This window comes from Gavia stellata, chromosome 32 (genome assembly GCF_030936135.1).
Source record: "Gavia stellata isolate bGavSte3 chromosome 32, bGavSte3.hap2, whole genome shotgun sequence".
Classification (NCBI taxonomy): domain Eukaryota; kingdom Metazoa; phylum Chordata; class Aves; order Gaviiformes; family Gaviidae; genus Gavia; species Gavia stellata.
The window spans coordinates 823,838-887,204 of record NC_082625.1 but is presented as its reverse complement, the minus strand read 5'-3'; the positions used below and the strand labels follow the sequence as shown (position 1 = coordinate 887,204).

Sequence of the window (63,367 nt, the reverse complement as noted above, 5' to 3'; positions counted from 1 at the left end):
CGAGCAGCACAGTGCAGCGGCAGGGTCTGGGATTCCCACGTCCCGTCCCCGTTCTCCCCAGCCTGCAAGTGGCTTTCCCCATCTGTGCCTCAGTTTCCCCAAGAGAGAACCTGCCCCGGGCCAAGGGTTTGCTGTGCTTGCCAGCACAGCGCTCCGAGGCTGTTGGCCCGGGAGCTGCATGACAAGCACCGTCGTGCTGGCTACAACACCCGCCCTCTGCAACACCCGTCGGCACTCGCTTCCGCACCCGGATTTTGGGGGGTGAGGCCGGGGAGGCTGTCGGGGCGACGTCTCCCCACGGCTCCACCGCCATCTGCCGGCAAATCACCCCAGAAACGGGCTGGGACCGAGGAGCCACGGCCGGGCCAGATCCTGCCCGCTGCTGTGCCCCGAGCCCGGGTCCCCTGCCCCTGCCCGCGGGGATTTTCCCCGAGCTCTGCCACGCTCCCACCACAGGGGCCACGCGTGTGGGAGGTCGGCGGAAGAGGAGCATTTTCCAGTGCTGGAAACCGAGAGGAAAAAGGTTGCAGGACGGAACGATTAACGCAGCGCGGGTTAATCATTACAGCAGCGCTCCCCCCGGAGAAGGAAGTTGCGAGGATACAGCCTTCGAGCCACCCAAGGGCAACGTGGCCCAAGGACACGGCCGGGCTCGTGCAGAGCCACTGGTGACCTTCCCACGCCAGGACCGGGGCCGCAGGCAACAGCCCATGGCCACGGGGGCCGGGGAGGGGTCCTGGCCAGCCCCAGGTCTGCACCCAGGTGCCACAAAGCCTTGGCAGCGACAAGGCAGGGTGCCGCCCGGCACCGAGGCTCCCCAAGCTCCCGGGGGGCTGTGAGCGGGGCGGCCTTCCACCTCCCGCAGCCCCCCGGGCAGCGGGTGCCCCTGGCAGGGACGAGGGGTGGGGGACAGCCCCCGCCCCGATGTCACAACGTGGGCACCGGGGACGCGGGGCAATAGCAGGGCGGCTGCGAGAGGCCAGGCAGGATCCCGAGCACCGAGGGTTTGGGCAGGGAAAGGGGTGGCTCTGCCAGATGAGTCAGTCCAGCCGGGAGCCGGGGGAATCCTGGGGCTGCGGTGGGGTTTGGGGTTTTTTTCCTGCAGAGAGACGAGAGCTCGAACCTTTCCCCTGCATTCGGGATCTGGGTGGGACGGTGGAAACGCCATGTGGCCAAGCACGGGGAGGGGACGTCAGCGCCCGGAGATTTGGCCCGGCGGAGCCCGGCCCCTCTCGGAAACCATCCCCAAGAGAAGAGACGCCGCCGGCAGAAACGGTGATGCTTCACTTTCCAAGCGCTCCCGGCCTGGCTCCCCACCCTCCATCTGGCAGCAGAAGATGCAAGTCATGGGCGAAAGCCCTCAGTGGAAAGGAAGGAGGAGGGCGACGCACTGGCCCCCCGCCCCGCTCACGCCATTTTCCAGGCAGCCCTTCCCTCCTGCGCATTAACGTTTCCCTCTCACGCCCACCCCGCCCCGCGGCGGCCGAAAGCCGGAGACAAACAGATCCCAGGCTCCCTGTAACAACTCCGCTGCGCTGCGCTGATGCTCCCGGCCACCATAGCCCCGTGTCCCCCCGCCCAAAGTACCCCAGCACCCGCTGCCCCAAAAAAATGTCGGGGAAAGGCCTTTTGCTCCAGCCATGGTTGGAGGCTGCGGTCCCCAAGGGCACGTGCCAGCGTTCCAGGGACAGCCGAGTGCTGCACTGGTGCTGCCGCCAGCCAGGACGGCCCTTGCGCCTCCCCGAGCCAGGCCGGTTTGGGGAGGAGAGGAAGGAGGATTCACCCGCTGAATCACATCAGTGGTACGGGCACGGTCCACACCGGGGCTGTGACCCCCACTTCCCCGCCTGCCCCCCTGGCCGGGTCCGTCCTCGCAGCACCGACGCCGAGCCGGGAGCAGGGAAGGGCTTCGCCTCCGGTTCAGCCGCAGCCGCACGTCTCCGGCGCCAAGCAGAGAGTCAGAGACCATTTTCGTGGCATCCAGCGGGACGTGACTGATCGCGGCTCCCGGCGTGGGCAGAGGGAGCCGAGAGCTCAGCGCGGCGAGCCGGGGGAGGAGGAGAACGCTGCTCTCGACAGAACCAGATAATTAGCGGTGATGGGAAAGGACAGAAGCAGGTGAGGGGCTCAGAGCCGAGGCCGCAGCGGGGGGACCCTGCAGGGACCAGGCTGGGCTGCAAGGGGGAGCAGGGAGAGCCTGGGAATGCCCCCCCCATCGCCCTGCACCCCCAAACTGTGGGGCAGCGTGAGCGGGGCTGCAGTGCCGTCAGCCGGGGTGCAGGCAGCCCCTGCCCAGCCCTGCTCCGGTCCTGCCTGGCGATGGCGGGGGGGCTGGCAGGGCAGGGTTTAGGAAAAAGCCCTTTCCCCCCACCCAGGAGGGCAGGACAGCCCCTGCCCAGAGGGAGAGCTGCCTCTCGCGGCACGGTGGGGGCACGGCCGTCCCCAGGGTCCCTCGGCCACCCCGGATGCGGGGCGAGCCGGAGGTGCCCTCGCTGCTCCCCCCAAACACAGACTACAAGTCCCAGCAGGCGTCACGCCGCGGAGAGCCCGGCCGAGGGCACCCTGCGAGGGGGCAGGGCCGGATCCCTGCGGGCCCCCCCGTCCCCCCCAGTGCCGGCGGGAGGCAGTGGGAAGAGCTGGTGAGAGGACGCTGACGGAGACACTTTTTTCCCATCCTAAAAATAGCAGCTGGCCGTTTCCCCAGCTTCCCGGCCTCGCCAACGCTCTTCCATTAGATGAAAAAAAAACCCCAACCCAGCCACCTTCCGTCAGAAAGAGAGGGGCTGCGTGTGTCGAGAGAGGCACACGCACGCCGCAAATAGAAACCGGGGACAGAGGAGAGCGAGCGGGAGCGGAAGAGGGAGCGAAGCCGTCCGTCCCCAGTTATTCCCGAGACGTTTTAATTAGCACTCGCTCTGACTTTGAGGCTTTGCTTATGCACGGCGCAACGTATGACCTTTTAAAAAAAAAGGAAAGAGAGGGGAAGGGAAGAAAAAGGCACTGGAGCAGCTCAGAAACTGGGAAGTCGGCTGAGCTTCAAATAGGCTCAGCGTCAGGCACTCAGAGGCTTTTAATAAGCTACAGAGTGAGAAATTTAACACCATAGGCACTATTTTTGATCGCTTGTGGAGGGGGGGAGAGAAAGACAGAGCGAGCGAGAGGAGGGGGAGGAGGTGGTGGTGAGAAGAAGAGGAGGCAGCCAAGATTACATCCTGGGTGGCAGCACCGAAAATAGCCGTGCCCCACTCCGGCTGCGGAGCCACGGGGAGCCAAGCTCGCGGGGAGGGCAGGCAGGAGGCCGAACCTGCTGTCCGCTGACCTTTGCTGGAGCAGCTGCCCACACAGGCGAGCCAATTCGCATTCCCAGGCTGGAAGACTGCAGGGAAAAGGGGATTAGAGCAAGGCAGAGGGACTGCAGCCCCACGCACCCAGGGGCCAGCGGCTGCCCCGGCCTCCCCCGGCCGGCAAGCCCGCGCTGGGGGCGTTTGCGCAGCGGAGGGAAGCTGAAATCCCTCTGGGGAGGCGTGGGGAGGAGGGCATGGAGCGAGGAGTGTGGCAGCAGATGGTGCCTTTGGCAAGACGCGCATACTCGGGCGTCTGGCACAGGCAGAACTGGCCCCTCGCTCAAACCCACTCCTTCCCAGCGGCGCTGCCGTTGCGCAAGGCGCGTGGGGACTGGCGAGCTCGCTGCGGACACACGCACACCTCCGGCTTTATCCCGGCTGCGAGGACCCCAGGGCAGCCTCCTCGGAGAGGGCTGCCTGCCAGCAAGGCCCCAGGCAAGCCACAGCTCCAGCAAAGCAACACCATCAGCCACCCCCACCACACATGGATTCAGGAAAGACTACAGCATCTGCTTCCCTCTCCACACCAAGCCCATCTTCAAGGAGCAGGGGAGATTTCCCCTGCTCTGCGTGCCACACGCGCAGTGGAAACGCAGCAGCAGGGGAATGGGTCAAAGCCTGGGCAGCTGCTGTCCAGCTGCAAAAAGTACCGTGAAGAAACAGCCCAGCCGACGAAGTGAATTCCTGCGGAAGCGGAGCCGGGAGGCTGAGCAAAAGCCAGTGCTGGATGGGGCAGGGGAGTCAGGACAGGAAGCCTCCGGTACAGACCTGTGCTTCCCCGTGGATGCCTCCTCCCGTGCTGCCGTAATCCTGCTGTCCAGGTGGATTATTGGAGGTGGAGGTGGCTGACAGCACAGGGAAGGGGTTATAAAATCTGCCTGATAAGCCTCCCGTAGGTGAATCTCCCACAGGAATCCCCAGCCGAACCTTCCCTAAGCGACTGCAGCCGGCAGACCCCGGCGTGGGGGCAGGAGCCTGCCCCCAGGCACCCAGCCACCGGCGCAGCACAAGCTGCAATTTGCTGCCTCAGAAGAAGGTGACACGCTACGAGACGGGATTACATTTCCTTTTAATTGATCAGAGCGCTTTCTCCGCCTCCATTTGTCCCGCACCATCTGTACAATCGGGGAAGCCAGGACAAGTAGGACAGTCTGGGGTTTCTCTACATCGACAGTGGGATTCCTGCAACACACAGAAGCGGAGTTGGTTTTAACACGGGGTGGGCTTGGCAGAGCGGTGAATTCTGATCCGAGGGCTTGGCCCTGGCTCGGGCTGTTAAACCGCCGCGAGTAAACAAGAGCCACCGGCTCTCTCAGACCTGACCTCACGGGCCAAAGAGCACAGGGACCAGAGATCAGGGAGATAGCGGAGGAGCCGCTGCCCTGCTGTACCTGCTCCAGGGAGAGGCTGTCGGAGAGGCTTTCGGTGACTCACCTGCCAGGCACAGCACACGCGCTGCCGCAGCGTGTCTCCCAAGTCTCCCAACTGCCAGCACGTGGGAAGAAAGGGATGAGGCACAGTCTTAGCAGGGTAGAGGGAAAAGGGGCCAGGAGGTGAGCAGCCCGGCCTTGCCTCCCCTGAGACTGAAGCTGGTTGTTTTTAGTGGAAGGGAGCGCACACGGAGCAGAGGCCACACATCGCTCTCCCTCCGGGGCCCCAGGCATCCCGCCTGCTCCCGAGCTGCCCGCTGGCGTGGCCTGTCCCAGCGGGGACCCGGAGGCAGCAGCGAGGCCCCACCAGTGACTGCAGGCTCCCAGCCTGTCCCGGCATCAGGCTGAACCCCGCAGCACCGTGGCACGGCACGGCACGGCACGGCACGGCACGGCACGGCACGGCACGGCACGGCACGGCACGGCACGGCACCGGGCCCTGCTGCCATCTAGCGGCTCCGGGTCGGCTTCGGGCAGGGGCCCCCCACGAGCCCCCCAGAACTGACGCCCGACCACTGAAAGGGACAGCTCTCGTGTCACTGCTCCCCAAAACCCAGGCACAAACCCTCGTCAATCCCAGGCAGCCCAGCAGGCCTGGCTGCTGCGAGGGGAAGCTCCCTGCGGGCAGCACGGAGCAGGGACTCGTCTCCAGAGCAGGTCTGGAAATCTCAGCCAGGATGTAAGTGGCATTTACCTTCATTACTCCAGGGCTTTTACAAGGGCTTCATTAGCTTCTACTTTAATCTGAGCTTCTGCCTTAGCTGCTTCATCGGATGCTGCAGCCATTTCTGAAACAGCCTTCTCCAGGTTTGATTTTGCAGTCTGAACACGAGAGCACAAGGAATGCGTCATCGAGAGACCACCGCAGGACAGCTGACTTATCCTACAGCCCTTGAGTCACCCCTCTCTCTCCCCTCCCTTCACTGCAGTCGACAGCCCTGCGCACGGGGCCCCACGGACCCTCTTACACGGCTGCGTTGGCAGCAGACGCCTTATCAACCGGCCATGCTGGGGAAGAGCTGTTCCCGAGACTAAGAGGGGCGGGAAGGGGCAAGATCGGCATCTGTCTGAGGGGAGGGAAGTGGCCTGGAGGAGGGTTAACGACTGCGTGGCTTCCTCTCCCCACAGCCTGTGGGGAGTTCACTGCGCAGGAGCTCCGAGCCTTTGATCCCCATCAGTGGGCGGTGGGGAAGCTCGGGGTGAAGGCACAGCCCTTGGTCTGGGCATGCTTTCTGCAGCCACAGGAAGCTCCCGAGACAACCACCCCACAGGAGAGCGGCAGGGAGCAAATCCCCCCTCCGGGAGGGAGCCCGGCTGCCAGGGCCTGCCCGAGGGAGGCAGGGCGCAGCCCGGCCCACGGGGACCGGGGTACTCACAGCCAGATCCAGCATGTCCATCGTCACCGCCTCCTCCGCCAGCACCTGCACGGTGGAGTCCGCGTGGACCGTGACAGAGCCACTGCTCACTGCAAAGGCACAACGGCGGGGGCCGAGTCAGGCAGCGCAGGCAGGGCTGCCAGATGGGCCTCGTTTGGGGGTCCACGCGCAGGACAGTGCTGGCAAGCTCATCCCCAGAACCTCCACGATCCCTTTGCGAAAACAAAACCTCGACGCCCTCCCGTAACATTTCCCAGGTCCTGCAGGGACTCGTTTCCTACCAAAAGGGAAGCTAAAGCAGGGGATGCTCCCAGAGAGTCTGAGCAGAACCAAGAGCACCTGACCTCACACCATGGCCTCACACAGAGCCCCATCTTCCAGGGCAGGTCCCCGGCCCCGCAGGGCAGCCTCCAGCAGCCCCGGGAAAGCAGAAATCCCTGGAAGTGCACCAGGGCACGCCTCGATCGGCAGAGCCTCCCTCGTGAAAGCCCTGAGAACGTCCCCCCACGCACACTTTCCTCCCTCCCCAGCTCCGCCTCCTTTATTTACCGAAGTACTTGGTGGCCGTGCCATCCTCAGCATAGACCGTCACGACTCCCGGTTTGAGGACCTGCAGGGTGGGGACGTGAGAGGCCAGGATACCGAAGGAGCCGGTCAGCGTGGGCACGTCCACCTGCTTCACGTTGGCACCATTGTAAAACACCTGGATGGGGGTGGCAGAGCAGAGGGAAACGGTCTGTCACCAGGAGCAGAGGGGAAGGAGAGAGGTGCGTCCCCCGACTCTGGAGAGCCGAGGGACATGGTGGGCAGCCTGCTCCCACCCCGAGGGAGCAGCCCTGCTCCCAGCAGCTGGCAGGCCGCGGGGTTTAACAGACAGCAAGGTGTGACCAGGACAGCCTGAATCTTCACAGGGTGGGAGCAGGGCCGGGCTCTGGAGGAGGGGTCCTGGCAAAGGGAGTGGGAAAGCGCTCCGAGCCTCCCGAGAGGCGGTGGCAGGGAGGCGGCACGCGGAGACATGAAGTCGGGAGTGGGCGAGAGGCGGAGGGTGCAGCTGGGAAAAGCCTGAGAAGAGCGTAGGGAGACCTTGACGCCAACCGTCACCGCTCTGATGGGAGTCAGCGATGCAGCCTCCGTGCGAGCGTCCCACACGGCTCTGCCAATGCAGCACAAATCCTGCCTTGCAACACCGCGGCCCTGTCCCGAGCGCCCTGCCAGCGCCCTGCCCCGGGAGAGCGGCAAGCCCCGCTGCCCCCGCAGCCCTGGGCAGCTCGGGGGCAGACAGAGGCCGTGCCCCACACCCGGGAGCGGTGCCAGGGAACGGCTCCGGGGCGGCAGCGCTGGCAGCGGGGCCGGGCCCCGACAGCCACAGCGGCTGCAGCAGAAGGGCCGGGGCTGGAAGAGCAAGCACGTCACCCCGCGGGCCCCGGCGGAGCTGCAGCGGGAGCCGAGCGCCCGCAGGGGCGGGGAGGGGCGGGCGGCGGGGGACAGGGGCGGCCGGCCGGGGAGGGGGGCTCCGGGCCGAGGTCAGGGCCAAGGTCAGGCCCGGCGCCGCCGCTGACAGCACGGCAGCAGCCGCAGGGACCGCAGCGCACCCCCGCCATCCCCGGCCCTGCTCCCGGCCGGGCCCGTCCGCTCGTCCCCGGCCCCGGGCGCCGTCCCCCCCGCCCCGCCGCTCCCCCCCGCGCGGCCCCCGGGCCCGCTCCGGGCCGCCCCCCCCCCCACCCCGGCGCTCGCTCCCGTCCCAGCCCCGGGCGGGGGGCGGCAGCACAGGCCTCGGCCCGCCCGCCCCGGGGGCCGCAGCGGGCACCCGGGCGAAGCGGCGGCGGCCGAGGGGGCCGGGCCCGGGCCCGCGGCCTACCTGCGTGGGCGAGGCGAAGGTGAAGGCCATGGCGGCCGGCCCGGCGGCGGGCTCGGCATAGCCGCGGGCGCGGGGCGGCGGCAGCGCCGGGCGGGCGGAGAGGCGCTGGAGGAGGCGGCGGGCGCGGAACATGGCGGCAGCGGCGGCGGGCCGGGGCGGCGGCAAGGGCGAGCGGGCGGCGCGGGGCAGGGCGGGACGGCGGCGGGACTACAGCTCCCGGCATGCCCCGCGCCGCGCGACTACGCGGCCCATGGGGCGCCGGGCGCCGGGCGGAAGTGACGCCACAGGGCGGGGCCGCGGGGGAGCATGGGAGTTGTAGTGCCCGCCGTTGGCCCCGCTGGTCGTCGGGGGGGGAGCGCGGGCCCGGCCCGGCCCCCCCCCCCTGCGGGGCGATGGGGCCCGGGGGACAGCCCCCCCTCCGCCCCGCCGCTCCGGCCGTGCCCCGCCGGCTCGGGGGGCCGGTCCCGCCCCGCCGCGGGGGGGCTCGGGGGGGGCCCAACCTGCCCCCTCCCCTGGGGCAGCTGGGGCGGGAGGGGCTGGGGGCTGCGCTGGCCCGGGGGCGGGCAGGGAGGCGTGGGGCAGGTAGCGCTGGGGCAGGCGGGGCCGTGGGGCAGGCAGGGCCGTGGGGCAGGCGGGGCCGTGGGGCAGGTGGGGCCGTGGGGTGGGCAGGGCCGTGGGGCAGGCAGCGCTAGGGCAGGCAGGGCCGTGGGGCAGGCGGGGCCGTGGGGCAGGCAGCGCTGGGGCAGGTAGAGCCGTGGGGCAGGCAGGGCCGTGGGGCAGGCGGGGCCGTGGGGCAGGCGGGGCCGTGGGGCAGGCAGGGCCGGGGCAGCCCCTGTCCCCACGTGACGCCCGCGCCGCGCGGGGGCGGCTCCGGTTCATTCATAAATCCCGGGGCCGCCCCGCCGCACCGAGCGCAGCGGCGGCGATGGAGCCCCGGTCCCAGTTGTAGGTGAGTGTCTGGCCCCGCCGCCTCGCGACAGCCCCTATCGCGACAGCGGGGCCGAGGGGAGCCCGTCACGCCTCGCCGCGCGTGGAGCTCCCGGGGGCTCCTGCCTCGCTGTCACCACCCCGGCCTCCATCCCTGCCCCACGGCCCTGCCTCCATCCCTGCCCCACGGCCCTGCCTCCATCCCTGCCCCACGGCCTCCATCCCTGCCCCACGGCCTCGCCCACATCCCCGCCCCACATCCCTGCCTCCATCCCTGCCTTCCTCCCGCATCCCTGCCCGCATCCCCCATCCCGGGCTGGGGCCGGGGGCGCCGCTGCAGCGGGGGGAGCGGAGCAGGTCCCGCCCCCCCCCGGCCCAGCCGGGCCCCGCGGGGCGCACACACGCGTGGGGCGCAGACCCGCCCCGGCTCCCCCCCGCGCCCGCTGCCCCGGGCGCGCACGTGCAGGAGCGCGGCAGCAGCGGGGGCCCCCGGCCCCGACCCCCCCGCCCCGGGCACCGGCAGCGGGCAGGAGCGCGGCCCCGTGCCCCCGCCCGCGGGGACAGCCCGGGGACCGCGGGGACCGGCCCCCTCCTCCAGACAATGGCCGTCCTGTTCCCGCCGGGTCGCCATGGAGACGGGATTCCTCCATGATGGGGAACAGGAGGGACATTCTTCCCGCTCACCCCGCGCCCCCCGCCCCGGGCCGGAGGGTGCCCCGCCGGGGCCCTGCCCAGCCCACCCCCCCGCTCCCCCGGGCCTGGGGTCCCCCCGCGCCCCCGGCTCTGCTGGGGTCAGGGAGGGCCCCCCTGCCCCGGGGGGTCGCGGGGTGCGTCGTGTCACCCCGCTCGCCCCGGCAGCTCAGAGGTGCCCGAAGGTGGGTGCTGGTGGGGGGTGCCTGACCCCGGTGGTCCTCAGCACCCCGATATCCCCCCGAGGGCTTCGCACCCCGAACCGCGGCAGGGCTGCCCCCAGCCCGCGGGGCTCTCGCCGCCGGCCGCGACACGGCGTGTCCCCCCCCGCTGTCCCCGCCAGCGGCTTTTCCCACCCGGCCTCCGGCTCCATTCACATCTTTCGCTGACCTGATTTTGAGCAGTTTCCGAGCACCCCGGCCGGCGCAACGCCCACCCCTGCCCGCCACCCCGGGGGCTCCCCCCAACACCAGCATCGCCCACCCCAGCTCAGCCCCAGACCCCTCCAGCAGCCCGGGACCCACGGACGGGGACCCACGGACCCGCAGCGGGAGCCGGAGCTCGGCAGCCCCTGGGAAGAGCCCTCCTGGGGCCTTGCTGGGCGGTGTGGGAGGGCGAGGAGGTCTCGGTGCCCGAAGACCGTGGGCTCTACGCCGTGGTGGGGATGTGGAGGCGTTCATCTGTCTGTCTGTCTGTCTGTCTATCCTCCGGCCTCGGTGGCTCTCGCTCCTCAGGAGCTCGGCCGTTCTCCATCACCCACGGGCCCCTCGGCAGCCCCGCTGCCGGCTGAGGCCCCGTCCCCTCGGCGGCCCCGTCCCCTCGGTGGCCCTGTCCCCTCCTGTGCGGGGACAGTCCGGTGACAGAGCCGCTGTCGGGCTGACTCAGAAGCGTCACCCGCCGCACTCCGGCGACACCCACACCAGCTCCGTTCACACGAGGCCATCTGCCGCCCTTCCCCGCCGAGGTGCCCCCCGCGCTGCTCCCCCCGAGCTGCTGCGGGCGGGGGCCACCCAGCCCGGACCCCCCGGCAGCCCCGGACCCCCCGGCAGCCGTGTGCGGGCGCTGGGGGCTGCGTTTTGGCCCCGTGGCTCCCTGGGGACGGCAATGCTGGGGCAGCGCCATGTCACCCCCCTTCCCTGGGAGCCGTCCCGGGGGGGGCCCAGGGCAGGGTCAGCCCCCCCGGGCCAGTTCTGGCCCCCAGGAGCGGCCACCAGCGGGGAGCTCCGGCTCCCAGCGCGGCCCGGGAGCGTGGCCCCCCTCCCCCGGCTGCCGGCGCGGGGCTCCGCGGGCGCGGGGGGGTCTGTGCCTGTCCCGCCCCAGGGGCTGTGCCCGGCTGGGGGCGAGGGGGCTCTCCCGGCGGGGCAGCGGTCCTGCCTCCTCCTCCCCACCCCGGACCCCACCTGCCTCCGCATCCCCGCATCCCTCCCTCCCTCGGGAGCCACCTTCCCTCCATCCCTCCTGACCACACCCTCCGCCCCTCCCGCCGTGCCTCCATCCTCCCTCCTGACCACACCCTCCCTCCATCCCTCCATCCCGGTCCCTCCCTCCCTCCATCCCTCCATCCCGGTCCCTCCCTCCCTCCATCCCTCCATCCCGGTCCCTCCCTCCCTCCAGCTCTCCATCCCGGTCCCTCCCTCCCGGTCCCTCCCGGCAGCTCCGCACCGCGGTGCCGGGCAGGGCCCGGGGCCGGGCAGGAGCTGCCGCCGCCCCGGCCGGTGCCTCCCTCTGTCCCCCCCCCGCCGCAGGACGCGCTTGGGCCGGGACGGACCATGAGCGATGACCCGACACCGTGGGACAACGCGACGGAGAGCGCCACGGTGAGCGGGGCCCCCCCCGGGGCGGGGCGGGGGGGGAGAGGCGCGTCCCGGCGTGGGGCAGCGCCGGGGGGGCGCGGGGCCAGCGCTGCCGTGGGGCTGGGGTCTGCGCCCGGGCGGGGACGGCGGCGGCCACCCAGCCCCGCTGTCACCCGCCCCGCTCCGCCAGTCCCGGGGGTGGGTGACACCTCTCCGTGCCCTGCGCAGCCCCCCGAGCTGCTCTGCGGCCCCCCAAGGGGTCCCGGGCGTCCGGGGGGTCCCGGGTGCTGCTGCCGGATCAGCCCCATGCCACAGCCGGGGCTGCCGGCGGGGGGGCGGGAGCTCGGACCCCCACGCTGGGGCAGGGCTGGGGTCCCGTCCCCGCTCCCGCTCGGCGTGGGGGCCGCTGGCGGCTGTGCCCCCCAGCTGCGGTTGCCTTGGTGAAGGCAGGTCCCCGCAGCCGGCAGCAGGCCCGGGGGTGGCGGGGGAGCGCGAGCGTCTCCGGGGAGCTGCGCTCGGCATGGGAGGGGGCGGCCCCGGCACCCCGGTAAGGCAGGGTTTGGGCCTGGGCCGTGTGCCCCCCGGCGCGTCCCCACCGGCTCAGCCCCTGCCGCCCCGTGCAGGCGGTGCCCGGCGAGGTGTCCCCCCAGGATGGCTACGTGCTGCTGCTGGCCTTGCTCTCCATCTTCATCGGGGGCACCCTGGTCCTGCTCTCCGGCATCCTGATCATCTGCCGCCGGTGCTGTGAGGCCGACCGCCGGCACTCCAGGTGGGGATGGGGCCACGGGGACAGGCGATGCTGCGGTCCCCGGGGTGTGTGGCGCCGCGAAGGGGGCTGGGGTGCCGGCACCGGGCACTGCTGACCCTCTTCCCCCGCAGAGCCAGCGATGACCCCGAGAAAACCAACACCACCTACCTGGACGACTCGCAGCCAGCCCAGGGTGAGTGCCACGGCGGGGCCGCCACGGTGACCCCCCAACTGCACCCCTAGCTGCACCCCCAGCTCCCTGGGGGGGTAAAGCAGCTCCTGGGCGCTCCCCTCTCCTGGGTGCAGCCCCCGGCCCCGGGGCAGGGATGCCACACACCCCCTGCGCCCTCCATCATCCATCCCAGCTGTGCCCTGGCTGTGCGAGCAGGACTGGCAGCCGGGAGCAGGGATTGCCGGGCTGGCATCGAGGCCCCGGGTGCAGCACGTTTGCCAGGCCTCAGCTGGGGAAGCTGGCATGCACCAGGGCAGGGGGGGCCCTGGTCGCTGACCCCCTTCTCCACAGATATCACCATCAAAGTGGAGGACCCCGACTGCCTGTCGTCCTCCAGCTACCGGGATGTGGAGGGCGAGCGGTTCCTGTCCTCCAGCTCCTCCACCGCCCGCCGCGTCTCCTTCAACGAGGCCGCGCTCTTCGACCAGGGCAAGAAGACCCAGGAGAAGGGGAGGAGGTGAAGCTCTGGGCTGGGCTGGGGGGGCCGGGGGGCCGGGGCCGCCCCTCCTAACCCGGCGTGCCCGGCAGGTACACGCTGACGGAGGGGGACTTCCACCACCTGAAGAACGCCCGCCTGACCCACCTGCACCTCCCGCCGCCCGCCCTCAAGATCGTCACCATCCACGAGTGCGAGTCCAGCGAGAACAGCCTGGCCATGACCCCCCGCCTGCCCCCGCCCAAGCCCGGCCTCGCCATCTTCCAGGTGAGCCCCCAGCACCCCGGGGGGGCGGGGGTCCGGGCATCCTGCAGCACCCCAGGGAGGCACCGCTGGACCTGGGGTGGGAGTCTCAGGGCAATGCTGGATGCGGGGACGGGGGGTCCCGGGGCGCGGGGGTCCCCTCCTGGTCCCCAACCCTCCTGCAAAGCCCCCTGAGCGCGCTCTGCCTTGCAGCCCCCCGCGGGGGCCCTGCCCCGGCCAGCGCTCCCCAGCCACGCCGTGTGCCCCAGCTCTGCCCTGCCCGGGGACACCTACAACTCCACCGTGGACACCAGCTTCACCGAGGCCAGCCCGTCCGCCTCCTCCGACTCCGGGGAGGGCCCCTCAGTGAGTGCCAGGGCGGGGGGGGGGGGCGCAGGGCCGGGACTGGGCAGGGGAAGGGGCTCTCCAGCCTCCGCAGCCTGTGCAGCTCCAGGGATCCTGTCCCTGCCCTGATCCCCCAGCACAGGGCCGGCCCCGCGCCTCGGGGGGCTGCCTGCCCCCCCTGCTCCGTGCCAGGGCGCTGGGGAGAGATGTGGGCATCCAGCTAGAAACAGGCTCTGCCCCCCCGCCCCGTCCCCTGCCCTGGGGGACACTTGTGCATCTGCTGCAGCCGAGCTTGGCAGGAGCCGGACAAAGGAGCCGATGTGGGGCGGGGGGCTGGGGGGCCATGCCTGGAGCCGAGCGGACACTCACGGTCCCCCCCGCTCCCCCCAGTTCGCAGCAGCTCCCAGGAGCGGGAAGGCGGCTGGGGCGAGCAGTGCTGGCACCGGGGAGCCCCCCCCGGCGCCCGCGCAGGGCACCGTCCTGCAGTTCTTCACCCGCCTGCGCCGCCACGCCAGCCTGGATGGGGCCAGCCCCTACTTCAGGATCAAGAAGTGGAAGCTGGAGAGCACCCAGCGGGCGTCCAGCCTGGACACGAGAGGTGGGAGCCGCCGCGCCGGGGACAGCGGGGGGGCCCGGGCCATGGCCCCGTGGGGCTATGCCGGGCGGGTGGAGATGCATGGGCAGGGGGGCTTGCCGTGCCGGGATGCGACGTCCCCCCAGCCCTGCCCTGCGCCCCCCCAGGGTCCCCCAAGCGGCGGCAGTTCCAGCGTCAGCGGGCAGCCAGCGAGAGCATGGACCAGGAGGACCGGGACCCTCACCAGACCGACATCATCCAGTACATCGCCCGCACGGACGACGTGGCCTTCCACCGCGCGGGCGGCCCCTTCCTGCCCTCCCCCGCCAGCCCCCCACCCTCTCTCGGCAGGTATTTTTCAGTAGATAGAGGGGACGGGGACGGGCGAGCCGGGCACTGGGAAGGCGCCAAGGGACCCCGCACTGCCCTGTGCGTGGGGGGCTCCCCGCTTTGTACAGCTTTGGTGGGGCAGCTGGGGGGCGAGGGTCTTGGGCGAGGGGTCCGGGGAGAGTCGGTGATGGGGAGGGTGGATCGGGCATGGGCGGGGTGCTGGGCACAGCGTGGGGGACCGTGTGGCACCATGGCACTGCCGCAAAGCCTGCAGGCGCTGGGCTGGCATCCCCCCTGTCCGCTGCTCGGCCGTGACGCTGGGGTGGTGCCCGCAGGCTAGAGCCGGGCGAGGGCGGCGCAGGCAGCCCCGGCGAGGCCGGTGTCCTGGAGCAGCCCAGCGCCTACCACGACATCTGGAGCCTGCGTGCCTCGCTGGAGCTGTACGCTTCCTCCGAGCGGAGCAACGACCAGGACTCGGTGCGCAGTGACGGCGGGGACAGCGTCTCCTCGGCCGGTGGCATGCCCCCCTGCCCCTCCTCCTCCCTGGACGAGGCCGAAGGCCCCGAGGAGAAGCTCTGGGGCCGGCCCAAGCCGGAGGAATCGGAGCCCGGCACGCGCAAGCTGCTGCAGATGGACAGTGGCTATGCCTCCATCGAGGCGCCCAGTCGGGGGGGCGAGGAGGGGCCCCCCAAGGACCAGACGGCCTCCGAGAAGCGCATTTGCTTCACCAGCGCGGGGCGGAAAGGCACCATCTTCGAGAGCTTTGAGGGCCGGGAGCCAGAGGAGGAGGAAGAAGAGGAGGAGGAGGAAGAGGAGGAGGAGGAGAGCGTGGCCCGGGGCGCGGCAGGCGGGGGACCCCCCCGTCCCCACAGCCCCCTGGCCTGGTCCCCGTACGGGCAGATGTTCCCGGGGCGGGACGCGCTGCCTCGGCGGGACTACAGCATCGACGAGAAGACGGACGCCCTGTTCAACGCCTTCGTGCGCCACGACCCCCAGTTTGACGAGTCGCCGCTGCGGGGGAAGCACCGCTCCCGCACCCACCTCCGCAAGCAGTGGCAGCACGCCAAGCAGTACAGCGACCCCGGCGTGCGCTACCCAGCGCTGGAGCGGCACCGCACGCCCCTGCGCCGCGGGGACAGCGCCAACTACCCCCTGGACGCCCGCTTCCACAGCCCCCTGCCCCGCATCGTCAGCGCCGGCGACGAGGAGGCGGCGGAGGCGGCCGACGGGGTCCCCCCTGCCCCGGCACTGCCCGACCCCGAGATCCAGGTGATCGTGGAGGAGCCCGGAGAGGTGGCCCCCGAGCCCAAGACTGGCTCCGAGCCCCCCGGGGATGATGACTGCCCCGGCCCCGGGAGATGCCTGGTGCTGGGCTCCGGCTCGGAGCTGATGGACAAGATCGCCGGCAGCCTCGAGGAGCGGCTCTACGGGCACTTGAGGAAAGCGGGAGAGAGCACCGAGTGCACAGTGGCCGTGACGGCCAGCGATGCCCCCCCTGACCACAGCCCTGTCTAGGCCCAGCGCGAGGGGGAGAGACCCCGGCACAGTGGGGCCCCCACCGGGGTTCGGGGCTCCATCCCCTTCTGCTGCCAGCGCGGGGACCAGCCCGGTGCCCGGAGCGCCGCGGTAAGGGTGGCCCCGGCACGGGAAGGCCAGGAGGGCATGTGGGGTCCCCTGGCCGCACCCCCCCCACCGTGGGGGTCTGGTAGCGTGGGGTGGCCGAGCCCCCTCGCTCCCGGGAGCGAGGTGCCGGGTGGCGGCAGAGGGCCCGGGCTGGGGGTGCCCGGGGGGGTCTGGGTGCAGAGGTGGAGCAGAGCGTTGGCCGGGAGGTCAGCGAGGAGGGACTTTGCTAATAAACCCCCCAAACCCAGCTGAGGCCTAATCCTTACCTCACGGCAGAGCTGTGTAGCAGATACGCTCTCTCCCCTCTCTCCGGTTCTTTACAAGCAATAATGCCTCCCGTCCGGCCGGGGAATGTCCTCGTGAGGAAGGGGCTGGAGCCGGGTGTCCCCCCACCCGGCTGGGGGATGCCACAGTGCCGCCCTGGCACAGGGGGCAGTTATTTGGGGAGGGGGAGTCTCCTCCTTGTGCCCACAAACCCCCAGTGCCGCAGGGAGCCTGGGATCTAAACTGGAAGCGGGGGCCTGGGGCTGCCGTGCCAGGACAGGAGGATGCTCGAGGGGCTCGTGCATCCCTGCTGGGGGCACGGACGAGCCATGGGCCCTGCGGCAGCGTCCCGAGGGCTGGGGAGGCAGGACCAGCCCCGGGCCCCCCTGTAAACACCCCCATAGGGGTGGGGGCTGCCCATTGCCTGCCCCCGGTGCTGTCCCCTCTGCCCGGGAGTGCAGGGCGAGAGCAGAGCGTGGGGCCAGGCCAGCATGTGCCGTGGGTGACCCCCGAGTGCTCCGCACGCCCCGGGAGCTCAGCACCGGGCTCCAGGCGTTCAGAGGATATTTATTGATTTTTACAGAGGTGGATGCTGCTGCTCGAGGGGAGGGGTTAGCTTTTTACTGGGTTTTTATTTGCGTTTCAAAGGATGGATGAAAAAAAGGAAAAAGAAAAAAGCCCACGATGTGGTACCTGGGAGACTCGGCAGCGGGGCAGGCGGGGGGCAGGCAGGGCTCGGCCGAGGGCCCCCGCGCCCCTCCACGGCACCCCAATTGCATGCGAGTAAAGAGGCCGGGTCGCTCCTTCCCTCTGCAAAGTCTCTGTCCAAAGCACTAACTCGATCTACAACTCAGCGTTTTTAAGTCTATAAACAAAGGAGAAAAAAAAAAAACCAACTGTGACTTTTCTGAGCTTGCTTCTTCCCTTCCACCCCGCGGGGACGGCGTCCTCCCCGGCCCGGGAGCTGCTGGGGAGGGCAGGGGCCCGCTCCTGCCCCAGCATCACTCCCACGGCTGCTCCCAGAAGAGCAGGGTGTGCCTGGGGGGGCCTGCACCCACCCCAAAGGAGAGCAGCCCCCAGGAAGAGGGGCTGGACCGAGACCCAGCCCACACCCCCCACCCTGCTTGCTGCAGGAGGAAGGACATGAAACCCACCTCGCTGTTTTCACTTTATTTTTTCTTTAAAAAAAAAAAAAAAAAGAGAAAAGAAAAAAGACGACGAACGCACCCATTCCCTTTTCCGAGCCCTTTTACAGCATGCAGGTTTAATAGAGTTTTGCTTTGTCTTAATACCTGTTTTTTTTTTCCTCATCTGGTTTATTTTAAACACATCACGATGTGTAGGAATCTCTAAATATACCGCAAATATAAACAAAAAAAAAGAGGAAAATATATAATATATAACAGTAGTCTAAAACATAAAGTGCACGGCAATGGCTTTGCACGACTTCTACACAGCCAGGGTGGGCCCGGCCGGGCTCGGCGGGGAGAGGGGCGCAGGTCCCACCGCACCCCGGCCCCGCTCATCCCACCCTTCCCATCGCAAAATTAAAAACAGAATCAGTGTCTTGATTGGCAAAGAGTGATTGGGGAGGAGGGGCAGCATCTTCGCAGCCGGAGATTTCATCTTCCGAGGTGGTAAGTGGGGTCCGGCCACCATCAGCTTCTGGTTCCTGGCGCTGTCCGGAGCGGGGGGCCGCAGGGAAGGTGGGGGGCGGGTTCCTTGGTTGGTTTCCTCTGGTTTCGTTTTGGATCGCAAGCACAGTCCACTCCCAGGAGAGAGGCAGAGATGGGGCGAGGATGGGGGACGCGGGCTGGCCCGGGCCCCAGGACGCTGTTTGGGGAGAATGGAGAGGGGGGGGGTGAGGCAGGGCTGGTGCCAAAGCAGGGGTGCAGCCCCTGCTCTGCTCCAGGCCTCCCTCTCGCGCCAGTGCCGTGGGGAGGGGGCCACGAGGGGGGCTGGGGTCCCTGCTCTGTCCCTGGGAGGGGTGGGCGCGCTGCGGGGAGGTAACCCCGGCCCTGCCCTGGAAGCCGGGAAGCAAAAACCCGAGGGGGAAACGCAGTCAAGGACCTTCACCAACGCCAAGGAAAGGGGAGCGCTTTTTTGCTCTCAAAGGCTTTAAGGTGCTGACTAAAGGGGGGCAGTGCAAGAGCAGACCATTTCCAAGCCGGCCATCCCTGCAATGCACGCGGGAGGAGAGCGGAGGCTGTGACCGAACCAGGCTCTGGCAGCTGGCACGGACCTTCTCCTTCCCGAAACTGCCGGGCAGCTGCCACGGAGCCCCCGCGCCAGGTAGCCGAGCGGGAAGGGGCGAGAGGAGCAGCAGATCCCCGGGGAGACCCAGATCCAAGGCATTTGCTTGCCGATCCAGTAACTCCCCATGCAGGTGACTCACTGCCAGCCATGAATTAAAGATGAAAGCTGCCACAGGGGCTGAGCGCGGGTCTGACAGCTGCAGGGGGAGGAACAGGCTTTTATTTCTGGCTTTTTTCACACCACAAAGCTGGTCGTGATCCAAACAGATAACAGAGCCTCAGCCCCACAGAGCGCCGGTGACGAGCACAAGCGTGAGGCCGGGGGTGGATGAGCGCTGAACATGAGTCATTGCTGGCTCACTTATGAATGAGGGGTGGGAAGAAGAGGACAGGGCTGCGGAGCCGAGGAGGAGAGAGCCGGAAGGAGGAGGGGGAAGCAGGGAGGGCACTCAGCGTCCCCCAGGAGAGGAAGGGGCTTGGGCATGGCAGTGGCCCGGCCACGCCACGGGTGACACGGCCACCCCCCAGACCAGGGGGGAGGTCCGCTCTTAGGGACACCTCTGGAAACATCCCGGTGCTCAGCATCCCGCTGCAGCACAGCTCCTTCGCATGCCGGAGGCTTTGTGCCCCCCCGAGCTGGGAGCAGCAGGGAGCAGAGCAGGGGAGAAAGCGGGGGGACTCTGGTGCCAGGGAAAGGGGTTGTCACGACACAGCCTGACTGCAGCCCAGGAGGGGAGAAAGGATTACGACAGCAGCTCTCCCCCGATGCGGCAGCAGCTTGCAAGGACAGGGCAGAGCAGAGCCAGGCAGGCTGCAGAGCAGGGCACAGGGAGGAAGAAGCATGGGGGGTCTCCACTGAGCTCTGCACCCCCCTGGCACCGCAGGGGATCCAGGATCTGGGTGCCGGGACATCCACAGAGGGATGCTCAGGACCTAGACCTCTCCCCTCTCCACGCCCAGGACTACAAAACACCCTTTCTAGCTCCCCTCCGGCTGCACACGGCTGGGGCAGGCTCAGATCTCGCCCCACTTCCCCGGGCTGTCACCCCGGGGCGGCCACCCCCCGCGGGGACCGGGCTGCCCCTACCTGTGTGGAGCGCGGGGGCTCCCGCCTCACTGCTGCTTGCAGGTGGAGAGCTTGCGGATCTTGCTGCTGGCAGAGCAGGCCTTGCGGGAGGGGTTGGAAGAGGCGCTCGCCCGCCGCTCTGCCTTCGATTTGGTGCTCAGCTGTCCCGTCTCCGTCCCGTTCATGCACACGGCCTTGGGCAGCCCTTTGCCGCGGCTCTGCCCGTTCTGCCCTGCCTCCTCCTCAGGCACCTGTCCTGCAAGGGAAGGGAGACGGTGAGGCAGAGGGAGGGCAGCGGCCCCGGAGCATCACCTCCACCGAAGAGCAACCCCTCTTCCCCTCGCTCGGAAGGCACGCTGCTCCTGAGGGAAACCCGAGCCCGTTTCTACACCTGCGAGGACCACAGGAGAGGCAGCCCAAAGCGGGGATGCGTGAGGCAGGGGCCGAGACCACACCTCCCTCCCGCTCCCTCCGAGGACAGGTTTTACCCCTGTTTCTCCAGCATGGCCAGTCCAGACCTCGAGAACGGCGTGCCCCCTCCTCCCCGGGCGGGCTGGGCAGCCGCCGTGCCCACCCTGAACCCCCAGGCAGCAGCCCAGCTCCTGGCTGGGGACCAGAAGGGCAGCGGCAGAGGAAGTCACTCCTCCTCCTCCTCCCCCCTGCTACCTTCTCCGGAGGAGGGTGCAAGCCCCAGCCCCATCCACCGACCTGCGGAGGACCCAGGGGCTTGGTGCGTTTGTAGAGCAAAGGCCCAGCTGCTTTTGCAGCGCACGGGGACGTCTGCGTCACTCGCGGCAGCACGGCCACGTCTGGCAGGGGCTGGGGGCACTGCCCGTGGAGGCAGCGATGCAGCAGCTCAGGCACACCACTGTCCCCTAAAGGGGACACCCAGATGGGAGAATGGCTTCAGATCAGCCCCTCTCCCCTCCCCTCCCGGCCAGCTCAGCGTGACTCAGCAGAGCAGATGAAGGGCCATTTCTGGAGGCATCTGCCCGCTGCCATGGCTGGACCAGGGCTCGGGTCACATCCGTTCACCCGGGCAGTGACGAAGGGCCCCCCGGTGCAGCCCTGGCCTGGAGCAGGAGGGGACACCGCTGCACACGCAGCCCAGCGCGCTCCCATGGGTAACGCAGCGCATCCCCCGGCCAGGCGCAGGGCTGATGAGAGGATTCGTCAGGTTCCCGGCTCCCCCCCACCGGATCCAGCAGAGGCAATTTCCTCCCAGCAGGAACGTCACGCTCCAGGGCCCTTCAGTTATGACTCAGAGGTTTGAGTGGAAGCGAAGGCTGTAAGACGATTATGTATAATTTTCTTTAAAGGATGCTCAATCTTTTCTCCGCCAAGGCCGAACGGCACGTCATCTCTCTGTACTTGCGCCAACGATCACCCCACCACCACTGAGCGGGGATGGGGGCGGTGGGAGAGCCGCTTCTCCCCTGGAAGAGAACAGCGGGGGTCCAGCTCGGACCCCTGCGCCCTCCTCTGCCTTGCTGCATCCCTCCCTGGTATCGCTGCAGGCTCCCATCCGCTCTGCCGCCATCCTCCATCCCTCTTACAGGGAGCCAGGCAGCTACGCACGCCACGTCCTCTGCAGGTGAAGAGTCCTCTGGGAACCAAAAGCTGCAAGGGGACACGGAGGTCACCTTGTTCAGACAAAGTCACCTTCAGCACCCACCTTCCTCTCCCCGGAGGGCTCGCGCTAGGGAGGGGTGAGCCTGGCTGAACACTCACCGAGACACGAAGCAGAAAAGGTGGCAGGAGCCCAGACCGAGCACAGACCACGGCCCCTCTGCCTGGTGGGGACCGGCTTTGGTAAAGCTTCACCAGCGCAGAGACCGGGAGCAAAGCGCAGGCTGCAGCAGGGCAATACCCAGCAGGTTAAAGCAAAACCACATCCTCGGAAATCAGGCAGCAGATTGAGCACTTCCATGGCCAGCCCTTCTGTGGCGCAGGCTGGGAGCACCAGAGAACCAAGGTGCTCACCAGGGAGTGGATCCCCCCGCCAAAAGCAGGTTTAGCTGTGGAGCTGGGCTCAGGGAGGAATTACCTTGAGAAATTACCCTGCCGACTGATCTATAGATCAAAGCAGGCAGTTCAAGCTGGTCAGCTGCGCTCCCGGCTTGCTAAGAGCTCAGAAGCACCTTCCCGGTGCTGTGGTTTGGACACCCTGGCGTGGCAGAGCTGGGCCTCTGGCCATGCAAAACGGGGTGGGGTACTGCTGCTCTACCGGCCCAAAAACAGTGAGAGAGGGAGGGTAGGAGAGATCCACCTGTGGAAGGGTGATTCCGGGTTACAAGTGCAATGGATTCCCCCCCAGACCTGCTGGTGAGCTGCCCCTTGCATCCCTCCCCGACAGCTCCACCAAGTCTTGACTCAGCTCCTTGTTACTGACTTGTTGCCGCTTACCTGAGCACTTCTGCCTTGCCACGGGAAGAGACAAGGATCGACTCGCCAGGGACGGCTGCTGGCTTCGTGCACCCGAGCCTATCGCTGCCAGAGCCCATGGCACCCACCGCGCTCCTGGTGGGGGCTGTCCAGCCTTGCATCTCCCGAGAAACAACAGACCCAGCTCCTCACACAGGATGGAGGCACCTTGGAGATGTCATTACCTCGAACACTTTCTGAAAGTGACTGGCCAGGCGAGAGGCTCAGGAGCACGAAGCAGAAATGCTAGCCATGCCCGGCTGTGCGCTTACGGACCTGCTATCGATCTGAGCAGCTCCCAGCTTCTCACCCCTTAAGAGGGGTTGACTTGCTAGAAAAGACTGACACCCCCAGCTCGAGGAGCCCCTCCAGGGATGGGGCTCTCCCCCGTGACTCGGAGCAGAGCAGCTCGCCACGGGTCAGGCTGCAGCCCGAGAGCGGCGCAGCCCGGCCATACCCCCCACCCGGAGTTCAGGGTTTTTCCTCTTCTCCCTGCATCCCAACGACACGTCTGCAGAGCCTCAGATAACCCCACTTGGAGCAAAGCTGAACACTTATCCTTCCCCTCCCTCAGCTGAACTCAGGCCAAGTCCATTAACATTGCTGACTGGGGAGGGAAAAAAATATATCCAAACAGTTCATTTGTCTTTTGTGTGACTCTTCCCGCCTCCCCCTCTGCTTCAAAAGCGCAGTCCCAGGAGTCTATTATGGATACCAAGGAGGGAGGGTGAGTTGCAAGCTAATTTTACCTCCTTCACCAATGACAGTTGCTGACGTTCAAATTAATGAAAATAAAAATTCAACATGGGATGAAGTCTTGGCAACTGTCTGCCCACGCGGAAGCCAGTGACCCAGTGCTGTGTCTGTTCGAACAGCTATATCCTACCTTACCATTACCGGCTGAACAGTGCTAAAAATAAAATAAATAAAAGGAGGGCCAAGAGAGGCATTGAGAACGTGCATGTTCGTCCTTGCCACCTCTCACATTTCTTAATGGCTCCATCCAGCTCATTCAGGCACAAGAAAGCTTTCAAAATAAAACCATGAAGAGCTTTTGAATTGCTGTGTTTGTCAGACACACACACGCATATATGATTTGCGGCTAGAAACGCACCTTTTCAAGCGCCACGCTTTACTTAAAGACTCCAGTCCTGGCTTTATTTTCCAGCCTCAGACTGAACGCTAAGGGAGCAAAGCAAAAACAACCAGAATCAAGCTAGGCAGCCGTTTGCCTCTGCAGGAGGATTGGGCTGCAGAGGAGGAAGGGGTTAATGGTAGGGGAGAGAGAGAGAAAAGAAAAAGCAGAGCACAGCCTTCTAAATCTGAAACACAGCACAAAAGCAACAAGCAAGATGCTTACATCCATTTATTGCATATGCTGCCTCTCTCCAAATAAGAAGGCAGCCACTTCTGGAGAGGATGCTTTGTCACGTGCTCAATGCCACAGTTATTCTCTCCTCAGCACTTCCCTCAGATGAGATGTTTAACACCGATTGAACCAGGGGCATGTAACATTTAAAGCTCTCTACAGAGCTGTATAAATCTTTAAATAACCCTTTAAAAATAAAAGCACATTCTCAAAGCCCCTTCTTCCTCTGAAGAACGCAAGATTTAATGAGGTTCCCTCTTTTCCCCTCCCAAATTGAACACCCACTCCCACCTATGAGTCACTTGTACTCCTGCTCTCGCTGCCCAGCAGAACCACAACTGAATTCATCAGTCATTTACAAGTTTTTTTAAAATTTTTATTTTAATATGGCATCACTGTTAGAAATGTAACACTCTCATAGAGCTGAGCAAGTTCAAAAGGTTCCTGCAGGAAGACTTGGGTAAAAAAGATTAACATTTACCCTCTGTGCAAGCTACCCCTCTGCCTTTGCAAATGCCATGCAACCCACCGGAGCGTACTGTACCCACGCTCGGCTCCCTCCTCACCCCCATTCCTGCCATGAGCTTATCGTGAGTGTTGGACTTCTGGCGAGGGGCTTTCTGTCCATCACAAACATTGAACATGTAAACTGCACCTTCATATCCCATCTCACCAGCCCCTCTTACCTTTTTTTTTTTGTCAACAGCCTTATTTTAAGGGATCTCTACAAGTTCTGTGAACAGCTTGACCTCTGTCACAGCCTGATCAGAAGTTGTAGGGTAAAGTCGAGAGAGTGATCCATCACAGTGGACAAGCACTCAAGTCCAAATCAAATCTGTTCCTGACAGGTTTGGGGGCACACTGGACTATGCTTTCTCTCCTTTCTAGGAGAAGCCAAGCCAGAGGTGATTTGTCTGAGGGAGAAGAATTTGTTCCATGCTCAAGTATGTTCCCAAATCAAGGGTGGTAACGAGCCCCACGTGTTCAGACTCAAGGACCTACCTAAGGCAGGGCCCTGCCTGACAGCAGCGGCTGCTCAGGAGGGGCACGACAACATCCCGTATAGAGAAATCCTCCTCCTGCTCCCTATGGTTCCCTGGGGACTTCCTGAGCTCTAGCCCACATCTGGACAGCTGTGTTTGATAGCCCCCAAAGAACCCACCCTTCACGGACGCATCCCACTCAGTCACCGACACTACCAAAGCATAACACCCAAGTGCTGGGAAGAGGACATTCACACTGGCTGGAAACAACGCTTTATTTCACTATCTACCTGAGCAATTAAGCGGTAACTCTCGAAATAACCGAAAAGTTAAAACCCGTCACCATTCACCAGTTAAGTTAAACCAAAATCATGTCCAGCTCACCCACCCTGGCTAACCATAATGTGGGGAGTACCAGTCTATGGGGCCACAATTAACCGTTAGGTCTCTAATCCCTCTGAAACAGCACAAATTACACATGAGAACTTAACAAATCTTCCAATAATTTGCCTGTCATCTTCTGACATGACAGCTCTTATTTGGGTTTAAATACTGCTGTTTGCATTAGGAGTGTTTAATAGCTGATATTACCGTTCTGGAGATGATCTCCCACTATCACAGTCACCTGCCTATGTGTGGGAGTACATCCACCTCAGCCGGCAGATAGACACGGCTGCCGGAGGAGCACCAGCACGGGCCAGGCTCAGGCCAGGCTCCCAGGCATGCATGGGGCAGTAACGCTGCCCGTGGGATGCAGCCGCCCGTGGCGGGAGGAGGGCTGGGAGCGGGCACCGACAGTGGAACGGAAAGAAGGTGTGTACACGTGGGCACAATGCTTCACCCACTCAGTAGAGAGGGCTCAGCGCCAACCCTCACCCCTCCGAGAAGAGGATCTCACATGCTCCGCTCCTCTTCTTCAGAGGAAGGGCAGAGCACGGTGTTTTCCCAACCACAGACAATGTGCAACGCCCAGCTGCAGTGCCCCAGGCCAGAGACCCTCAAGAGCAACCAGGACAGACAGCTCTGTCCTGGGCCTGCTGGACACACAACCACTCTCTGATGTTGGAAGTCTGCCTAAGCTTCCACTTTTTAATCACACTGAAGTGCATAAACAAGACAGCAACGCAGGTTAATCACCACTGGAAAAGTTAAAAAGAAACAAAACATTAACGAGAGTGAGAACAGACGGAATGCATCTTCTGTACAAAATCATTCAGGGAGGCAGGTCTGCAGGAAAGGGCTGAGTAATCCACTCTGAAAGGGGTCACAAACCATCTTCCACTGCAGCATGCTGAACCCCTACAGCTACCCTTTGCTTAAAAATACAGAGCCAAAAACTAAAGAATAATTCCCTTGCAGAACAAAGTTATCTGCTTTTGAAATAATACAACTGTCCTGGAGATAGGCAGGATCCTGCTGAAGCTTGGGGGAAGCAAGGAGATGGTCCTGCACTGTCCAGCCACTGCCATTAGCTCAGGCCACAGGAAGCCCAAGAAGGCAGTGGCTTTGGGGTCTAGGCTAAGCTTCACGCTTCTCTTCTGCACCCACGGCCGATGGGAGCATGGCTTCCTTTCCAAACAGCTCGTCATGACTGCTCAGTGCTCCACTCTGTCCTCTAAGCCCTGCCTCAGCTTCCTCCTCTGCAGCTGGGAACGCACAGAGAAGCAACAGAGCACCATTAGAGACATGCACACGCTTATTCTCTAGACTGACGGAAAAAAACAGTAACAGACCGTCCTGTGAGCTCTTGGGTTGGCTGTGAGATAGTCAAGTACTAAGAGCAATAGGTCGACTCTTGCAGAGGTTATCATCTTGGAAGGCTGGCCCTCCAAGGGAGGTTCCAGGCACACACAGACCAACCGTACCTTCCTTCTGCCTCCTGAAGCCAGTTCAGAAAGCAAAATGTAAAATCAGGAAGGGATGCAAAGTGTTGCTGGTTATGGATTTTCAAGCCTGGCAGCCTCATCACCGTGCTCAGGCCCCACTGTCTGTGACAGGGCTTCCAGCCCCAACGCTTCTGCAGAATTACATCTCAGGCACTTACGCATGGGCTGTTCCTGGCGAGAGCTCTTGCAGCTGAAAATGGCTAACCTCTGACAACGGGAAAAGCACCTGGCAAAGTCCTCTTCTCTCTTGCTTCTGTACTTAGAAAGGCCCTAGCAATCAAGTATGTGCTTCAATGAGTCTATCGCGTTTAAGAGGATGCCTCCTTTCAAAAAGCCTCCACTAAGCCATGAGGAAAGGCCTGGCCCTGGTCAAATTCTAGCACAAAAGTCTGTGGGATGTAAGAAGAGAGCAAAGGACAGAGCTCTGCAGGTCACCCAGCTGGCACCGGGACATTAGTTCTATTAGAAAAGGTTATAAATTACCTGACTGTCACCAGTGAATCAGCACTTGGAAGTAAGTTTATTTCACTTTGATGAGACTCCCTTCTTGGCAGGCTCCACCTCCGACCCACCTACATATCCTTTTGGCTGAACATCCGAACAGCCGCCCCGTTGGGGACTGTTACCCAAGGATGCCATACAGCATGGAGCAAAGCGCTGGCTCAGCGAGCTGGGCTCAACGCAGCCTCTCCCCTTCTCCCCGTGGAAGGCGCTGCCTGGGAAGCCAATCTCGTTTCAAGTTGTTGCCCTAAGAAATCTTGGGCATTGGGTACAATTTGAGGTTTATTACAACTCAAGGCCTGACACTTTATTCTTCCATGACAGTGCTTCAAAACAGCGATTTCCGCTTAACTAGGAAACCAAGAGAAAAACAAGGTCTTCAGGTACAAGATTTGGTAAAACGAGACCTTGCTTGTACTCAGGTCCACAGAAGCCCGCCAGGCCATCATTAAGGAAAAAGTAAAGCAGTTTGGTTAGTCTCGAGCTACAGAAACTAGGGCTTTCCTTATCACAAGGAAAGGTCAGTCGCAGGTACCTCTAATCACGCTGTGGTAAAGTAAATCAGCATCCCTACAAACAGTACTCGAAACCTTCCCTTCAAAACAATTAAACTAGGCTGGAGCAATTAATCCAAAAACTCATGGTGTGTTGATGTAGGCAGTGAGAACACAGGCAGCAAGACAAAGAAACTGCTGCCTTGATCACACAGTACCGCAGCTGCTGCGATGACTGTAAAGCTGAGCAGTCTTTGTCTTTAGACTTACCACAGACATGCCCTTCAGCCTTCTGCTCACAAGCTACACAGCTTACAGGTACTAAAGAAGGCCAAAGGAAAGCTACTTGATTACCACCACTTTGTAAGAACTGCATGGTTAAAACAACACACGCCCCTGTACTTACGGGTTGTCTTACCTTAAACCAACAGGAAACCCCTAATAAAGAAAGAAGCAATTCTGTAACCAGATAGTTATCAAGACTGGTGCAGAAAAACGGTCTCGGTGTGAGGCTACAAGCACCCTTCTTCCCCAGATGTGCCATCTACTCTGAACACTGAGTCATTGTAGGGCTCTGCTCCAAAATATCTCAGTCTAGCAAAACTGCCCAAAAGAATTAAATGTGCTAAACAACAGAGTCCAGCAGGAGCAAGCTATTACTGGATGAAGGAAGGAAATGGGCATATGGGTGACACACAGGAAGGGGCATCCTGGTTGATCAAATAAAGGACCAAGGCATCCGGAGCATCACGGCTCACTCACTATGTGTCACTCACACCACTTAATAATCAATAGTCTCCTCCACTGCTGAAAGGATTATTCAGACCTCAAGGCCCTTCCTAAAAAGCTTTAAACAGACAAAAAAAGAAGCCACTTCTGCCCTACCATCCCAGCATCATTCTCTCCTACCTGGTACTGTGAAGTCCTGAGTGTAGATGATATCATCTTCAATGTCATACAAGTCATCATCGTCTTCCTCATTGTAGCCATGCAGATCTTCCAGATAAGGCACCGCCGTCATACTCCTCCACCTGTCCTTTGTTTCTGGGCTGGGAGGTATGGGCACCAGAGCCTCTGCCTGAGCATGTTTCTTACGAAACCAACTGCAAAGAGTCCAAGAGCAGAGTTTCATCAGTACAGCTTCACTTTTTAGAAGGCACGGAGAAATCCTTGACACTACGAGATGGTCCCACTCCACCCCAACATTCAAAGGTATGTGCAGTTCGTTTATGGAAAACTTCCTAGCCAGTTTTATGCCACTGCAGGTTTTTTAATGTGTAATAACCAAGAGAGGCGAGGGTCAAGAAAGGCAACTCTGTCTTGCTGACAACACTGCAGGGACACCAACAGCCGTGTACACCACTCCACGAGGTGCTCCATCCATGGGGTGTTTTGTCAGCTAGGGAGAAACTAACAGGTCAGCCTGGAAAGAGAGTGCAGAAGCATTTTCTCCATCACCAACTGAAGCCCAAACCACCTACCTGTAAGTCAAAACACATTATTAGAGCTGCTAGAGCTCCTGAGTTGTATCGCCAAAGAAAGCAGAAAAGGAGAAACTTCTGTCCTAAAGTTGAGGCTATCCAGTGCAACCAGACAAAAGAAAGGTTGCAGAACGTCAGTCTAAGGAGAGTGGTATATACTCACAAGCTCCTTTAACCGGCAGTTTTCAACAAGACCACTGCAAAAATGCTTATACTTTACCTTCTTATCCCACCTCTGTCTCAAGGGACTTCTATTACCATTAAAATCAGTAGCCATAGTGCTACCATCTGCCCAGTAAAGGATATCAGCTCTGAAAGTTGTTCTTAATCAGATCAAGAATCCAACAGGCATCCATCACATCAGCATCTCAGAAGCCATATGGGTGGCCTTACGTTTTTATCGTACTTTCATAGCAGGGTTCCAACACCAAACTGTCTCTGGGACATCTATCAGCGCTGCATGTGGGCACCGAAAGTTTCCTAGAAGTACTGCTGGAGCCTCCGCACTCCTACCGATCCTCTCTTGAGGGTGTGAACAGAAGTTTCTCCAGACCTAGGTACTTCTAACATGCCTTTCCAGCCCACACAGCTCCTGCTACTCCTTGCTCCCCCTGCAACACATCCCACAGAGCAGGGAGAACCAGCTGCCTGTGGCTAGCAAGTGAAAAGGTCAAGCGATGGCCATCCAGTCGCTCCCTCCCCAATAAACGGTGGTGTTCTGCTGCCTTTGAAGGTGGTGTGCTGAGCTGTCCCTGATAGAGCTGTCCCTGCTAGCGGGGAGGCTGTCCTACAGAGGCACTTGATCAGGCTGTTACTTACACCTTGCCCTGGAGGGTCATTCTACACAAAGGAAGGGTCAGAACGCATCAAAACCTCCCACATTTAGGGAGAAATGCAGCCTACTTTCCCAATAAACTTTTGAGTTGGCACTGATATCAACCCCTCTATTTCTACACTGTGGGTTGGATGTCAGTTAAGCCACTGGGACCTATTCTTCCTGGTCTTTGCACAGTAAGAAAGGAAAGAAAAGCCTCTCCAGATCAAGTACACTCTTGTGCTCACCTTGCTAAATATTATGTAGACACCACTTACCTGCACAAAGGGACATTCACAGCCTTTCATGGGAGGAGGAAGCCTGGAAAGTCTAAGCCTTTTCCCCCTCTCAAGGTTTACATTAGGCCACAAAAGGGTGCTGCTTTAGGAAGCAACTTAAGGTCTCTCTGAAAACACACCTCAAAAGCAGAGCAAGATCTAAAATTATGCCCTCACAGCATATTCACTTCTTTGCTTGACGACTGCTGCCCTAGACAAGCCTGACGTGACGCGAGTGCTTCCCCCTCCGTAGTTTGCACAGGCTCCCAGTAACTCCTGGCTAATAGCCACTGAGGAGGGCCTGAAGCCAGTCACCAAAGAGCTCTTACAAACCTGAGCCATCTGTTTTTTATCACTCCAGTTCCAAATTCATTTTGGGAAGTAAGGGTTTGATGCACCTCCTGCACAGAAGAACTGTAATTATAATTTTGTTCTAGTCTTACATTGCTTTGACAGTAGGCCTAAAGAAAAGTGGCATTCTAACAAAACTATCCAGCAAAAGCAAGGAGTTAGAAGCTAAACAAATGAAAACGTAGCTATTGGGACAAATGGGCTAGGATTCAAAGGAGGAGTGAACCCTTATCCAGAAACCCAGCTTCACAATTAACATCTTTAAACTGTTTTCTTCTCTGTAGTGACTGAGTTTTAAAGTCAGCCTACTGCCCTGAGGAAGGCAGCATCTTGCCGTTTGCAGTAAGAAAGAGTGAAGTAGTCCCTATAGCCTAAAGGTTTAAAAGGAAATGTATTTTGGTTAATCACAGAGCATGTCAATGTCATGCAAGGAATCATGTTCCATCCTTCCATGCTGACAGCCTGAATGGATGGACAACACCCAAACAGCGATGAGGTTGGCACGTTCCAGTTCCACACTGATGTGGATCTACTGGCATTTCTTCCATGGCCACACCACGACTATACTGGAAGCCGCGTTGAAAGCAGCGTATTTTAGGAAAGCGACAGAGAACTGAACACAGATCTAATTTGTCAAGTATGACCTCTGGTTCATGAAGTGGCATTACAAGAGTTAATTAAAAGGCCATCTCAGCTACTGGACTAGCAGGAAGTGAGCGGGTCCAACATAACTAGATTTTGGCCAGCAGTTTTAGCAAACCCTGTGGATGGCTTCCTTGGTGATGTGCATGGCACACAGCACTCCTAATTCGATCATTTGATTTCCTTTCCTTGGGAGACTGCTTTCATCAAGGAAGTGGCTGCCAAGATAGCAAACTCAGCCTAGGCTGATCCAGCCTGGCAGGATCATCTAGCACAGGAACAGAAGAGCCAACACAGCCACCAGCTATTTTTGCCAAGGGCACTGGAGCTAAGAGGGACCCAAACCAAATGCCAGGGACCTAAGGAGAATGGAATATACAGGACAAATGAGATCAGAATGACTGTTATGAAAAGGAGTATTTTAAAGGGAGAAAGCCTAGAAGTCTACAGCAACTAGTGTTTTTATTTTGCTGTATTTCAGCTCTGCCTCTTTCTTTCCTTCTGTCCTACTTACCAGGAGAGTAAAAATAGGTTTTTATTAACAGCAGAAACCTGAATCACTGTACTCTAGTCATAATGATTCCATCCTCTGGGAGGTGATTTCAAATACTTGCATATGCATATATGGTAATGAGGATATAGAGTGAGAAGAGAAATTCATTGAAGTTCTAAGAAAAAAAATCAAAGACCTCTTGGAAGGAGCCTCAAGCAATTCTGTATGGAGTAGTAGAGTATTTCCTGGCAAGCAATTTTCCAGCAGGGACAGAGATTCTGCTTTCTGCACTGGGGCTAAATGTTATTAGTGAAGAATTGCTCTTCAGCTGAGGACCACTGGCTCCATCAAATGCCCTAATCTGGCTCAAGAAGCTACTGGCCACTGACTAAGCCAGAAAGCAGCTACTCTCCCACAGTGCAACTCCTCCATCGGTCAGCGATGCAGGTGAGATAAAGTCCCTCCTCACCCTGCCTTCACCACTGACCCTGAAACACAGGCTGGATTAGAGCACTGCTGACAGAGCGCCCTATTTCACCACTTATTCCCAAACAGTTTCACCAATGTTTTCCGAGCCAGCCGTCCTGGCACAAACACAGCCGTCTGCCTGGTACTCACAGACTGCTGCTTTAACACTAAGGGAAAAGAAAAGCTTTTGCAGATCTCAAAAGCGCCTTTGTCCAGAACGTCCCCTGGAAGAGATAGATTCCTCTCTGGTCTGTGAAACATTCCTTAGCCACTCCCAGCCCTTTGAAACAGAGTGAAGGGAGCAGTAGTAAGAGATCATTTCTTACTACTTTGCAAGCTTGTTGAGAACGCCTGCAAAGCACAGGAACTCCGGACAGCAGCGGCACAAGTACTAATTGTGATCCTGCCAGTTAAGAAGTGGTGTCCAGACAGGCTGCTGTAATCTACAGGGAGATAAGACAGCAAGGGTCAAGGACTGAATGAAAAAAGGAGTCTGGGTTGCCCAATGCTTAATGAGCCTGTCTGGTTTGCAGCTTCCAAGCTCGAATTTTACATCAGAAGTCATCGCTCTGCTCTTTTCAAGTTCTGCTATAAGCAAGGTTAAAATAAGAATCAGTAAGCACAGCTGCAGCTTCCAAATACTTACAGCTAATTCACTTCCCATTCTAGGTCACAAATATTTCAGTTTGCTTGTTTTGTATGCGGTCAATTTTCTCTGAAACCAGATGCCAAGCTGCAGATCACCACCCTGCCAGCAAGGATCGGTTATGAATGATTCTCTACCTCCCATGATACCATGTAAGGGCTTCAAGCTTACTGGAAGGTCACTATCACCACAAGAAGCAACTAACAGCATTCCAGTTTAATTCGTTTCTCTCGCAGACAAACATGGAAGGCACACAACAGTATGCCCTGGGGAAAGGCAACACACGCTAGCAATAAATATATAGCGGCGTCCCTGCAATCACTGCTCCAACTCCCGTTATAAAGAGATGTCCAAGTTCTTAAGTCAGGTTCATAAAAAAGTAGAAATGAGTAAGAAAGAGAAGCAGTTTTCCCCTAGCTGATGCCAGGGCCAAAGGTGACAGTTCAGACTCCTACGAGCAGAGGTGTTCTGTGCACAGATGGAGACTCACATTCCTTTAACACGCCATACACAGTTGCATTACGAAACTGATTTGCAGAACGTGGGTAGAAGGACCAAAGATTCCTTCCATGTGCCTGCCACAGGGAAGCAAAGCAGACCCAGGTGCCTCAGGAAGAAAGGAGAGGAGTGCTTTTTTTTGTGTGTGTCCTGCCAAGGGGAGATTACTGCATGACACCAGGGACAAGGGATGGGAAAAGCCCATGAGTATTCATGCTGCAGCAGAGGTTAAGGGAAACCCCTCTCACTCCCTCAAATGCAGGCACGGAAGTCAAGAAGCATGCTCGGCGCTTGCAACAGCATCTACAGTGGCAAGAAACACAGATTTCCAAGGGGTTTGGTACCCGGGCTTTGAACAGCATGGCAGAGCATCCAACAGCTACCCTCCAAACCTCTCGGGGAAGACTCTGGGGCAAGCAAAAGCACTCGGGAAGGCGGCGTGGCAGCCTCCAGGAGGTCAGGGGGAGATGCTAGCCCAGCAGGTTAATTTGCACCTCCACTAGTAAGAGGTGGAAGTGCCTTCCCTTTCTCGCTATAAACTCCTGCAATTGTATCTATGACCGAACAAATTAAGTGTGACACTTCTGGAGAAGGAAGGCAAGATGGTTGCCTTGGAAACAAGGGACAGAGGTAGAATTCTGCATCCACTTCATCACTTTAAATGCTGCAGCAGGGTCAGTGAATTAGCTACAAAATGCAGTATATGAGCATTAAGCCCTTCAGCAAAAGCACGGGGTAGAGAGGAGATGGTGAATAGTCTCTAGGGAGCAGGTTGCCAACTCCCTGGCTCTCGGCAGCTTTTCTTCACTGCCCCGCGCCCCCACTCCAGGAGTACAAAATATTCACAGAGGTGAACTAAAAGTGTCAGTTTTCCATTGAACATCATCCTATCCAGATCCTTCTGGGAAGAACAGGTTTCAAGGCTCTTTCATTGTTATTCAGGGGTTGGCTTCTGGCAGTTCATAAACTCTTAGATGACAGGCTGAGAGAGTTTTAATTCATTTCAATTTACAACTCGTAGGTCTGTACTGCACAGATTGACTAGGTTTGAAAAGCCTCTGAAAGCAAAGAAGAGAATTTAGCTTTGTCCTGCTGAAATAAAACAAAGCGCAGAAACATGAGTTTGATGCAAGAGTTTAGCTACAGAAGTGGGGAGAGGAGGAAGGCAGCTGGCAGGTATAAAACTAAGCAGACTCTTCCTACAGCATTCTTCAGACAGGGCTGCCATTACAGTGGGGAAAGCATTTGGAATAGCTGACAGGAATAAAAGGAGGAATAGCAGAATTACCATCACTGGGCAATAAACACCTGCCTGGTTGCCTTCTCTGACTTCTGCAGCTCTGTTGCCTCACAGAGCAATACTCAATACTTCCTCAGTGTTTCCCCTGACCCACTTATTAAGCCTTTTATCCCTGATCCTACTACAAGAGCAAGAAACATCACTTTATGGGAGGTGAAATGTGAGCTGTTTATCCAGCTCTGGATGAATCCTGAGCGCCCAGCTCCACATCCGGAGAACACCTGCTCCGTGACGCTTCCCTTGGGATTACCCGTCCCTGCAAGACGGAGGAACACAGCCCCTTCCATTCGTGCTGACACAAGCCTGGTCTAGCAGCATTTGGCTCCAACGCTAAAAACACTGCCCAGGACATGGGGGCTATTCCTGCTGATTTTCAGTGCACTTTGATCATCTTGACTGCCTGTAGCAAGTCACCAGTAATATCAGCTCAAAGACATAAAAAGGAGGCTTCCAGCAGCACAGAAAGGCACAGGGTAATTCTGGTTTGAGCCACTATCCATCTCAGTGGGGCAGCCTGGGTAAGTCGCTTGATGTTTCTATAGTCTAGTTCCTGTGCCTTAACACATGCTTTTGTGGAAGGAGTGTAGAGAAACCCAAAATCATTAATGACTATTACTCCCCCACACACTAGAAATCTAAGGATTCTAGAAACCAAGTGTTTTCTTACTAAAATGCTTTCCAAAACCCCTCCAACAATACCTGAATGGCTACCTGCTGTCCTTCCAATTGCTTTGTTCAATTTAAAAAAAAAATAATAAAAAAATCAGGGTCAGGTTAAGCATGAGGGCTAAGCTTCTCTTCTATTTAAAGAAAAGCCAACAGAACCAAACACTGGATTCGTTAGCACAATGCTACTCCACAAAAAGGAGATGGACAGACACATCCAAAGCCCAAGGCTGCAAGCTCTGCTGTGCTTGATGTAATTATTAGGATGCCACAGCAGGAGGAAGGAGGCAATTACTAATAGGGGAGAAAAGCCTGTTAAGCAGCACTGGCTAAGCTCACAGAAAACTAATAAGAGACTAAGCCTTGGAAATGCTCCTGTGTTTGCAGGTAGAGTCTTTCTTCAGCCCCTCTCAGTGCTGCGAGATGAAAAGCCTCACCACCAGCAGCTGTGCCCAATTAGAGGGCAGGCTGTGCCTACAGAGCATGGGAGATTTGTGACTGTCCTCCATGCCAGAAGCATGCTCTACTTTCTCCTGCTTTCTAACTACAGGCAGGGTCTCCAGAGAAACCTCTTTGCTTCCAGCTGGGCAAAGCTGACGCAAAAACTCACTGCCACATGGGAGAAGTATATAGAGCTGGATAACTAGCTCAAATACCTAGCAGATAGTGACACATGAGAACCAGCTACACTGCCCCGAGCTCCGGGGCAGCTCACTGCAGCCTTTGGACCCACAGCATTGATAGGAAAGAAAGTGCTTTCAGTGCTTTTCTCAACACCTACTAATGTACTCCAGACTCAATTCCTGCCATGCTTCTTTACAGCACCTACTGACAAAGCATCGGTTTGACTGCCTGGCAAGCTGATCACCACCCTACAACCAGCTGTAACGAATAGGAGAACTACTTCATTATTAAGTACAAAAGCATACAGTGCTTTGCTGTCTAGCTTGAAGCGCTCTAGTCCTCAGTGGTAGATGGGAGGACAGTCAGTAACAGCAGGAGCTATTGTTTCAAAGACGAGCTCTATATGGTGCTTTAAATGCCACGTGGCATTTAAGAGGCCAGCCCCAAGCAGTCTCTTTTATGGCCCACTGTTACTGGGAGGCATGTGCATGGGGAAAAGCAGTCTTGAAAAGCAAATGCCTGCTCCTATCATCTCCCAGACCCAGTGAAACAACCAATGCACAGTGCTTGGCTACTATTTAAAAGAGTCAGCCTGACTGCTTAATTAATTGACCAGGCAGCTACATAAGCCCTGCCTCCCCAGCCTCTTTGATCTTCGTCAGGGGTAGGTCGCAGTTGCTCCTCTGCAGAACACCAGTGCAGTTCAAGCCTGTCAGGTTTTGTTCTGTAGCTCCGGCAGATGCCTCCCATGCCATAACATCTACCAGGGATCATCGTCTGACAGCACACGGCTACCGCTGCTGTTTTTTTTCAGAGACACAACAAGAAAATAGTGCTCTTCCTGCCTGCAGGCAGCACAAAGGAGGCCCATTACCTTCCAGGATCAGAGTCTTGTTTTTACAAGGTTCCCAAAAGCTTTCTGGGCAAGCTTGTAGGCAGGACCTCTGCCGAGCAGCTGCGGTCCAGCAGGCAGCTCTGCGTGTCCTCAGAAGCACTTCCTATTCAAATAGGAGATAAGCTAATGCAGCCTCCGCGATGAAGCATCCTTATGATGCTTTTTGTTCTTGTACTTTTATCCGCCCAGGAAATCTCTGCTCAGAGGCAGCATGTTCAAACAGATCCTTTAAAAAAAAGCCCTCAGAGATAACGGGGCCTTTCCCCCCCTCAGACAATGGCAAGGATAAAGGGGGAGGATATGGGGGAGGAAGGAGTATGACATTAAAGAGAAAGAAAAAAAATTTCCCTATTGTCCTGGAACGCTTCTCCACATACTGATTCCATATGGAGCCAATACCAAGGGATATTTCTGTCACCAGACTGTCCAGAAAACCAGAACCAACACACATTACTAAACAGTCCTAGTTCAATAACCCAGCTTTAAGGAACCCCTGTTCCTCTGCTCCATTAGTACTAGCTGATCTCTGAAAAAAAATTGTCCAGAACCCTTAATTACCAAGAACCAGTCATGCTAGAAGCATATTTTCAACATATCCATTATTTACCGGTTAGCAATTCAAATGCTTTAACCGGATGCTCTAATAGGAGGAAAAAAAGCCAAGTAGAAGTTGCCAGAGCTCCAGCAGAGCTGGAGGAAGGATATCTAGTGACTTCCATGTGTCTGCTGTCAAAAGGAAAAATGAGTTGAGAGCAATAGCACAGGTACATTAGCATAAGAAGCAGAAAGAGAATGACTAATAGGAAGAAGCTGAACACTCACTTGTGCTGCCTTATCTGCTGTATTGAAAATCTCTTGGCTGGGTCGTATTCAAGCATCCCTGAAAAGAAGGAAAAAAAGTCCAGGTGTGATCACAGATGCTCTCAGCCAAGTTGAAGACAAGAAGCATAAAGCTCTACCCCTCCCTCCCACCTCCCACCCCCAACAGCAACTGCTGTGTCCAGTCCTCCTGGCAGCTTAGGGAGCCTTTACCTCCAGGAAGAATCCGCTGCATCCATCACAGGAAGCTCGGCACAAAATCCTGACTTCATTGCTGACTACCTGATCAAGTCTGTTCCTCGGTTTCCCCACCTGCAAAGTGGATATGACCCTTCCCTCCTTCACAATGCAGGGACAGAGGCTTGTACAGCCCTGGATCTTATGCCCAAGCATGTCTCCAGGCAAAGAACATCAAGACTTTGCATTTCACAGCTATTGCTATTGAACTTTCTCCATGGAAGAGCCAAAGCCTTAGGCACAGCATATATCCAGTTGCTCAGCATCCCAGAAACTCTAGTCTAGTGAAATTCTATTCTGAAGTACAGCTGGGGAGAACTGACAAAAAAAAATCCTACCGTCCATCCTTTTGCCCTAGCCAGGAGTTTGATGTCTGGCATCATCTGCTAAGATAACTGAGGTGGGGGTGAGAAGAGTGAGGAAGAAGAAAAGTAGCTTAGCTGTATTCTCTCTAGGAGAGAGGGAGGTGGATTCCTTAAACAGATTTGTGAGATGCCCACTCTGTTCCACTGTCTTTAAAAAGCTTCACAACTCAACAGAAGGGAAGTGGCAAATTTTGCCATGTTCTTCAGAAACTAGCCAATGGGACCTAACAAGCCTCATCCAGCAGCATCCAAGATATTCTCCAATGAAGGTTCCAAGAATACATGAACATTAACAAAGTCTCACTGCTGTACATTACAAGAAGTTTTGCTTTTACAGGATGATACCCCCTTGTTGCTCTTGAAGCACTAGCACTGTTGAGTCTTGCGCAGGTAGCTTGAAGAGTAAGGTTTTGGAAAGAGGTGAGAGAACAGGAGGATCACTGTCTCCAGCAACCAGAAGAAAAGAAAGGCTAGGAAGCAGAACAGACTGTCAAACGGGAGCTAAGAAAGTCAGGAGAAGGAGCAAACAGCATAGAGGGCTGGGGAGAACCACCAGTACGAGGACACAGCGAAAGCACAAGGACAGGAGATACATTTGGATGGACGCTTAGGCAGGGAGGGCTGGAAAAAGACATTCTAGTTCAAGCAAGAAGTTGCAAGGGCTTTGCAGATGAATTTCTACAATACTGTTGAACAAAGGTAATGGAAGAGATAAATCACCAACAGCACATGTGGTAACAAAAGCTGATCCAGAACACCTTCCTTGTCAGTTCAGTTTGTATCACATTACTAACAGTAATGAATATGGGCAAAGACAAGGTACAGTGTGGAGGGACTGAAGTTATTTTCCCCCTCAAAACAAAAACACAGTTTGCCATGGCGATTTGTAAAGGTTTATCAGTGCTGATGACAGCGTTAATAGCTTTAAGGCAGATGGGGTCACTACTGATCCATGTTACATCACTATGAAGTAGGTTAAAGAAACACGGGAAGACCTCTCCAGGCTAGAAGGGGTCAAGTGCCTCATGAACTCAAGACACTACAGTCTCCAGAGCTCGACTCTTCAGAGCTCTTTTGACAGAGCATACCGGAAATTTATACTTGCCTTGCTGAGACCACAAAACCCACCATATGGCTGTACTAGAGTTACATGGCTGAGCTCGACCGGAGCTACAGCAACAGCTCCCTGCTCAAGAGCTCTAAACCTTGAGCGTAGTTCCTTATCGTGGGTATTTTCTCCCCTGATTAGGCTAAAGCCCTATAAACAAGCAACCAGCAGTCAAGGCTGCAGCTACAGATGAAAACTGTATGTGGCAGGAGGTGATCAATGCCAATGACAGTGCCAGAAGCTGAACAGCTCAGCTGCTAGGTCTGCTACTGAGGAACACCACTTAAAGTGTATTTCGAGATGATCTTACAGTAAGGGTGAGAGAAGGGAAGATATGGTTGAACCATCTTCAGCAGAGAAAGGATTTGATCCTGAACCTTGCTGTCCTGCAAAGTGCTGCAACACTTGTAATACAACTCTTGGAATTAGCCCTGCGAAAGCACCTAAGTTGTTTCCTCACCTTAGCCATAGCTAAGGAAATGATGCCAGAGAAAGCCCTCCTTTTTTCAGCAAGTACTACAAAAACTCCCTTACAGTTAAAAAAATAATTATCAGTTTAACACTGAACACAGCCTTTGTCCAGGACTTTCTCCACAACGAGGGTCCTTGCAATGTCGTTCCTCCTTTCTTCTGTACTCCAGCATGTGTCCATAGCAACCTTCTTGCTCAAAGCAGGGTCAGCCTGCCCAGGACTGTGTCCAGTTGGGTTTTGAATGTCTCTAAGAATGGAAACTGTACAACCCCCCGATGCAACCTGTTCCAGTGCTCAACCACCCTTGCAGTAAAGGAGTTCTCACATTCAGATGTAATTTCTCCTCACCAAGGAAAGTAGTCATAATTGGAAAACAAGATGGGAAGGTGGTTCAGAGAAAAAATCCCACACCTAATTAAATGACCTATTAATAAGACTATTAGACAGTAGCTTCACAGCTGAGCTGCCCAAGTGTGTTGGCTTTTTTTTTTTTTAAAGAAATAGGACTACAAAGAGATCTTATATGAAGCCTAGGGGACACCAAAGCAAGTACTGCCTAGGTTATCTTACTGATGTAATCAGAAACAGGTAAGTCAGGACACCACCCTCCCCACCCTCCCCCCAGTTTATTTCTTTAAAAACCCCATTTCAAGTTGTTTTTGGAATCCAGCTTCTTATCATCAAGTTGAGGATAAACTTCTGCACATCCAGACAGATACAACTGGAAACTCTTCACAGAAATCTGAAGTACAGTGGGACTGTCTCAAGGCTCTTGCACTTTCAGTTTGGGATTAATTTCACTAGGGTGCTGCAGAAGAGGTGTTGGAGCACCCTCATAAGCAGCTCACTTTGATCAAAGGAAAAAATAAACATTCAGCAATTCAAACACTGTTTAAGGAATGACAGGGCTAGCAAAGAAATTTAAGGCATTTACCAGATGAAACTGGTACAAGCAGAGGATAAAGTTCTAAGGTAAATTATTAGAAGAGGCCTAACAGCACCAGTTACAAATAGCTATGGTGCAGAGAGCTGTATTGTTCTCAAGCAATTAAAAAAGGCATAAAGAAGACAACTGAACAAAAAGAATATTTACTTTAATGAAAAACAACCATATTTAGGGCAATGTTTGAAAGAAAATGGTAAGTCCAATCACCAAAGACGTACATTCATGCGTTCAGCTCTGACTCACTCATGGCAGCTCTGTGGCTGAAGTCCTGTACTGAAAAGAGACTTCATCAAGACAAAACATCATGTACTATTCACCAGTCAAGTCATCTAAGAGTGTCTGCCCACAGTAACCACACATACTCTCTACCATTTACGGTAAAGATTTCCATGCAGTTTATCTGCGAGCAGAGATGAGACACGCTGTAACAGGGCAATTCTTCAGGAGGACGCCTAACTCGCAAAGCTCTGCTCCTGTGGTATTTCAGAAGGATTCGCCGTGCCCATACATGGGATATTGTGCCCATTACAGCACGCCGGCAGTCTCAAACTCCTTTCAAATTACATCAAGTGGCAATCTGGAAACTGGAGACCACGAACCTGTCTTGAGCTCCTTACGGACTCCAGCCCACACACTTCAATAATCCTCAACCAGCATAGCATTATATCACGTGGTAGAATATCTAGTTTTTAGCAGACAGTACAATCTTAGGTATGTCGTTTGAGAAGCCGGAAGAACTCTAACAGCAAGAGTTAATGAACTCAACCTGGACTTCACTTTAGAGTCTCCAACTTGGATCAACATTTAAAACAACTAATGTAAAGCAGAGTAAGTCCAATTTGTAAAATGAGACAGGACTTCTTCCCTCTCCTTCATCCTCCACAAGCCCAGCCCGGCTTTCTGACCATAAATTCCCTCTGCAGGCAAACCTTGAGTCTTTGATCAAACACATGCGGAAGACTTGCCACTGGATGGGCTATAGAGACCAGCCTGCCTGACTGTTGGCTCCGGGGACTCCCTGCTATTACAGAATTAAAGCATCCCACTGTCATCAGGATACACATCCTCTTACCATCCCTGTAGTGAAAGGTCACGGCAGTTACACAGAAGTGAGAAAACAAAACGCTGAGAAACTAACCAAGCTGTCCCTGGTCACAAAGTCTGGAGCAGAGCCTGGAAATAAATCCAGATGTTTAATGCAGAGACTGCAGTCTCAAAGCTTTCTCCTTCAGTAAAAGTCTATTAGAAGGGGAGGAAGAAAAGCTGACCTTGTGCATTTTTCTTGTCCAGAAGCAAACTGCATATGAGTTGATAAGTCATGTGCAGATGGTGACAGAAGAACCTTAAGGCTATTTATAAATGCTTCCACTGACACATCTTTACTGACTGTACACACAGAAGCCAGAACAGTACTAGCCCTTCTCTTTTCCATCAGTGAAGAGTATAAATAAAGCTTCAACCCTGATTAGGGAGACAAAAAGAGGAGCAGCATCCCAACTAATCTGTTGAAATACACTGTCATGCAAGTCTCTTTACAAGTCAAATACCACAGAAGGTTTAAGTCCTCTAAATTCTGCTTTGTCTGGAAAGAGGAACAAAGAAATAAAAACAAGCTCAAGGGGGGGAAGTAGAAAAACGCCCACTAAAAAAGTAGTCAACAGAAGAGCAGGAAAAAACCTTAAAAAGTGTATTCTAGTGTTTCCTTCACAGTCAGACAGGTACTATGGTCAACACAGCACTCATAGCCAGAGAGGAAACAAGCACTTTGCAGCATACTGAATTCTTCCTTACAATAAAACCAGAACAAATGCTTGCAGCACTGCAGAGTGCTTTAAGAGTCTTTTAAAAGCAAAGGCGAAACAAAGTCTCTAGTGAGATAGAGCTGAACTGTGGGTGTCTGTGCTGCTCATATAAAAGCATCAGACAGCCATTGACAATATCAGATCTGCAGGCTTTTGATTCAGTTTCAACCCGCTGCAGAAGTAGCAGGCACCTACCAGGAAATGCAGATGTTTGGAGGAAAAGCATGAACTAAATAAAGCATTCAGGTTTTGTCACTATAGCTACGTAGTATCACCACTGCAAGGCTCAGCCCTCGTCTTCAACAGATGCCTTGCTATCTGCTGGGCTGTGGAGATGCTCAGGCCTCCACGGCGGGGAGGGAGCCGGGGCAATCCCACTCCAGAATTCAGTCACCTCAGGTCCACCGGGTACTCTAGCCACTAGAAAAAGTAAAGTGTGTCAAACCAAACAAGGAGACTATCAGGAGTTTTTGCCAGCTTTTACTGTGTAACCGGTGCGTACGATAAGAGGAGGGGTGGGAGACTGTTCTCGGGTGGGATGGAGGGAGCACAGTAAAAGAAATCCTTAGGACTTCCCACCGCCCTGGAAGAAAGGGTCAAGTTGATAGAGAGACATAGACATCTCCTCTTCTGCCTACTAAACACATGGACTTACATCTCTGCACTGTCCAAATATGGAAGGGATGAAGACAGACAGTGGCTAGGATGAAGGAGGCAACTCAGACAGGCTGGAAGAGATGGACGAAGGGCATCAGGTGCAAGGCTCCTCTGTTTAAAATGAGGCAGAAGGAAAAGTAGAAGATTTTGACTCCAGGTCTCATACAGGGGATGGAAAGAGAACTAAAAAGGGAGTTATTCTGCTAATGAAGCGTAAGATTTGAAGCTATCAATATCCTCAGGGCAAGAAAAGAGAAATAACTGCCACACTCATTTTCCCTAGGGGACAAGACTAAGTGCAGCTGAGAGGCTTATCACAAGCCTCAAATGATTTCTGCTGGATGCTTTAGAAGACTGGCTGCCAGTCTAGATGGACCACTGGATTTACTCCATTTGGGCAATTCCCGAGCTCATAAAAAAGGCCGTGTTTTGAGTCAGCATTCACAAATCAAACACCACATGCAGATCAGGACATCGCTCCCTGGGGCACGCGGATACGACATGAAACACACATCAGTCAGAAGTGCTGGGCCGTAAGCAGTAGCCACATTAGTCTCAGCGGAACGGCCAAGATACCAGCTGTGCTGAGCGCAATTTGAAGCAATGCCTTATGTAATGCTTTCTGAAAGCTGTTAACGCTAGTTAATGCTTTTTGAAACACATGGAAATAACTCATTTCATAATCGGCATGGGGCCAGATAATCTAAAACAGTCTCCTATGAGTGGGATTGCAGGGGGTCTGCCACCTCCTTGGTGGCGGGGGGCCGAGGGGAGCCCCACCGCAGGCAGCGGCAGGCAGAGCTCGGACAGACAGCTCCACCTGCCGCCGTCGCCCGGCAGGCAGCCAGCACCGAGGACACCCGCATCCCCAGCACCGCACTGGCTGCGGCCCGCGGTGGAGGTGACCCTGTGGGGCACGAAAGCGAGCCCAGGCTGGAGCTGCAGCTCCTCGCAGCAATCCACGCAGCAGCCGGGGGCCCACAGGCAGCACAGCCTTTCCTGCGGAGGCACAACTGCTGCCGTTTGGAGCACGAAGCGCAGCTGTAAAATACTTTGAAATTGTTAACCTTTTGGCTAGCCACAAACTGCAACAGCACCATGACCACGCAGAGGACAGAGCACAGTACACAACCCCCCGGTTTGGCAACAGCACCCCTATGACGAGCAGATCTGGCGACACTGCTGTCAGGAGGAAGGGAAGCTGACTCAGTTCGCTCACGGTGCCCCACAGCCCTTCACCCACACTAACCTCCTAACCCCGCGTAGCACAAGAGCTAGAAAAATAAACTTGAAACAAGACAGCGCCATTTCATACTTGAGGTCTGACCTTTCACAAACAGCTGAAGACAAAGAAGAGAGCAAGCCCGTGCTGCGGGCTGGGGAGCGCTGCCGCACCCGGCTGCTTCACTGCCAATGAGGCAGCAGGAACCCCGGTCAGGATCTCCCACGTGCAAGAATCACATCCTACCTGCTGCCAAACGGGCATCACCACGTTGGCTGCTACGCACAGCGTAACTGCTGCCCTGACTATTCAGCTTTCAAAAGTAGACGCTGTTCAACCCCAAACCTTCAAACTATTGCAATAAGTGACAGGAACAAAAAAAAACCAAACAAAACCCACAACCCTCTCCTACCCAGAAAGTGCCACTCCTGTTTGTACCACAGCCCTGTTGTGAAAGTGGGCACCAGTCACTTTGCTCCAGTACCCTTGCAACTCTAAATTTGGGGGGAAGGAGGAGACACTGGGATTGAAGCAAATAAATTCGGAGCAGAGGCTGACGAGGAAGGACAGCAGAACCTGAGTACTCAGTATTTCACATTACAGAAAGCTTGGGCAAGGAATTTAACTGAGCATTCTCACTCGCAAAACCTGCATCAATGCTATGATGTCATTTTAAACTTAACTTCTTGTGGGCTTTGTCTTTAGGTTTAAAAGCTTTTCAGAGCACAAGGTAACACAATGCATGAACCAACTCTTTACAGAGTAGTGATTGCAACCCATGCAGGGTTTAGTGTATCTCAGGAAACTACCAGTGTTAAAGATCTTTCAGAGTCTTAAGAGTCATAAGCATAACCTCCCTTTCTAACAGGATCCTGTATCTTCACAGGATACTTGGAATGAAGCTCTCCCCTGGCACTATGCAAGCTGAGCATTTGTGGCACTTATAGATTTTACCCATCCTTTTAGAGTCAGTTGGGAGACTCACCTCTCAATAAGTCTGAGAGCGGAGGACCACAATCCTCTGGAATTGTGTAGTCACCTTTCCCGATGTTTTCAAATAATTTATAGATATTATCCCCTTCAAAGGGGTATAGACCCGTTGTAATGTTGTATCTGTAAAGGCAGAAGGAGAAGCTGTGTGAGAAAAGAGCTGAACACCTGTTCTGTGTGCTTTATGTGACTACATAAACCAAAAGAAGCCAAGAGGAAACTAAAAGATGAATATTTGACAGTATTTGGAATGCTGCTTTAAACTTAGCCTTCCTTTATCACGGCCTCTTCATTCACATGAGTCAAAACCACCAAGACATCTCCCTGACAGGCTGGGATGGAAGAAACTTAAAAATAAATACTAGAGATATTTGTGGTTTCTATTTTTACAGTAGCTGTGCATCTCAGATGCTGAGAAATGGCTGGCAGAGTACCCACTGAGTAAAGATTACTTTCTTCAGAATTACAAGCACTTTGGGGAACATACACCCGTCCAAAGAAGGGACCAACACATATACCCTCCCTGCTCCCCCAACAACATACAGGAAAGCAGCGGAGACAGCACATAGCACAGGATTGAGCTATTTGGGGGCTTGTAATTTTTTATTGCAATTCCTGGATGCTGCACAGGCACTTACAGCGTGACCCCTGCAGACCAGATGTCTACTTTAAAGCCTGAAAAGGTGTCAAGGCCATTGGCAATTTCTGGTGGCTGGAATGCTGGCGACCCTTGGCTCGTTCTGCACGTGTCATCCTCCGCAAACGGATGCAATGCCTGCAGCAGAAGAGACCGATTAGTTTCAAACTTTCAAGGTAGACAAATTGTAACTGTTAGAAAAGTTTCACTTGGGGAAAAAAGAGGAAAACTTTGCTACTGAACATCTACTTACATATCAAACACATGCCACTACCACAACTACATGCCATCAGTGACTGTTCTTGCACCACTCGTACCTAGCTAAGACAACCTTATCCTTCTTATTATATGAAAGCTATGTAGCTTATCGCCATTTCACCACACTTTTGGGTTTGTCGAAGACTGATGTCTTCCTCTATACATTGCCGGATGGAAGTTTTGTGCTGTTATCGACAAAAGTGTTTTGCCAATTACAATAAATATTGAGAGTCACTCTAGAGCACTCTGCAAGTTTAACAGAACAAAAGCCTAAATGCACAATAAATCAATTGACACCACAAAGGTGACCTAAATCTAGAATGTCACACTTCCCACATTCCTGACTTTGCCGCAGCTCTCACATACCTCTGCTACGCCTAAATCAGATATTTTTAGTGTCCCATTGGTTGTTAGCAGGAGGTTCCCCGGTTTTATATCCTTGTGGACAATCCCTTGGCTGTGCAAGTATTCTAAGCCGTCTATAAGCTGACAAAAGTACCTGCAAAGTTAGAGGAAAAAAAGTCAAGCACTTCCATAGGCTAAGACTATGTGAACTACTGATACTACATAAAGCAAAGAGTGCTGTTATTGGAAAGAAGTCAGAAATACATCTCTATTTGATGCTCAGGAACTTGAGCTTGAACTGTGGTGTGTAAGGAATGGTACTTAATCTTCTGACGAAGTCAAAAGTTACCTGCCAGAGCTCTGCAGCAGTGTGCTAACCACTTCAGACTCTGGGCTCCTCCACACCAAAGCCCTCCTCACAAGTCTGTGTATTTTTTAAGTGCTGAGCACCATGCTGGCACAGACCTGATAGTTAATTCTGACATCTACTTTAGTCCAGGTTAAGATGCTCTTTCAATGGCATAGCTTTCTCTAACAGCAGTGGGGAAAAAAAGTTTCCTTTAGCTAGCAGAAAGGAGTGTTTTGCTGGTACAGCTTACTGGCTGAGCAAAGGTAACACGGATATGGTCAGAGACTATGGGCAGGCCATTACTGTAACACAGCAAGCATTGCACATTGACAGCCTGGCAACGACTATGCACGCACATCTTTCGTATCATAATATCCAGAAATAATACTTGACTTAATGTGCCTGTATTTCACTTTGGCTATCTGTAATCTCAGACACCTTTTTTAAACAAAATTAAAATATGACCATAAAAATACGCAGTTACCACAGATCTGCTGGTCTGCACCAATTTGATATACACGACAATCCTCTTGCATCTATTTCCAGAATGCTAAGGTTCCTTTACTTGCAGAGTGAAAGGGGCTTCAGATTATCCTGTCTACTAACTAAACAAGCTAACAGATCATGCTGGATACTGCCAATCCTTAATCCATCCGAAGACCTTTAATCTGTTTTCTAACACTGAACTGTATGGCTTGCCTCCATTTAGGCAGGGCAAGTCCTCACGGATTCTCCTGTTGCACCCATCTTTGCTGAACAGCAGAGCTGTAGGAAAGGGGCCAGGAAGGGCTGTCATGCATCTCATGAAGGAAAATGAAAGTAACAGAAAATTCAATAGAAAGATGGGTTTTCTTCCCAGAATGGAAGGGCTATCCCCGCCACCACTTCATTAGTTTTTCGTCTTTTCCATGGATGTAAAAGATGCAGTTATTACACAAAGCCAGTTTTACGTTAAAGTGCAGCCAGCAGTCTACGCAACAGAGTTGAACGTGGTCTTGAATTCAAGAGAGCGCAGTGGTGAAAGGCTAATGCAGCCTAAGGAACAAAACTGTACTTACCCGTGAGCCTGAAAAACTGGAAACCTCTTTTCTGGGACACTGTCCAGCATTTCCTGCATCCCACACACACAGTACTCCATCACCATATACGTGAAGGCAGAGTTAAGGAAGCTTCAAGGTTAAATGCTTCTCAGGCAAATGCTTGTGAGGACTGCTGCCCCGTTCCAGTGCAGCTGGAGAGCTGCTGCACAGGCAGTCCTGTTACCTGGCACACACATGCTGGAGAGGCAGAGCCTGAGCTGTGCTGCACCTCCTGAGGTAGCTACTTTCCTCCAGCTGTCTAACAGGAAGATGCAAAGAACCCAGGAGAAAATTCTTCTGCTTAAAGACCAGCTGCAATTCCATGATCAGACCTGAACAGGATGTGAACTCCACAGAAATTAAGTTGGAGATCTCACAAGCATGACAGAAATAGGGTAATACTCCGAAGTGGCAACAAAAAGTTAGGGAACCCCCAGCAGAAGAGCTGTAGCATATTCTCCCAATACCCTGGCTGTTCTGCACTTGACCTAACAGTGAGCTCCCATCACCTTCCCCAAAGTTTGTTATTCTTCATTTCCTCGTTCAGAATGATACGGCTGTACGCACTATTTAAGAGCTGCTGCTTACCCCCATACCCATGGTAGTATTTCAGTAGCAGGAGAAAGGGTCCCTAGAGAGCTGGGAAGCTTTTTTGAAACTGCATAGATAAAAGTTACAAGAGAATGCCAAGAACTGGTGGCACTTTTTAGCCTTTGTTCCCTTGCAGCATATTCTAGTTTTCATCTCCTTACGCTTTAATGTTGGGGCCAAACAATGGCAACTACACAACTGCCTAAAGCAGTAATTGCCTCTGTTTTTCTCCTCTCCCTGGGCTTCTAAAGGCAGACTGTGCTGAAGGGGCTTGCAAGAACAGACCCTGAGACATCTGGTGGCTTTGCCAAGGGAGTGCACCTTCAAGATAAAGAGCAGAGAAAAGCTTGCCTGTCAGGCAGCCCATGCTCTCCAGTAACACAAAGCACTTCTTTGGTCGCTCTAATTATTCCTGGCAGATGCCTTCTTAACCTAAGCCTAAAATAAGTTGCTCATGTCCCAGGATGCCATCTTAACTCTTGAGGCAGGAGAAGCTTTAAGTGGGATCTGTGCTACATATTGTGTTGCCCTTTTGTAGCACATTCTATCGAGGAGCTCAAAACACTGTCCAAAGTCATTAAGTTTGTGCTACATCCCCCATATAAGCTGCTCTTCAGAGGGACACTAAAGCACTGTAAGATTTTACAGTGGGGACAATGTCACCCAGTAAATCAGTAAAAGCAAGAATAGCAGAAAGAGGTCCCAAAATTTGTTCCTACTGTTTCTTACTCTGGAAGAAATCTGTGAACTACTTATATCACAGTGATGTGGAAGACATCGACTCTGCCACCCTCAAGAGAATAACACTAACAGTAGATTATATAGACTTGCTCTCGGGAAGCAAAACCCAGGTCTCGTTCGCATCTACAGAGGACAGCCTGATTCTCGTTTCCTTTGCTGCCAGACTGTTTTTCGCCCCTTCTTTTGTAACTGATCCATCTCTGGTTGATCAGCCAGATTAGAGTACAAACTTTCAGGCTGGAGCAGATCTGTTACAGGTGCCCCAAGAAGACTGAGGCTCTCAATTCTTCTGATCAATAGGGTTCTGCTCCCACGCACAACTGCACATACTGGTAATAGAAGCTGTCAGAGAGGGTACCAGCTGGGATGCTGCTTATTGAACTGGGTTTATTTTCTGCCTGGATTAGTTCTCCGTTCATCACCGGCTCTGCATTCCCAGCCACAGCAGGTCATCAAAGCAGCCCATTAAACACTAAATGCAGTTGATATTTTTAATCCAGTCATCACAGCTTTCCCTTTACCAAAGAAAATCATTGAAGGCTTTGACTAGGCAGGTGAGTTGTTAAAACACTATCTTGCCAAGTGCAGTTCACCTCTATCAGCAAAAGAAAACAGGCGAGAACAGAATCCTTTCTTCTTCTACAGGCCCAATTTCAAATGCCACAACAGTCATTGTGGAAATGAGGACTTTTTTACTTATTAAGGGGGAAGTTGACACCCGTCCCCTATACCCCACTCAACTTTCATCTTGCATTGCTTCCTGCAAGGCACTAATACAGGCATTTGCAGGACTCCACAGCAAAATGAGCAAGGGAACTGACCTACAGAGAAGCCAGCCTAAAAGAGAAAGTCACTTTTCAGCTGGATCTGTTCCCAAGCCTGTTTACCATGCGGCTGCACAAGCGTTTGTACCACCACATCCTCGGACATGCTGCACAGGCACCAGCAGTGCCAATGGGAAGCTGGAGAAAGGTTAAGCAAGAACATGATCGTGGATGAATTCCTGCTCCCAGCCCCAGTGAAAACACCACATTTCTCCAGTTATTGCCACCCCCACACACAGAATAAGCACTTATAGAAACAAACTGTCTTAGAGTGTAGAAGCAGATAAAGATAAAAGTAGTGAAGTCAACCTATACTTGCAAGGGGAAAGTACTGAAAAACAATTTGTTCTTGCTCCAACACTACTGTTCAGAAAGTAAAGCAGGGAACATCCTTCCTGGCTTAGAGAGGTCACATTTCCGAATGACCATTTTGGGTTGTCATCACCTGTTACCAACACACGAGGTCTCTCTTGGGCTCTTTTTCCCCATGCTTCTCCTTTAGCAGCCCAGCTTCTTATTAATTAAATGCTACCTTTCTATAGACAGTAATTGAATTGCAGTCCCTTTGGTCTGTTAAGGCTACAAAACACAAGCAAAAGTTGTCATGCTTTTTTTATACTAGCGATTTGGTGGCAGAGTATTTGATCTAATTAAAGCACACAATTAAGTTACCCATTTTCTAAAGTACTATAACTGGAAGACAGTATTTAGAAAACACTGTCAAAAATAAAAGCAACCATTTATAACATGTACTACAACAGATCAGCTCAATAAACTTGGGAACTGGTTCAAGGCAAAGTGCACTTTAAGTGCAGCAGACTCGTAAGAAATCCAGCTGCTCACTGGCCAGCTAGGGCACGTAATTACATTGGTTAGTGTCTACGCATATTTGGTGGACACAGTGCCCTGGAATAACATGTTAAAGTCTGAAAGATGCACCGAGATCACAAGCCACAGCTTTGATTCAAGAACTGAACAGTGTAGTCTCAAAAAGCTGGGCTGTGGATCTCACAGGAACAATACGCTTTCAATCTCTCAAGACTGTTACAAGCTTTAGGTCACTTAAAGCACTATCACAAGGGACTTTCACACAAACAACAAAACAGAGGATGCTTGGGCAGGCTCGGGAGTTCAGCTTATCTTGTTACCAAAGCAAAGCATACCAACTGCCCCCAGAAAAGGCAGCACTGCAGCAGCACAGACCCTCCAAAGGGAAGGAGAGACTTGCAGGCATCCGGACGCCAGCAAACAAGCAGAGGTTTTTTTCTTCTTTTAAGGGAAAGAAGAAAAAACCCAAACCACTGCCAAGGACTTAAAGGAAAAAGCATTACAAAAATTGATTTCACATAGCATAGACAATAAAAAGGTCCATCTTCAGGAAAAGAAAACACTAGCATATACCACAGCTAGGACCAGAGGTTAGAAGTGAGATATCCACAGCTCTTTTTTCACCTCTGAGCTGCTGAAGGTCACACAATAAAACACAGTATTTCAGGGACAGTTCTTCCCTACTCCAGCCCTGCATCTGTAACTTGGGGACAATATTTCGTTTCCTAACTGGGAAGCTGGGAAACTTAAGAAAATGTACTTGTGTGGAAAGTATTCCAGACATGCAGCATGTTTAATACCAGTGAAAGCAATTTTAAGCTTAAGAAACATTCAAAAGGGCCTTAACAAAAGCAGAAATATAATGATTCACCACTATAGCAGAGAACAACGGGAATTCAAACCTTATTAACAACTGCGTGAAAAAAGGATATATTTTCTGCTTCTCTTCATTGTACAATACATCTACCAACTGGATAACATTTTTGTGCCGTAATCGTCGCAGGAGCTGTATTTCCCTGCAGGAAGAGAAAAGGAAAAAAGTTACATTTAAAAAGCTTATTTCCTTACTATGGAATGAAATTAATGTTTTCTAAATCACACAGATTTTCAAGACACTTCAAACCGTATTAGTCCCAGCTGCTTCACTTAAGACTACCTATGCACGCTGTTTGACAGAAGGTCTTGTGTGTTCTTGAATTCATTACTCCAAGGTTAGACCATGAAAATACTTACCCGTCACTGACTAGAACTATAAACAAGTACCCTTTCAGCTAACACTACACAGCCAGTCAGTTTTCTCTGGGCAGGAATTTTAGTCCATTGGTAAACAACAGCAGGATAACTATTCTCAAGGAGCAACCTACCTTTATGCCAGACATGAAATTGGTCATAAGAATCCCCTGTGTCAATGCTTTAGTGCCATTCAACACAGGCTGTGTTACATCTGCTAAGATAAAGTCTTATTCTGCACTCCAATGTAAGTTTTTTTCCAGTTTTATCCATAAAATCTGTGCAGTGCTCCCCTTTAGCTATTTGACTGGTCAACAATAGGACGTCGACAGGCAAACAGCCCCATTCAAAGCGAGTAGGAACAAGGCAATGGCAAGCTTGATCAGAAATGCATCACGATGAGCCAACCCACAGAAAACAACTCCTGGCGAGATCCTGCCGGACCCTCAGACACCAGGCTGGGCGGAAAGAGGAAGCAAGCTGAGGACACACTCTGCCTCCACAAGCAGCACTGGCACTGGCCTTGCAAGGGCCGGTGCAGCAAGCCAAGCCTCCTCCTCCTCTCACCCATACAAGAGGGGTTTACTGTGTCCCCTGCAGTCCCCCTCTCAGCTCATGGTCCCCTTCTCAGCTCACGCCCTTCCCTATGGCCCCGGGCAAATGTCTCACCATTCCCAGTTAAAAGTAGCGCTGACTAAAGAAAAGGTGTAACTGGAACTGAAACGCTTCCCTGTCAACTGCTCAGGCAAGTCAAAGCCTACCCTGATTTGCTCCACGTGTCAAAGATGCGGCTTTATCACCTTCCTTCCAATTAAAGCTTCTCCCAACAGTCCAGCGTTGTTTGAACTTAGCTCACTATCAGTCTCTTCAGTTAAACCCCTGAAGATGCACTACATTTGTGTTTACCATAATATCTAGGACAGTCACTTCCAAGACAAACCTTTTATGTTTGCACTTCGTGCTTCTTTATACATAAGTGTCATCTGTAGTTACAAGAGCAGAAATAAATTTGCTTGGGCTTCCAGTCTTCATACTTCAGGGTATGTTTTTAAATCAGCATCGTGACCAGGAACAACCCCCACAGATGTCAGCGCAAGGCAGCATCGTGCGGTTAGGTGTGCGTGCTCCTCTTGTCACAGGCAGGCAGCACCCGGCACCAAACGTGGCAGAGCAGTTAACGCGCTATAGCAAATTCTGTTATTTGGCTGGAAAGTAACTTTAATGTTAGTTACTTGCCAGAAAAAGAAATAAAAAGTTTCTATACCTAACAAGCAATTCCTTCTGATAGTTGTTGTATTGTGAATGGATAGAAGTAATTTAAACATAATATAAAACCATCAGAAACTGGCTAATCTACTAAAGACATGAACAAATGAAACTAAATTGATTTTTTGTTATACCACATTAGATTTATCTGAAGAGGGGCTGTTCAGCAGAACATGATTTTCTATGCAACGTATAAATTACAGAAAACCCAGGAGAAGTACCTCACTAGCAAGAAGAGACAAGTACCTAACCAGCAGCACCGCATCTTGCACGATGCAGGCGGTCTGAGGCCATAAAAGGGAAGACAGCCAACGTGCTGAGGCTGCCAAAGGGGCAGCAAGTCGCCAACGTTCCTGGCCCAAGAAGTCCTGCACCGAAAGCTTCCTGCAGCCAGGAGACAAGCAAGTCGGAGGCCAGAGCTGAGGGATGGCAGAACTCCAAAGAAGTTCACAGGTGGGAGACAACAACGGCCTCCCAGCAGTCCCACCAGCCTTGGCGGGGTCCCAGCAAGCCCAAACTCTGCCTCAGCACCCCTCCAGCTCACCTCCTCGCCCCTGACATGAGCTGTCTGGAGACCTCCCACCGCAACACAACCCTGTTCCCTGCTGCAGAAACCACACCAAGAGCTGCTGGGAAGTCACACGCCGTTTAACAGCTGCAGGCTGCCCACCCCTGAGCACCATCAAATACAACATACAACCAGCTGTTCAGTGTCAGGGTTGCAGGCCAAAGACCCCTGAGCTGGCCAGACCGTCAGTGTGATCAGTTTAAGTGTCTTTACAGTAGAGTTAGTGCAGAAATCATCCTGAAGACATATCATATTCCTCATATGCAGCAGCCAGCTACTGCGGCCGTTGCATAGCGCCCTTTATTAAAGCTATACCTTCCAGAACTCAGAAATGAAGCGACCAATGTAATAATTGCAACATTAGTCTCAAGAATGAGTTGAAAACAGGAGTGCTAGCTAATATCCCCATTTCTTCCAAACTTTAGTCCTAACTTAACTGAACAGTTCAGAGATCTGAACTGAATCCTCTGTGGAGAATAAATAGTGTAAAACTACGTGAGAAGGCATCTTCCCTTGGCTATGAAAACAGACCCTTGTATGTCGTCTCATATCAGTTGTTTTGATCTTTGTCTCTTGGGATTTTGTACTGTGCTCCAAACCACATTTTAGTATCTTTTGCATTAAACTCAGCCTGCAAAATCCCACTGGATGCCAGCTGTGAAGAAGAGAAACAGGAGGATCAGGACAGTCAGGTCAGGGTGGTTCTGTCAGTGTCTGGAAGCGCAGATACTGCTCTTCACTTTGTTCTTCTGCTGCTCGATTCTGGGCTTGTGCTAAACTGTACATAAACTCTTCTTTCCAGCTTCTTTCTCTTGCCATTTGGTGAGCTGCTTTAAGAAGCATGGTTACACTTCAACATTAGGACTCTTGAAAGCAGCATTACAAGGAATTCAGAGCACAGCTTCGGAAGCAAGAGCCTCTGCCCAAACACATGACACACTGAGCTCAGAAAGCCACTCACCCCTTGCCTGCACAATTAGCCAGCCTCTAATAACAGGCTGTGGCCAGTACAAAGGCTTGTTGATGCATCACATCTGATGAACAAACCAGTAACTGCTCCTCCAAAAGGCTCCTGAGATGCAGGAACACAAGCAGGCTTTTTAAAGATCTTTTAAGGATCCCTGAGCAGTAGTATTAATTACTTCACTACCAAAGTTTAGGCCAGGCACTCTTCCTTTATCATATATGGCTTTAAAAAAATTACAATAGCTAAACAGAAACCTAGGATAACAAGGCAAAGCTCAGAAGAGTGTTTAGTTTAAATGGCAGACAGATTTGCAAAGTGATGCAGCTGCTCTAATTATAGTAATGACCAAAAGGCTGAAGCAGATTAAATGAGCATAGAAACTGCAGCCAGCATTAGTGTAGGTCTAAGAAGTTTCTGCATAATGAAGGGAGACGGGCTGAGTGCTCAGACCAAGCCGGCAAGAGAGGGAGTGAACACACATACTTATTTAAATAAGACTGCTTTGCTATGAAGGCAAAGCAAGCTTCCAGTATTAGGAACACATTTAAAATCCTGATCCCAACAGCTCATTCCCTGTAATATGGCTTGAAAGCACAAATACTAATTCCTTCCACTTTTAACGGACTAATAAATATTTCATATTTCTGTAATGATTTTTTTTTCCAGAAGGACTTCGTGAACCAATCTAAAATGCCAGTGAAGTACACCCACCTCTGGGGCAGAGGCCAAGCCGCCCATTTCCCAGAGGAAAGATTACTTCTATTTTTAGCTACTCTTGCATTCTAGAACGACTGAGGAACAGAGACAGCCAGACCACAGTCACCTCTGATTCCTTTTCGGTTTTCAAACTTCACTGAGTAAGTGAACTTAGGTGCTTCCCTCGTCAGAAGGTGCCTAAATTTACTTTTTTCAAAATTAACAACAAAAAAGCCACTCCAGCCCACTGCTTTCTTCGCAATTTGCCTGCACAATAGAGGTTTGCATGCCTACGGTTTGCTGCCTTTCTTCTCAACCAAGGCAAGGTGGCTTCCTGCTTTCCCACGCTGGCCTAGTGAATCTGCTCAGATATTCAGGATACCTTTTGAGCTGCGGCAACTTTGCCTCCTCTCCTTGCTACCTCTAGAATTTAACATGAAATTTAAATCACAACAGTTGCTTTTGAGATCAGACCTCTCCCCAACGCAGAGGGAAAGGGAGAACCCCAGTGAGGGGGCGAGGCTGCGTTCTCTGCAACGTGGTGATCACTTCCATACCCACCCTACCCAACACCACTATTGTGTGCCCAGAATAGTCTCCATTACAGAATTCTGTTCCTAGTTTTCCAGACTAGAAAGCCCTTAAGTGTGCGACAAGACAGACTGTCAGAGTTTGGTGCCTGTTTCAAAGTTTAACCATCCTGGAGGAAGAAGAGAAAAGATCTTAACTGGAAGGTTTCTGTGTGGTTCTGTTGGACCCATTAAGCTCATCCTGACAAATTAAGACTTATTCCTAGCAAGGTATCTTGCTTTGGCAAATACTGGGGGCGTGGTGGTGTTGCTCAGAACTGTATATAGCAAAGCTGCCTACTTGTACCATGTGCTCCACGATTTCAGAAGATGCCAAGGACAGCCTGGAAAGACAACATTCTTTCCTGGACCATTCTAGTAATAAGAGCACATCTTCACCATAAGATTTAGTGTTCTTTCTACGGTTTGTTTCAAGCCTCAGTTTCATCAAAGCCATTCTTGCTTAAATAAGAAATGAGCAGTACAGCCAAAAGATTCGTTCCCTTCCTTTGGTTCACAAGGTTCCTCCACAGGACTGAACTTCTAGGATTTGATTAAAGACAGGCGATGGTGAATCCTTTCCGTACTACCTACCAGGTCACGTCATACGTCAGAAATGAGGGTTTGCAGCAGGTCTGCAGTGAGAGCCTTCAGCCTTACCCTCACCCACTCCTCTACTCTTCAGCACACAACCACAGCCCACCTCAAGCTCTCTACATACGGCACGTGGTACCGCGGAGCCAGGCACAAGGAACTGGCACACCTCCACCGCAGAGCTGGTGCCACAGCCAAGGGCTGGGAGACGTGCATGCAGAACAGCTCCATATGCCAGTTCTGGCACGTACCATAAAGCCACTACCACCATTCTTGCTAATTGCTACAAAGGACTCAAGAATCATTCAGGGGCTTTATGCAACTGAACTACATTATATATTATTTAGATTGATTTTGTAATCCTGTATAGCCAAAGCAAGTTTTAATTACAAGTTAGTATCCCTCACATGCCACAAAGCAGATTAACTTATTTAAGGGCTAGCTTGTCAACAGCTTTTTCCTGTTTATTTCACCTAAAAAAACAGCCCTCCACTTGCAAGGATGCAACTTGTTTTCATCCACATGACAAGCTGCACCTCTTCGCTCTCAGGAGCATGAGTGATATTTTTGATAAGAGACTGAGCAGAGCACTTCACTATTTCCTTCTTCAAACTAAGCTTTACCCATCTGAATGTACATCTGACATGGGGGGGCTGACATCGTTCTGTGCTGATGAATCCAGTGCTGATCTACATCCTTCAAGTTTCAGTATCCAAAGGGTTCTTCTCCAGCCATTACCCAAAATAATGTTGTGAGCATTATAGCATCTCCACCATGTTCCCACCGCCTCTCCCTCCCCTACGGCCACAACATGCCAAGATAGGGAAGCACCCACTGTGGTCACCACGCTGCCTCCTTTACGTGCGCCCAGAAGCCCCCGAGAGGTTCAATGCTGCAGACGCAGTCCAGAGCGTGCCCTCTGCCACCAAACACAGCGATCCGAACCCCGAGAGCTCTCACCTTGCAGAAGCTGACAGCAACAGGCAGGCCAGCCCTTGCAGGCAGGGCCCTACTCCAGAACTGTGTTTGTGAGCCCAGGGGGCTGCTAAGGGAGGTGAAGATCACAACGCTACTACTTCTCTTTGCTACTTCCAGGCCTTCCTCCACATCACACTGCTAGCAGGGGTGTCGGACATCACAAGCCCTATATCCACCACAGCACAGCTACCTCTGCTCTTCTGCGGATTAGTTGCCACATCTCACCACTGAACCCAAGCAAATATCCAGCTTAGCAAAGAAAATAACAGAGCCACCCGGTTACGTAGGGCAGACCTTTTCGGTCTGGGACAGGAAATCAGATGAGTCAGGTTTAGCCCATCTTCGCCTAAAGCACACACCTCTGCGGCTTGCAACAAGTCCTTCCTTCAGCAGAACCGTCCACGTTTTGAGGTGCAAGACTCTTGATTCGCAGACCCAAGGAGCAAATCGTCCAAGTACAGGCCTGCTACACATTTTAAACCTCGGAGGAATTCTAATGAGCATGTATTCAAATCTAAGTAATCACTGAGCATGGTAAGTACAGTACAGGACACTTGGGATATGCACAGAAAGTCCCAAACACTTAATTAAAATGTGAGACTATTAGCACACAGTTTTATTAAACTTGTGCTGCTAGAGACAAATAGTCTTCCAAATTTTCTTTCATCTTTTTGGCAATCCTACTAAACTCATTTTTTGTATTAACTGGAAGCCGTAATTAGCCATAGTACTGTCTGGTCGACTAAGCCACCCCAACCTGCCTCTAAAGTGACTGAAGAGAAACAAAGATTCCCTAGATTGATTTAGGGAAATGTGTGTCTTACAAGTTTAAACCCTCAACATCCTCACCAGGATTCACAGATCCCTTAAGGGCTCATTTTTCAGGGGCAGAACTGAAGTATTTTAGGGTAGAGGAGAATCATTCAATTTTGTAAGTCTCAAACATATTTCAGTCACAATTTCTAGGTCCCCAGAACTCTTGTTACTGCACCAAGAGACAGGGCTGGGGCAACCAGCCCACACACGCAGGACGAGGCTGCAGTCTCGAACATTATTAAGGAGTAACACAAAAATGGCATTAACAGCCAGAGCTCCCCGAGCTGTAGCACCAGCCCCACGTATCCAGGGTCCCCAAGCACAGCACAGACCTGTATGATCCTCCGCGGCTCATCGTTACTGTGCTCTCCCTTGCTGTCATTACTCCCTGTGTATTACTTGCTCATGTAATTACCCAAGGGCCAACAGTCTAGGAACTGTTTTCTAGGGAATTTCTTTGATGACACACTATCAATGCAAGTTTCATCTCCATCACAGCAGCAGCAATACTGAGGCATTCCATGATAATGGCAGAGGCACAAGCCCATTGCAATAACTCAACTACATCTCTGTCAAACAAACCAAGTGACACATGTAGCTTTTTCCTGTATGGTAAGAAATGCTGGAGATCACTCTAGTAGGAACAGGCCCTGCCTTTGCAGTAAAATACCTTGTACAACAAGGTATTTTGAGACTGAAATAGCAAATGGTCACTTCCACAAGATAAGCACTTTTAAACCAAGCCTGAACACACCCCCTAAGTGCTCAGACCCTCTGCCAGTGCACTTTTAACACGTTTGCAGCACTATATGAAGAAATCAACCCCTGGAGAGCAGATGAATAGTTCAGACGTTACGCAGTGATTCTACAGCGGAGAAAACAATTCATTAGGGATTCAGAAGGCTCTCACTCCTGACCATTTCCTTCACCACGAAAGCAAATGCTTTCGACCAGCCTTCTGCTTGCACATACGGCTGAAGGCACTGGCAGGGAGAGGGAGCACCAAGCAGTGGTCTGGTTCTGGTGGCAGATGAAGAGATCTTTAATCTCAAAGGGCACCAACTGAAGTCGGGATGTTTACAAAGATTAGACAACTAATCACACTCATCTCTCACATGTACTGAGCTGCAGACATCCTTGTATAGATAAGGACGCAAGCGGGACAGGAAGCAGGCCTCACTAACACAGGAATTACGTATTTACTTATTACTGTACTTATGAGTAGCTTTCAAGAAAGAAAGTAGAACCTAATGGTGCAATTCAGTCCACATCTGATCTTCTGCTGTTCTATCACATGTGAGTGGTTTGCTGGGTATAAACCACTCAGCAAAGCTGCTCAAATGCAGTTGTAGAAAGTGAAATTTTAATGGAGTCTGGCCAAGCAATGTGACATTAAAAAACCCAAACGTTAGCAGAGTACTTTCCAGCGCTACCTGGAAATACAGCAACGGTTCGCTCCCCCCCATCCATACTGACCTGTCAAACCATACAGGTTTGATGACGTATCTCACCACAACAGATTTATTTCAGAGCAGAGACAGCTTTTGCTGCCTGTCGCAGTAGTGCCACAGGGTTTTAATAAGGTCAGATTTCCATTGGTACCACAAAAATATGACATTTTGCCTTAAAAAAAAATCACCACTGAAGCAGCAGATAAAGCAAACTAATAGATGGACAAAGGGAAAAGGACAAGGTGACAAAAATAGGAACTTGAACTAAAGTAAACCCTCGTTACAAGACAACATCTAAAATCTGCCTCCCTGTTTTGAAGCAGGTGCAGCTGAGCCAGAAAAACATCCACAGCAAAACAGAGTGCTGCTTGGCTAGTCTGCTTTAATAACTAACCTTAACAAAACCAAACAAGACATTCACAGACAGGCTCTGTGCACGAATAAAACTTCTACAGAGTTCACTTCAGGACACAGGACCATTACAGGGTTCTGATAGCAGGAAACTCTCCTGGTATCTGGCAAGTCCTTTTTCACTAACAGGGGGAAAAAATTTAAAATTAAAGTTTCACTAAGGAAGGAACAATCTCCCCCTTCTTCAGTAGAAGCTCTTGATGTCACTGAAGGAGGGGGCAAGGGTGGAAAGGGGCACTCGTGCCTTTACCAGAAAAACAAGGAACATTTTATTACATATTAACCAACAGTTTACTCCGATTCTGAACTTGAGCCAACAAAGGGGAGAAAGGGAGGTCCCACCATTAGGATTTGTGACTATTCCTTAGCTAAGTCTGTCACTAAAGGTTAGAAGACAAGCTTAAACAAGCTCACTGAGAGAAGTCCCAGTACAGGATGTGAAATATCTCGCAGCTGAGCTCAGAAACCTCAAACCAAACTGAGAAACAGAAACAAGACTCTACTAGGTCAGGGCCCTACACTCAGCATGCCACGGCTAAAGGCACAATACAAGAGTCTTGTAAACATCTCACAAGTTTTCGCTCCCGCTACGAGATAAACCCTTGCAAACAGTTTGTTTTGGCTGCAGAAGACTCCCCTCCACAGCAGATAAACAACTATCTCGCAGGGCTGTGACAAACAGCTTGCTGCGGAAAACACAGCTGGCTGTGAGGTCCCGGCAAGCAGAGCACAGCCCCAAGAAAAGGGAAAGTTTCCTACGCCCAGTGTAACACCAGGCTTCTCCCACAGTTAATTTTAATTAGTTACTTGTGCCCTGACTAATCAGTATGTAACTGGCACTTCGAAAGCTTCCAAGCACAGATCTTGAGTCACTGAAATAAAAAAGGTTGACAACCCTTGTCCCCATTTCACAGCTGCAGAAATCAACTGAAAAGAGCTTTGAATTACTTCCCAAATTCATTAGTCTGAAGTGAAACCAAGAAAAAACCCAAGACTCCCTATGCCCATTGGGTGCACAGTACATTCGATCATGTTCCAGGCACCTACTACATGGGTGGGAGCAATACTTGCCATCCCAAAGAGCTCGAGAGCCACACGCCCCTGAATGGATACTCAAATAACCCAGACCGCAACGACACAAAGTGTATTTCTGCACTCTCAGCTACACCACCTCTCACCACAGTTTACCTCTTCAACATGAAATCTTAAGAGGAATTTCTTTAAGAAATACTATTTCATTCTTTAAGCAATGCTATTAGAAAAGTGGCACGTGTTACGGGCTGTCTGTTCAGACAGATGGACCTGCCTCCCCAGCCCTCAAGAACCAGCTCCCTTCCCTGTTCCCAACCTCAAGAAGAGCGCTGGCTGCAGTTCAATGGTAAAAAGATTCCTGAATACCCATGGTTTAGGAAGCACTTCCACAGCAGAAAGCCATGTTGTTAGCTAAAATGATACAGAACTTCAGCTGGAAAATAACAACAAAGTTTGACCCCTCAGTTCCCAGCTACCGAAAATATTTACTCACTTTTTCACATTTGCCTCCCCATTGGGAATTCTGCGTAGCTTCTTCTTCTTCAGTATTTTCACAGCTCTCCTACAGAGGGTTTCAGAGTCCAGCATCTCCTTGACTTTGCCATAAGATCCTTCACCAAGTAAGTCTCCCATCAGGTATTTGCCAATGAGCTTGGCCCTTTTCCGCCGTGGCTGGTAGATGACCTCTGTAGAGTCAATGCGATGGATAAAAGTGTCCATCCCCACAGACATCAGCTCGCTCTCTGCAAACATACCCAGCTGCTGTGGCTCCTGCATATCCATCCTGGATTAAGTTCCTTAACCTGTTTTCCTTAAGCACTCAGGGTTTTAATCCTGTTTGTTAGTTTCCAACACTCCCTTTTACTCCTTCTTGAAAAAAAATATCCAGAAGATTGTACAAACATGAATAAAAAAAACAAAAACAAGAAAACCTATGAGCTGCTTCCAGCTCAATTTGATACTAAAAGATCCAGGCCTGGCTCCAGTAACACAAAGTCTTTTTAAAAGAATATATACTTTGACCAGATATACTCAGTTTGGGACTTGCTTCGCTTCTGACCTGGTCCCACTGCTAGGGTTCTTTCCAGTCAACTTGGCCTTTAACTTGGCCCAGTTTGGTTCTTAAGTGCTAGGTCATCCTCTGGGACTTTAGGCCACCACATAAAAACAGACAACTGCTGAGTCTCTTTCGTGACTTTCCATTCCTAGTAGATCATAGTCACCAACTCCAAACTGGACGGCAGGCGAAGCCTTTCTGCCCTGCTGTCCTCACCGTCCAGGTACGAGCACAGATGGGGTTTTTTTTCAGCCGTTTGGAAGCTGGAACCAAGTTTCTTTGAAGGAGTTTTCAGAATCAATTCTAATGTCTTCGCTTTTCACGCCTACAAAAGTTTGAGGCCTTCGGTGCCTATCAAGATCTCCCAGGGGCATCCTTCAACCACTTGGCTTCCGCCTGGCACATGATGTGTCACCACCACTGGTCCAGGTGTCAGCCGGTGTCAGACAACGCAAAACCTACTACAGCTTTACCGACCCACCTTAAAACGGGAACAAGCAGGAGGAAGTAATTCTCTCTGCCCAGGACCCAAAACCCCCCATTCCCTTTCCAAGAAGGGAAGGTCAATGAGGAGGTGCCAGCCTCGCCCGGGCTCCCCCCGCCTCACGCCGCTTCCACAGGTGTCAGTCGGGGCAGGGGAGGAAAACAAGCGACACCGCAGCCACCCCCGGGGAAAGCAGGGAAGGGGCGAAAAGGGGACAAAACACTTTTAAGTGCAACCAAATTAGCGATGGAGCCAGGAGGGAAGGGGCCCCCCGGGGGGGAGGTGACCGCCGGTTCCTCCCCAGCCGCAGCCGAGCTCCCCGCTTCCACAGCGGGGCGGGGGGGGCCCGCCCGGGCCGGGCCCTTCCCCCGCGGGCCGGGGACGAGCCCCGCAGGCAGCTCCGGCCGCTCCCTCAGCCCCGGGCCTCCGCGCCCCGCTGTCGAGTCGGGGGAGGGGGGCGGGCAGCCTCGTCCCCCCTCCCCGCCGCCGGGCTCGGGAACCGGGCCGGGTCCCGGCGCCGCGCTCCCCGCCGCGTCCCCCTCGCCTCAGGGGGAGCCCCGCCAGCCGCTGTCCCCGCTCTGCCACCGCGGCCCTGCCCAGGGGCCCTACTCCAGCCGCCCCGCGAGCCCGC

The 63,367-nt window shown here is 54.1% G+C and overlaps 3 protein-coding genes across 3 annotated transcripts; 1 reads left to right on the top strand and 2 right to left on the bottom strand.

Annotated features, from left to right (window-relative positions):
- Window positions 1–4,396: 4,396 nt before the first annotated feature.
- On the bottom strand, window positions 4,397–8,075 carry ATP5F1D (ATP synthase F1 subunit delta). Its single transcript, XM_059831861.1, has 6 exons — window positions 8,009–8,075; window positions 6,700–6,853; window positions 6,151–6,239; window positions 5,469–5,596; window positions 4,779–4,829; window positions 4,397–4,526 (listed from the first exon to the last, which is right to left on the bottom strand). The coding sequence occupies exons 1-4, from the start codon at window positions 8,036–8,038 to the stop codon at window positions 5,474–5,476; spliced, it is 396 nt and encodes a 131-aa protein (XP_059687844.1). The 5' UTR covers window positions 8,039–8,075; the 3' UTR covers window positions 4,397–4,526; window positions 4,779–4,829; window positions 5,469–5,473.
- A 3,319-nt stretch (window positions 8,076–11,394) lies between these two features.
- Window positions 11,395–15,854, top strand: CBARP (CACN subunit beta associated regulatory protein). Its single transcript, XM_059831912.1, has 9 exons — window positions 11,395–11,442; window positions 12,042–12,187; window positions 12,298–12,359; window positions 12,690–12,855; window positions 12,927–13,101; window positions 13,291–13,443; window positions 13,813–14,020; window positions 14,164–14,347; window positions 14,662–15,854. Exons 1-9 carry the CDS (start codon window positions 11,395–11,397, stop codon window positions 15,839–15,841), a joined length of 2,322 nt encoding a protein of 773 aa, XP_059687895.1. The 3' UTR covers window positions 15,842–15,854.
- A 3,707-nt stretch (window positions 15,855–19,561) lies between these two features.
- On the bottom strand, window positions 19,562–63,066 carry STK11 (serine/threonine kinase 11). The gene is made up of 9 exons (XM_059831776.1): window positions 61,689–63,066; window positions 51,550–51,633; window positions 47,613–47,702; window positions 46,227–46,359; window positions 45,604–45,740; window positions 44,961–45,088; window positions 37,170–37,227; window positions 28,101–28,294; window positions 19,562–19,790 (listed from the first exon to the last, which is right to left on the bottom strand). Exons 1-9 carry the CDS (start codon window positions 61,976–61,978, stop codon window positions 19,582–19,584), a joined length of 1,323 nt encoding a protein of 440 aa, XP_059687759.1. The 5' UTR covers window positions 61,979–63,066; the 3' UTR covers window positions 19,562–19,581.
- Window positions 63,067–63,367: the final 301 nt, after the last annotated feature.

Excerpts from the sequence above, each read along its gene's own strand:
- STK11 (XM_059831776.1), bottom strand. The coding sequence starts at position 61,978 with ATGGATATGCAGGAGCCACAGCAGCTGGGTATGTTTGCAGAGAGCGAG. Across the intron at positions 51,634-61,688 it reads GGGGAGGCAAATGTGAAAAA|GGAAATACAGCTCCTGCGAC; the intron begins GTGAGTAAATAT and ends CTCTTCCTGCAG. Across the intron at positions 47,703-51,549 it reads AATGAAGAGAAGCAGAAAAT|GTATATGGTGATGGAGTACT; the intron begins ATATCCTTTTTT and ends CTCTGCCTTCAC.
- CBARP (XM_059831912.1), top strand. The coding sequence starts at position 11,395 with ATGAGCGATGACCCGACACCGTGGGACAACGCGACGGAGAGCGCCACG. Across the intron at positions 12,360-12,689 it reads CGACTCGCAGCCAGCCCAGG|ATATCACCATCAAAGTGGAG; the intron begins GTGAGTGCCACG and ends CCTTCTCCACAG. Across the intron at positions 13,102-13,290 it reads CCGGCCTCGCCATCTTCCAG|CCCCCCGCGGGGGCCCTGCC; the intron begins GTGAGCCCCCAG and ends TCTGCCTTGCAG.
- ATP5F1D (XM_059831861.1), bottom strand. The coding sequence starts at position 8,038 with ATGGCCTTCACCTTCGCCTCGCCCACGCAG. Across the intron at positions 6,240-6,699 it reads CACGGCCACCAAGTACTTCG|TGAGCAGTGGCTCTGTCACG; the intron begins GTAAATAAAGGA and ends GTGCCTTTGCAG. Across the intron at positions 5,597-6,150 it reads TGGACATGCTGGATCTGGCT|ACTGCAAAATCAAACCTGGA; the intron begins GTGAGTACCCCG and ends TCTCGTGTTCAG.